The sequence below is a fragment of the Limanda limanda genome, chromosome 13 (assembly GCF_963576545.1).
Source record: "Limanda limanda chromosome 13, fLimLim1.1, whole genome shotgun sequence".
In the NCBI taxonomy this organism is placed as follows: domain Eukaryota; kingdom Metazoa; phylum Chordata; class Actinopteri; order Pleuronectiformes; family Pleuronectidae; genus Limanda; species Limanda limanda.
The window spans coordinates 20,052,174-20,122,737 of NC_083648.1; the positions used below are offsets into that span (position 1 = coordinate 20,052,174).

Consider the following 70,564-nt stretch of genomic DNA (forward strand, 5'->3'; position numbering starts at 1 on the left):
TTTCTCTGTCCTGAGAGTTTAAAAGTTTGTGGGGGAAGTCTGATCTAAGAGGCGTAAACATTGGAGAATTTCCACCTCAGTCAGGAGTTAGGTAAGTAAGTGTTTAAAGGGCCGTGACTGGAGGACATTTATTGATGGATTTAGGGACTGTATGAAAATTATTATGGTGACGAGTCAGGGGCTGAACAATTTGTTTCACTGCAGAGGGGCCCTCCAAGGTTTATATGATTTTAGTGAACTCTCCTCTCGATTAAAAAAGAAGCACAACAGGTCAAAAATAATGTAACAGAGATAAACTACAAAAACTTGTTTAACTGGGAACACTCTATTTGACCTTAATGTCATGAGGAAACTTTTGATGTGCATAACATGCAACGACACGGTCCACATGAATAACCCACAGAACTGTTCTCTGCTGACTATGGAAAAGTTCATATCTATAAACTAGGCTGAAATAATAGGAGCAAGAAAATTCCTCCTGTCGAGAAATTTTGAATGTATGCCGAGTGCTTGCTGCCGTCTCGAGAGAGACATTTATAAAAGCTGAATGATTATAACATGATCCAGGTTGGTGAGATAGAGAGAGAGAGATAGAGACAGAGAGAGACAGAGAGAGACAGAGAGAGAGAGAGAGAGAGAGAGAGAGAGAGAGAGAGAGAGAGAGAGAGAGAGAGAGAGAGAGAGAGAGAGAGAGAGATCCAAAACCTTTGGAGACAATCCAAACAGCCAGCAAAACAACACACAAAAATATTTAACGCAAAGGCTAACGATAAATCTGACTGGCTACTGGCTTGTATGGCTCTCTACAGACTGCCATGAGGCCCGCTCAGAAGTTATCCTCAATACCTCAATGCATTGCATATTGCAAAGCATTGAGGCACACATCATTTAGGCACACACAATAAAAGACTCTCCTCTACTCCCCCACAAAGTCAAACTACCAACCCTCTTAAAAATATTATTATAATGTTACGAAGGGAGCTAAAGCAATATAATAAATCCTGGAGCCTAATATTCATGTGGTCAAATTACTGTCACATACTGTCATATAAGAGACTTATATGACTTATACTTTTGTGCTATTTGTATTCCAGGCGTGCTCAAAGAGGATCAGTTGTGGCCCCCGTTGAATAAAAGCCATATTCATAAAAAAGTCCAGGATGAAGACTCCTCTCCTCTGCGTGGGGTTGCTACTCTTGACGGGTCACATCCTTGTGGCCAGTGGGCAGCTGGAGCCAAAGAAACAAGTCCCCCAAGACCCTCTTCCTGTAACCCAGAGGCTTGGGCTTGTTGAGAGGGACGTGAAGGGTCCTGTGAGGCCCAACATCACCATGCCCCGTCGCCGGCTCCCTCCCATGTGCACTGGACCCACGGAAATCCGAGACACCTTCAAGTACATCAACACGGTGGTGTCCTGCTTGGTGTTTGTTGTCGGTATCATCGGCAATTCCACTCTTCTGAGGATCATCTATAAGAATAAGTGCATGCGCAACGGGCCAAACATCCTGATCGCCAGCCTGGCTCTCGGGGACCTGCTGCATATCATCATTGGCATTCCCATTAATGTTTACAAGGTAAGGTAAAACAGCTTATATACCTAAGAGGCCTATTGACAGAATAATGATGATGATTTTCTGCACTTATTAACACTTCATTTTCAGCTTATTTATAACTTCCATTCATTTATATAGTTTTAGTTTCTTGTTACACTCTTACACAAATAACCATTTAAGGTAATTTTCTAACATTTTGCTGCATATTGACACACACATACCAGAGCACACACATACACACTCTTGAGAGGGGGCTTCCAAGTCATTTTTACATGTTATTACTTCTCTGGATTCTGAGCCCGGCTATATCCCTGTGTCTCTGGCATGTTATTATCTGTCAGTTTGTGTGTGTGTGTGTGTGTGTGTGTGTGTGTGTGTGTGTGTGTGTGTGTGTGTGTGTGTGTGTGTGTGTGTGTGTGTGTGTGTGTGTGTGTATGCATGTGTTCATGTGTGTACTTGTGCTTCTATCCTTGTGAGGACCCATTTGACCGTTGGACCATACAGAGATTAGGCAGCTCCTTACTTTCTGAAGCACCTTCAAAGGGCTGTTTAACGGATTTGGTTTTAGGGTTCAGGTTAGAATTAGTTTAAGGTTAGCGTTAGGGTAAATATCTGGGTTTGGCATTTTGTTGTGATGTTTAGGGTTAGGGGTTAGAGTCAGAGGCACTTGGAAAAACATTAAGACAAGAGAGTCAGAGAATCCTTATAAAGAAGTATTTGTGTGTCTCTGTGTGTGTGCGCCTCTGTGTGTATAAGCGAGACAGACAGTGAGAGTATCTGTTTATTTGGGTTAGGGGGCAGGCATGTTAAAACAACTGGTCACGGTTGCATACCACAGCAGAGACAGGAGACTCAGGGTGGTATGGACAATCTAAAGGGCCTAAAGCAAGCGACCAGGAGAAGTCCCATATTTATTTATTCTTCTTACACAAGCTATCGTACCTCTCTGCCTTACTAATGCTCTGTGGTCAAGAAACCTTGCCGTGCTTACAGGAAAATATTAAAAGATTAAACCCATTAAGGTAAAAAAAAAAACCTGAATGTTCAAAGAAAACCATAAATTAAAGTTCATGCCATATGGGCTGAGGCTAGAAAAACAACATGAAGCCAGACAAAACTCAATCATCAGCCCTGTCTGTCTCCGTCTCTCTCCAGCTCCTCGCAGAAGACTGGCCCTTCGGTGTGGCTCTGTGCAAGCTGGTGCCGTTTGTGCAGAAAGCTTCAGTTGGGATCACAGTGCTGAGCCTGTGTGCTTTGAGTATTGACAGGTAAACGGCCGGCTGACAACCGAAATTAACCCCTCCTCTGATATTATCTTCTATTTTTACTTTCTAATGATACTAGAGTCAGGGATTACAGAAATGTTATAGAAAACAAGACCTTTGACCTCCTTACTACTTGCTGCTTTTAAATGTGTAAATTGATTGAGGGCTTGGAATTTGTTTTCTAAGTGAAATTAGTTATTTATAAAATGTAAATTTCAGTTTCGTCAACTCGAATAAAAGATGATCTTTTAAACTTATACTCTAAGATGAAATTATTAAAGGAATAGTTTGACATTTAAGACAATGCACTTATTTGATTATTGTCAAAAGTTAAATAAGAACATCAAAGCCATTCTCATGTCTATTCAGTAAATATGAATCTAGAGCCAGGAGACGGTTAGCTTAGTTAAATGCAAAGATAAGGGCGAGAGAAAAGTGTAAATGTAACAAATCAGCCAATAAGCATCTCTTATCCATTGGTCTTAGTTAAATCTATTTCCTAAAACTCAAACTGTTTATTTACTGAATATTAAGTGTTTTGTGAACTGATTGAACATATGTTGTATTTTCAGGTATCGTGCCGTGGCCTCCTGGAGCCGTATCAAAGGCATCGGCGTTCCAAAGTGGATGGCTATTGAGATAGCTCTCATCTGGATAATATCCATCATCCTGGCTGTGCCAGAGGCAATAGCTTTTGACATGATCACTATGGACTACAAAGGAGAACACTTGAGGATCTGCTTGCTTCACCCAATGCAGCAAGCCGAGCTTATGAAGGTGAGGGGGAAAGGCCTTCACGGTGGAGAAAAATAGTGCATGTTGACACAGCTGGGCATGATGAAAAACCTGCATGCACGTGATGTTATTTACACTGACACGTACAGGCACAAAGATGCAGATGTGCAAGTTGGCACATTAGGCTGAATCTTGTGTGAATGATGCACTCACAGTCGTACTGGGGAAGCTTCCAGGACAAATCAGGGTTGAATCCAGTCTACAGAAATGAGATTATGTTGAAAATAAATTCTATCGTCAGGAGTTATTGCTCTCTGGGCTGACAGAAAATCCTGCAGCACTTTAGCATGCGTGTGTTTTAACTCCACTGAGATACTTTGATAAATAGTTTTTTTAATGTCAGTCAATATGTCTGAATTTGAGACACACCCTGGAGTCCCCCCCCCTCCCCCTTAACTTCAGAATCTTTAATGTTCAACCCAAGCTCTTAAGTGCAGATGTCAGAGAATGATTCTGTGCTGTTCTACTATTTTCTCTCTATAGTTTTATAAATCAGCAAAGGACTGGTGGCTGTTCAGTGCATATTTCTGTCTACCATTGGCCTGCACGGCTATTTTCTACACCCTGATGACCTGTGAGATGCTGAGGAAGAAGAATGGCGTCCAGATCGCTCTTAGTGATCACCTCAAACAGGTTCGATGATGGCATTTATTTAACTCAGCCTATTTGTTATTTATTGTAAAAAAATTATGTCCTATTAAGGATTAAGAAATAAAGTGAAACTATACAATTTTAAGAGCAGGACACGTATACTGACACAAACTATAAAAACACCAAATTTAATAATGTCAGGCTGTTGAATTAGCAAGCTTGTTGCATTTTGATGTAAGACATCATTTCCCCTTTAAAATGGATTTCATAAATTTTTTTAATATTTTAGTTTCCAAAAATCTAAGTGTCCAATCTACTTTGTGGCCAGGATTTAAGGCTATTTAATTGCCAAACCATCAGTAGTTACCGTACAGTGATTAATGGATGTTTGTGTGTGTGTGTTCAGCGGAGGGAGGTGGCTAAGACCGTCTTCTGCCTGGTTCTGGTCTTTGCTGTCTGCTGGCTGCCTCTGCACCTCAGCCGTATCCTGAAGCTGACCATCTATGATGAGAAAGACCCAAACCGCTGTGAACTTCTCAGGTATGTGAGGAAATACATATCCCATAGTGCATATGAAAAGTACCATAAATGATAGAGATGATTTGAAAGAAAACGGAATCACCCCCCAGGCCAGAGGACGTAGAAGACTGACATGTCTCTGTCACCTTTTTTAGTTTCTTTTTGGTCCTGGATTACATCGGCATCAACATGGCATCTGTCAACTCCTGCATCAACCCCATCGCCCTCTACATGGTCAGCAAGCGCTTCAAGAACTGCTTCAGGGTAAGTAACTCTGCTACAATGTAAAAAGGTCTTAAAAAATATATATCATGTATGGACGACATGACTGCTCTGTAAAAGTGAAGCCAAAGCATCTTGATTCCCCCTGGTGGTTGGCTGCAGAATAGGTCATAAACCTGGCGTTCTACATGTTAGTGGATGGGACATGGACCAAACTAAAAAGTCAAACTAAACTACATAATTTTTATTAAAATGATGCACATTCAAGGGTTTAGTTTAAATCAGACAGCTGAGACTGACTCGCCATTGGTCAAGTGTATATCAACAGCACCTGGCCACTCCTCAACACGACCACTACTGCGCAAACTCTTTCGTCTAATTGTCTAAACGTCTAAATGACGTCTACATGATGTCTTAGGCAGAAGATGGTGGCATTCCTTCGTGGGATATTTTAGCTTCATTTTTGGAGGAAGAGGAGATGCATCGTGAAAGTGATTTACATTTTGGAAGCTATATTTGTGTATTTTGTAGCTGGATGTTCATAAAGAAGATATCACTCTATGTTTCTATGTAGCTAAAGTTAGCAGCTGGCTAGCTTAGGTTGGCATAAAGACAAGGACAGAAATACCTATCTTAGCTTTCTCTGAAGAAAACAAATTACAATTACCAAGTTTCCTAAATAGCTGACTGCGTATGTGTATTAACTATATAGAAAACAAAGAAGTAAATACAATCAGTTGTTGGCCAGACGCAGTAATCAACTAGCTGTTTGAATCAGCTTCATGTGGAACAATCTTTTTAATCTTCCCAAGAAAGTTGATTTCTCAAAAATATTGTCCTATCAAAAAAACAAACAGGAAAAATAAGGAACCCCCTATTTCACATCCATCTTTTACCATGTTTTAAATACATTCACACTCATCTAATTTTTTGCGTTCTCCTCTGCCTAGCCTATTCCTTACAGTCGTTCTCACCACTTTTGTCCCCACTCTAGTCCAGCCTGTGCTGCTGGTGTCTACCGGCCGAGATGTTAATGGATGAGAAACAGTCGTGCATGAAGCTGAAAGTCACTGATCGGGCTTCTGACCAGAGCAACTCTCGCATGACCAACAAATCTACCACAGCATGAGGAGAGGCCCAGAAATGAGAAAGGAGGAGGAGATACGATGACAGCAACAAAAAAAAAATAATAAAAACAACAAGATATTGAAGTATAGCTGACTGACTCTATCCTGCCTCATCTACAACGTCATCTGAGGTCCCCTGCGACTACAAAAAGACATTCCTTTGGAAATCAGCCCTCATTTTGACCTAAAACTCTGAACGCTTATCATTATGGGGCGCTGTACCTTCTCCTCCATCCAAGAAGACAAAAGGCATCAGTGCCCTTCAGAAAAAGTGTGAGAGAAAACACAAAATATTGAGAACCAAGAAGGGGTAATGTTCAGCACAAGTTTATGTAAAAGTGGGGGTCAAGGGTGAATTAGCTAAGAAAGCTCCCCAGGCTCCGAGCCTGGACAGTGAATGTTACTTTGATGTTATGAATCTTGTGATAAGCTTGCCGTTGCATGGACGATATTCGAGTGTGATGCTGTTACGTATTGGCTCCACACTCTGCAGAACAACATTTTTGTTTCCCTTCAAATTCATGTATGAACGGAGCATTTGTCCATACTTACTCATTTGTCACATTAGTGCCTTTATATGTATTGTCTCTGTGTCATTCTCCAACTATTTACTGAACTACTGATGTTGTGTGTTTATAGGCTGTGTGACAACTCAGCTGTTGTATTATACTGTTCAATATTGGGCCTTTTCATGAGGCTGTATGTGTTTCGAGACTGTATTTTCTCAATATTATCTTCAGCTGACCTGTACCTCAGCTGTTGGGGCAATAAATAAAAGGATGAATAAAATAAATAAGAAAGTAGTGCAGCATTCAGTTCTGTATTTTTCTTTACAAGAAAAAAAAGGAAAAGCATATTTTTTTCTTTTTGCCACTATCAGTTCACACACTCACTCATAACCATTTATGGCTGTGAATCTTTTAGCATTGCCTGTTATCGTGGCCTGATTCTGTGTGTCTGTGTGTGTGTGTGTGTGTGTGTACGCATTTGTTCATGTGGTTTTGATTTAAGTGTGACAGCAGGCGGCATCATGTGATGGTGAATGCTAACACAGGACATTACTGTGATCTCCTTATTTTAATTTTTTTCCCTAACACACACACAGCCCTGACCTGGGAATGTTCCTTTAGGCTAAACCAGTGTCACGCATGTCACATTAACCGTCAAAGGAGTTCTCTGTCCTGTGACTATCCCTCATCGACTCATCTCATCATCCGCTTTCCTTGGCTTCACTCCTTTTCTGCCTGTTTTTTTCCCACCTCTTCTCGCCCTACCCTTTCTCTCTACATTCCTGCCTCCACTTCATCGCAAAACCCTTCTGCACTTGTGCCTCCAATATGTTTTCAAACTCTTTTAGTGTGGTTTGACATTAAATCAAATCCACCGGTGGTGAAAGCAGCTCTAACTGAGAGAAATCACATCCAGTACATTCCATCTTAAATTATCTCCTTTTCTACTTCCAGCAGAGAGTAAACTGATGTATCTGCTTGGGGATACTGACACTGCGCTTCTACTGACATGATAGAACAATACTTATGTTGTCATTTGCTCTTTTCTTCTTACAAACAGGTGCAACGTTCTATCAAGGCTTCAACGAAAAGTACAGTTTTCTGTACTTTGCTCGCTCTATAAAACCAAACAATGTTAATTCAACTCCGGGAGAAAAATGCATAGTGAAAAAACAGGTGGCGGCGTGCACCTTAGAGTTGTTTGCTATCCAACTGTAAATCGAGAGAAGAAGAAAATGCCAACCATAGTACTGGCTAAGCAACAGTGGACAAGAAGATTTTCTCGAACCATAACTCATCCAACTGACACATAAATTATCTAAAGATGATGCTTTGCGCAAGTTTTGTCATCCATGGAAGGTTCAACTTCTTCGGCGCCGGCTGCAGGCGTGCTGCTAACAGCTGCTGCAGGGGACTTGGCTTTCAGGCAAACAAACACTGTTCAGCTTTTAGATATATTTTATGTTTAACCAGGTGCAAATATTGCTGATACTACTGAAAAGTGTAACCACACTTGAGATCGCTTTCAGCTCGTCTCTGACTCCAATTATAAAGATGATAGCCTGATGCACACCTTTCAAGAAATGTATTGAGCTTGCTTCGTAGATACGAAGTACAAATGCTTAGGCCACTTGCATAGATTCTCACTAGTTTCTACTCGCTGTCTCACTGATTGATTTAACAGGTATCAGTGCTTGGTTGTACCAACGTAATCCGGTCAGTACCCCTAAAAGTAAAGAGCTCGGTACCCAACCTTATATGCATAGGATTGGGCTTTGGTCCCCATGAGGTGTACTGGTCCTGACAAGGTCTTTGTTTATGCTGGAAAAGTTCCCTAAAGAGGCAACAAAAAAAAGTACACACACACACACATTCGTGAAGTATATTTGGACACCACATATGGTTCATTTCTGCCTTCCCACAGTTTCAGGACCCAGCAGAAAGTGCTGCGACAGGTCCGGAGGGCTGATAGTTTTGGGTCAGGGTCTCAAGGGGTTGGGGAGTGAATAGACATGGTTTGGCTTCTTTCGCTTACACTCACTTCTCTTTTTAATTCCTTTATCCTCCCATTTGCATATTTAAACATCAGGTTCAGCTGGACATTCCCCCAGCAAATTTGCATTCAAAAACAGCATTTGTAGGAACACGATGTTTGACTTAACTTCCAAATATCTGAAAGGATGTACTTGCTTCTTTCTTTGAGCCTTTGTTGCACATAGCATTGTCCAGTATATCATAATTTCCCATCTAAACCCTTTAAGCATTTAAACTGATATTTATTGTACTTGTACAGCTGTCTCTGTTCTCACATACCTCTACCTTCTTTGACTCTCCCGCCTGTCTTTTGATGTCATCTGAAAACACTGAAAGATATTTAACAAGTTAAGAGCATGTGCAGTGTTGACGAATAAGACTTATTGGCTTTCTTCATTTCAGAACCTTTATTCTGAATTGATAGCATAAGGAGGAGAGCTTTCAGTCTGGCATAGCCTCTGCTCACATTTGGGTAGAACAAAGAAAATATGCTTTCATTATGAGCATGGACGTGCATGTGTGTCTGTGAGTTTTTGCCTGTGTTCTGCTCAGCCATGGAAATACTTCAAGGGAAAAATGTTGAATCAAGTTCAAACTTAGACTCACTGCCTACAAGAACACACAACAAAGGTATGAGAGCTGAAGTCGCTTCTTCAATGCATGTGTGAGTGCGTCCATATGCATGTGAGTGTGCACGTGTATGAGATTTATTGTCTAATTTGACGTTCTGTTATTGGTCACACACATTGATTTCACACTCATTGGAATGGTTGATGAAGGACACTAAACATGGTTAATCACACCCCTCCACAGATGAACAGATGAGGCCAAAAACAGGAACTCATTAGGCTGAAAAACCACAGACACCGAAACACCTTTTTTATTTATATAACAGGGGCTGTTCAAATTTCCTTTGCAGAAACTCTCATCCTGGGACGATTGAAGGAGCTCTGCGTTTCCACCACTTCCTCCCATCAACCCTACCTTAAAGTCTATGCCTGCAAAACACATGAACACGCACAGACTAAGCACTGATTGAAGATGACTTTTCCTTGACTCGCTCACTGACTTCTGGCTTTCGTCAATGCTTAAGCAGTGCATGTCTCTCCGATCGAAGACTCTAGTAATGGGCAGTGAGAGCACTGGCAGGGTGTGCACAGGCAGACAGATTGGTAAGTGACAGGCAGATTCGCCAGCCAATCATGTCATGCGGTTGATGATTGAAATGAAAAGTTTCAGACGGCTTTATTAAGTGATGGTTAAAAGTTTTTCAGGAACAATTTACAAACCCTACCTTGAAATCCTTGATTGGTGGAGTACTCTGCAAAAGCTCGTAAAATTTGGTCTCCTTACTTTAAGACGAATGTTTCGGGTTTTTTTGCTAACTCAATTATCCCATTTCCAAAGCAGTCAATCATTGTAAGGGATCCTGTTGTTGTCTATTATTGTTGTACACTATTCTGCAATACCACCACCTGGTGGATTGGGGTGGAACAGCCTGTTTTAGCCTTCAGGTGATGAGACATCTCATTTGCCTCATAAGCAAATTAGATTATATTAGTTATCTCCCTAGGTTTATAGACCGTAGTACAAAGTCCAACCAACAACAGTCTGCAGGTTTTAATTCATTGAAAAAACTTCCAGCAGGACCTAAAGTTGCAGGAGCTTTAGGTTGAAACACAGTTGATATGTTACAGTCCTACAGTGTAGACATACCTTCTTTTATTGCTTGTCTAACAACGTGATGACAAATATATGCGGCGGCAGAACTAGATGAACAATGATTTGTTCACATATGGTGCGCAGGCAGAGTCAATATTGTAAATGTTGATTAAATCAGATATATGTGTGGCTTGTTTGTTTGTCACTGAGGTTGAATGTGGAAAAACAAATCCATTTTCACATGGTATAATAGAAGAACAGTATTAGGGCTGCAACTAATGATAATTACTATCTGTCTACCCATCCCTCAGCCAAAAAAAGATTTATAATACCCTCCAATATGTTTCCACCCTCTTCACAGAATTTTTCTACAGTCCACAATCATTTCAGCTTTACACAGTATGTGTGTGATCATTTTCCTGACAGGGCCTTCGGCTTATTATATTATAGTATCTTAATTAGACAAACTGTACCTGCTTTCCAGCATTGAATAAAAACAAACTCATTTTGTGCTTATTACATGAACTAAAACTGATTTTACCTCAGAGTTAGGATCTATTTAATTTCTTCTCAATAATAATTCCATTCTCCATCTCTCAATCTCAAACACACACACACACACACACACACATTGTAATAATCACACCCTGCCCTCTGCCACTTTATAAAAACAATAAGGGAGTTTTGAGCCAAACCAGCACATTCTTGAAGTTGTCTAAGTTGCAGAAGTTAGGGAAAAAAGAAATGAAAGACTGAAGGGGAGTCGCAGATTGTTTATTTATTTTTTCTGTCTTATCAGATCAACTCCACCTACTTACATGGGATGTATAGAGATCAGATGCGTGCTTGCGGTTACTGGCACATGTTTCACATATTCAAATATGAAATTCCTGGCGTTAATTTGACTCTTACAAAATGAAATTCTTTGCCAAATGTGTCTATCTCGAAAAATGATGTATACTCATAAATCATCTCACATTCTTCTGTGTTGAAAAGAACCTCTGGAGATAGAACACAATTAATGGATTCTTTTGTCAGAGAACCAATCGCGCATATTCCATGCTTATCATGTATTTGTGTACATGTGATGATCGAGCACGATGCAGGCTGTGTACGAAGTTCCCTAAGGTGATAGTTATGCAACCACGGCTGTACAGAGACACCAGGTCTGGCTGCAGAGGCCCCACTTCTCATGAGGGAGCTAATGACTTCCATGAAACAGTGGTGACATTGATCGCATAGAATGTAAAAGACCCCTGAGTGTTAGTGGAACACTCAGGGTGGATGGTCACATAGGCTTCTGTTCCATTTGTTGTTTGAGAAACCAAAGGAGGTCAATGAGGGTTTAGATCAGACCTGTTGTGAAGGGTGTCCATGCAAGGTTTTGCCACTAGGGAGCATCAGGGACTGGATAAAGTGTCTATATGCCTGGCTGCAAGCCTTTTTTGTAGTTCTGCCCATTTTCTTGTCCCCATTTCTCAGCCTATATTCCTAACGCTAACTGTCAAAGGTGCCAAACAGAGCTTCATCATACTGCAAATCTTATTGAGTGTAGTGGCTGTAGCTCTAATTATTTAATATGCCATTTAGTGAGCTCATCACACACATCAGACACTGGCTGTCCACCCTCATAAAAACAAATGGCTGTTTGCAGATCAGCTGCATGGCGCTCTGCTGCTTTACATTGCAAATACGCCCATGTTTACATTTGCTCCACACTGACAATGATCGCTATGGGTTACCTTGACTCACAACACAGGTAACCAATCAGATCTCATGGAGGGGGCAGTTCTCTGAGAAAAAAAAAGAAAGAAGAGGAAGCAATATCCTGACAGGGACTGAAGGGAGCAGGGGGGGAAAATCAACACGATCTCCACAGATCTGAAGTATGTGTGGCGCTTTCTGGAGACTGGAACGGTAACTGATCCCAGGTCAGGTCTGTGAGCACATGAAGGTTTATGTTTTGCCAAAAAGGGATGAGAGCAATTTCCGTTCCTCACTTGGATCCTCCAGGCAACTGCTGCTTTGCCACATACAGACACATGCTATAAACAAAAGGTAAGCCTCAAGCTTTGTATTCCATTGAACACATCTACTCTTTATAGTGGAAAAACATAACAACAACTAAAGAAAATGAGGCTTTATTTTGTATGACATGTGCTGAAGGGAAAGTGAAAGCATTTTGGAAGTGTGTGCGTTTCTGAGGGCGTGTGAGACTTTTTAAATCACTCTGCCAGAAAATAACAACTGCAACATACAGCTATATGATTTTCTTTTAATGACAGCCACCCAATACATATCCACCTGGAAAACACGGTGTTTGTGTTGTGATCACTCCATTCCCTCAATCTCCTCCTTCCCTCTCTTTCCCCAAAGGTAGCCTATGACACACACACACACACTCACACTCACACTCACACTCACACTCACACTCACACTCACACTCACACTCACACTCACACTCACACTCACACTCACACACACACACACACACTCACACTCACACTCACACACACACAAAAATGCAGCATATTTCACTGTTTTCATTTAACAAGGCCCAGTTACCCCAAGCAACAGGAGGGGCTTATCAGTGCCTCCCTCACTTTCCATACTGTTATCAGCCCGGCCTAGTTCACACACAGACACATACACACTCTGTGGCCTTTTTTGTCAAACACACCCGCGCTCGTTCTATCTCACTCGTTGAGTCGCTCTCTCTCCCTCTCTCTCTCTCTCTCTCGCACACGCGAAGCGGGGAATGAATGTTATGGGGGCTTATCAGTGTCCTTAGGGGCCTGGCAGCCACTTCACAGACTCAGATCCCAGTGCCAAGGCCACAGAGACAAACCTATGTGACCAGAGTGCTGATGAACAAAGCCTCCATACTGTTAAAGACTCTTCTATAGAAGCAGCTGGCTGCGGGGCACACTAACAATGAGCATATGCACGTGACACAATGGCAGCCAGCAGTGGCTACAAGTCAAAGAAAGTGTCAGACACGCTGATGTTCTGTCAGAGCTGTGGCATCAAAAATGCCTGCTGCTCTCTGCGTGTTTTGTGCTACATTTATTCACTGCCACTAGCATTAGCATGACAGCCTGACAGACTGTACACCCAGAGCCTGATCGACAGGTTAGGAAGTTAATGATGGTGAGCAAACAACTTAAAAAGAAAGTCAGAGTAGGTGTGTAGAGAAAAAAATCAGGTCATGTTAGTTCATTTAACCATATCTGTGATTTGCTGTAGACGAGAAACGACCTGTAATTTTCTCAGGCAATATTTATCCAATCATCCATTATCTATAAACATTGTCCTTTTATAGAGGGTCACGCAGGGAGCTGGAGAAAATCCAAGCAGACATTGAATTATTTCCTGTGGGAATTTTGTTATGTTAAAGAATTACATTTCCTTTAAATCCCCTGATCCAGATTCATAGAAAACATTTTGGGGTTTTTCCTTGACTCTACATCCTTCCAGGAAGTTTCATGATAATATGTTCAATCGCTTTTGCGTAATCTTGCTTGAAAAAAATCAAACAAACAAGGAGGTAGTTACAGAGGTAATAACCGTATTGCAAATGTGATTTACAAAATAACATTAATAAAGTTCCATGCATATTCCCACATGTCCATCTTGCTACAAATCCTATTGGATTCTTATTACATTAAGTTTTGAGCAGAGGAGTTGATATAATGGTGTTGGTGTGAAGTGAAGTGTTCCTATGTTTCCTTCCCTTGGTGATTAATTTTGAAAATATAATTAGTTAAGTTGAAGGAAAAATATTAGAACTTCTAAATGGAAATAGATTATAGATATATTATCATAAATCGATTTAAATTGGTCTCATAAATAATCTAATGTTTCAGCTTTAATTTCTCCGTACATGAAGCATTGCATGGTGCACACAAACTATTATTGACTACTGCCAATATTGAACTAGTCTCCATCTCCCTTTCATCCTACGTTAGTTACGGCGTTAGTTTGCCAAACGACTGATCACGCGGTAGGAAGTCGAGAGCAAAGGGGGTCACTGCAGGCAGAGATGCTGGCAGTGGTTTGGCACAGGAACTCAGGAAGCGGTGCCTCTAACTGAGCTGTGCTTCCTGTGTGATAACTGACCCAAACATGTTGTGGCTCCATGACACACACACACGAAGACAAAGAAAAAGACACTCGCACTCTGCCTCATGTGTAGCAGCTGGGGTATAAAAATATTGTTTTTAAATTGAGGACAAATGGGATCAAAAAACTAGAAACGCAGTGGTTAAAATTAGCGTCTTGGAGACAGCTGGTTCCCAGAGACAAACCTAAATGTTCATGTGAACCTTGACAAAAAGAAGCTGAAGTTAATTGCGGTTTCACTTCAAGGCTACAACACTTTATCAGAATAGCTTTAATGTGGAGTCCAGAGGAGCAAGGAGGGGCCGCAGACTCAGGCAGGAAATTAAAAGAAAGGACTTAAAATGATTTAAAGGAATTAACAGTGATGGCCAGAGAGCGAGAGAGGAGGGGAAGAAAAACAAGCGTGGGGGAGAGACTAATGGAGGGGAGTTTGTTTCGTAGTTCTGTGCTAAATGACCACTTCCCAGTCATGTCGTCAGGAATGTGCTCACAACGGCCTTAAAAACCTTGAACGTTAGGTTTCAGGCTGCACACCAGTTGCCTCCCCCGTACTCGTACAACACACACACACACGCACGCACGCACACACACACACACAGCCCAGGCACACACACACAGCCCGTCACACATTGCAGTGCAAACGCTTCCTTCCTGTTGCTGGTTTAGCCTCTTTTAGAGGCAAGATAAGAGCAAAAGAATGAGATATATGAAAGAGGGAAGCAAACTGGACTGTTTTCTCTGCGCCTCAGATCGGCCTGACCACATTTCTTCATTTGGATGTTAGCACATTTGTTTTGAGCTTTTTTAATCTGACTTTGGCTGGCTGCAGGTGTGTTGTTCTCACTGCGTGCTGGGCCTCGCACATTTGTTCTCGTTTCTCTTCAGGTTGGTTCAGACCACACGACGGTTTAGCAGTCCCCGCTTCCTCATCGAGAGTCGAGGCAGAGCGAGCGAGCAAGAGTGAGCTTCCTGTAACGTCTCTGAGTCTCTGGTCAATTAGTTTACTCACATCACTCTTCACTGTGGATTCACCCTGCATGGAAACACAGCAGCCTCGACGTATCCTGATGGGAGCTCTGTGGTAGATCTGCTCTGACGGACGACGGGAGGTTCTCTCCAAACACCGGACCTGTCTGGACACAAAACAAACATCAGACCTGTTCAGTTATCAACTTCCTCAGAGAAGAGCTGCCATGCTGTTTTCACCCAGTTAGACTTGCAATTGTGTGTTTGGGATATACAACCATGCTGCAGCAGTCAGAGCTCATCTTTGACTTTGCCAGTGACCACATTAACATGTCACAGGTGAGTGTTGTTTCTTTATGTGTAGTACGATGCGAGACAAATCACAATATAATGAGAGAATAAACTGTTATCTGATCTAATTTAATCAGATTTTAAATTTGTGTGTGCTGGAACAGACATTTCTGAGGAATCAGTTGTTCATTCATTGTAATCTCCTGTAATCTCAATACATTTTCTTTGCATGTTACAGTTGGTCAGTCACTCAGATTACCCTGCGGTGATTGTGGAGCAGGTTCCTCATCCACACCTGCTCTCATATACAGGACTAACGTATGAACAGCCACACACAGAAGAGGATTACCAGAGGATGCTCAAAGGTCAGTTAGTGCACACACACACACACACACACATACACACACACACACACACAGGGGTGTCTCCATGACTAACATTACATCGATTTCCTGGGAACTTACTATCAATGTCAATGTCAATTTATTTATATAGCACATTTAATACTACTTGGTTGACCAAAGTCCTTTAAAGGTGTAATTGCAAATAATACAAATAAAATAAAATTATTAATGTAAAAAAATTAAAAACTATAACCCTAACCTTGAAACTTGCCCTAAACTTTAATGATTTATCTTATTTGGGCTTTTTGTCCCCATTAGGGAGAGAAGTCCCCTTAATGTGGCGGTGTAAACAGATTTATGTCCCCAATTCATGACAACACTAACTTTAACCTAACTAGAATTCACATCTGACCTCTAACCTTAACCAGGAGCTCAGATATTAGGTTTTGCCTCATCATTATCAGGCTCTGGGCCTGACAAGGTTAGTGTTTGTGTTGGAAAAGGTTTAAAGAGGCTGTCAAATTGTGATCACTATGATTTCAGAGAACATTACATTGATTTCCTGGGACCTTAACCATAGTTAATGGTGAACTCGACCATCTATAACCCCAACCTAAACATCAATCTTAACTTAACACACACATGTGCTGTAAATAATCCATAACTCTGTAACGACTAGAATAGGGTGAGGGACATCACAATAATACTACTGTACAATACCAGTAGGAACAAACAAACACACACACACACACACACACACACACACACACACACACACACACACACACACACACACACACACACACACACACACACACACACACACACACACACACACACACACACACACACACACACACACACACACACACACAAACACACACACACACACAAACACACACACACACACCTGCTGCCTCGTGCTCATATCTATTCTCACCCATGGACTGTGTATGGAAAGGTGTCCCCAGGTACGAGAAGAAATAGGCCCGCGCATGCGCAGTCGCCCCTCTCGCACATGGACCACCCTCCGCAAAAAATCCCGGAAGTGAAACAAAACATCCCGAGCTTGTGTGTGTGTGAGAGAGTTAATGAATCACATTAGGATGTAGGCGAGGTGACGTCTGGCTAAGGGACACATGCTTTAACCAGTGGCTCACCGCTGCCGCCAGTTCAAAGTAAGTTGCTGGTTTTGTACATCGTGGTGGTCGGAGGGAGCAGCGGCTGGGGGTCGGGACCACAGGGACATGGCGAGGCGAGGCTCACTTTAGCACAGTACCAGCAGCAGAGCAGCTCCTCGCAGACATGGAGCAGGAAGGTTCCTGTCGTGTACAGGCAGCGGTCCACCTGTTGTGTGTCCGTGGACCGGTTCCGGTCCCGGTGACAGCTCGCTGCCGGGTGTTCTCTGGGGCTCAAGGTGTCCGAGCTCACAGCTGTTAGCTAGCAGATGTTTCTGACGCTTCACACGTCACATGTACCCCCCCAACCCCCCCCCCCCTCCTTGATCATGTGTGGCCTCGAGAACATGCATGTGCTGAGATGTATTGCTGATACATGTGATCAGTGGAAGAAGTTCACATCTGATTGTAGTGTTTATTGTGAAATTCGTATTGTCGTGAGTGAGGTTTATTGGCTGTTTGGAGCCAGGGATGCATAACTAAGATTGTTGATGGATCATATAGTGAGTTGTGTCATTGAAGGTCCAGAGTGTAAGATTTAGCTGAAAGGGATCACTTGGGAGAAATTAAATATAAATAAATCCTAGTGATGTTTTCAGAAGTGTGTAATCATCTAAATTGTTTTCTTTATCCTTTAATGAGCCCTATATATTTAATTACTTTATATTTACATCAGGAGTGGGTCCTCTCCTGATGTTTTTTTTTACAGTAGTCCAAACTGGACAAACTAAACACCTGTTGAGTTTTTATGACAACTAAAGGCTACCACGGGTTCTCTTTCATGTTTGATAAGATAAGATAATGCTTTATTTGTCCCACAATGGGGAAATGTGCAATATTACAGTTGCAATCCAAAAAAGCCCCCAGTAAGTAATAATAAGTAACATGCACTACTTAAAAATGTGTATGTTAAGTGTATGGAAATGGGGAAAATAAATGCTCAACAGCTGTCTCTCCAGGCGGCAAATGCCTACATTGACAATTACTTGATCACTGTAATACATGCAGCCACTGATTGATTTTCGCCACTGTCTCTACATTGAATTACTACTGAACAATTACAGGAAAAGCCCCTCCCATCTTCAGAGGGGGGCACATTGAAGGGTTGCTTGAACTCTTCAGTTCGGTGTGCAAGGTTAACATCACATAAAAATGTTGTAACCACTGCACATGTAGATAGTAAAGGTTTATATACTGGGGTATTTCCGATTCCTGTCACTGACATATTTTGCGTCACCCGAGTAGAAAGTAGGTGAATAGAATATTTTTTTCTGATGCTTATAACCAGGGATAGGTGATTAAGATAATTATAGAGTTGTAGCAAGTTAATAAAATCCAACTCTAAAACAATTTATTCAGCAGCATCTCCTAACAGAAATGACCAAGATGGATAACAGGCCTTTTGCAAGAAGATATTTGATGAACTTATGTATTTTATATCAGGAAAGCGAAAGTGTTACTTACAACATTAAAAAGGCTGAAAACTGAAGCAGCTGAATGATCCCAGTCTTTTGCCTTTGGGACACCTCCACATGTCTGCTGTGAAAAAGTCCTACTCTCTGGTGAACTACTTTATACAGTAGGCAGAGTCTATTTTAAAAATAGTTTAGTTTATCCAGAGTAGTGAGACATTATGGAAAGATGTATTGCTGTTGAATTTGTATTGCCTTACCTTTAGCACAACAAGTGAAATTCCTTTTATCCTCATTGTATTTAATGGCAGCAGAAAACAAATATAACTGAAATGAGAAATAGTTACATTTCTTGACACAAATGAAAGACAAGAATGTGTTTAATAACTTGGTTGAACATTTTAACAAACTTTCTTGTCCCTGAATTCCACCCTCCTCCACCCACTGAACATGTTTTTGTTCTCTGTCTAAAGTGGAGCCATGTGAAAGTGGAGAAGAAGAGACCATGGAGACGCTTGTTGCTGCTGACTCGCTTCTCAACATGGACTGTTCTGACACCCTCTCCCTGGAACACTATTGTAAGGGCACACACACGCACACACACCTGAGTTAACACACTAACAGAGAGACGAAGTCCCAGTAAAACCTCACCCCCTCTTCTTTTTGATGTAGGACATGTTTGACTGTGGGATGTTATTTATAGACACAGTGGCCACAGTGCTGTTCTCTTTCGTTACATCTGTTTATGCCCCCTGCAGCCCAGACCTTCCTACCATCACTGGGTGATGTCATCACAGCTCCTGTTACCCAGGTGACGGTGTCAGCAGAGGGGATAGTGGGACCTGTTGACCAGTCACATTGGCACTCGTTGCACACAAAGAAGACTGCAGCACAGCTTCAGACCAGAAAGAGAGGTCAGACACTTTTCTTAATAGAAAGTCCTGTGTGATTAGAGCTTGTATGAAGATGTTAAATATCTCAAGTTAATTATGTATTTTTTTTCTTCATCAACTCAGGTCAAAAACGTCGACATCGCAGGGCAGATTCTCCCACACCAGACATCATAGTGAAAAAGGACAAATACAACAAAGGTACTTTCACAAATGTAAAAAAAAATAGTAAAGATAATGATCCCATTACTTAGGTTTTATGGGACTTACGTGTTAGTCACATGTATAAATAAGCGTCGAGAGTTATGTTTACTTAAAAATGTCACAACAGCATTCTCAGTACTGAAGGTCAGACTTTAACGTGTCCTATAATATATTTACATTACACTGTGAATACTGCCATGGTGCCATAAATACCACAAGACTGATGTAAAGGCTGCAGAGATACAATCTACACAGTGCAAATTAAATGCAGGCCTTGTTCACTGTCTGAAGGGAAGCTGTGATTTATAATAATCTCATGCATATAAAAAAACAAATTATAAGGTAAATTATACTTTACAGACAGCATGTGGAAACCACACACCACCTTGAATCAAATGTTTATATTAATGTGAATTTAGTGGCAAGTGACAGAAAACGTGATCATTGATTGATCATTTATCAAACAAAAATAGCAAAGATTCAAATGTTCAGTTTTTATGTCATATATATTAGTAAACTGAATATATTTTGGGTTTTGGACAAATAAAGCAAACAATCTAAACAAGGCTGATTAGACTGTGAGAAACTTTATCAGGCATTTTTCATAATTTTTTATTTTATATAGACATTCAGTTATTGTGAAAAAAATAGCCTAACATTTTCATTTTTCCTTCATGATATCTGTGAAAAGAAAATTTTAAACATCCCTCCAATCATGTCCCAAATGAGTGACATAAAGAAGAGACTGAAACTAAAAATGTTGGCTCTGAATGAGTTTATTGCACTCTATATGTTCCCCCTATCGGGGTCACTAGAACCCCAAACCAACAATGCCAGTTAGGGCAAAAAAAAATAGCATTCACTGCAAACTGCTTGAATAATGAATAAATAAATTAAATGCCAGATATTCTGTATCTGATGAAGAAGTAGTTTAAATAAGCTATTGTAATGATCTAAATGTTTATACCGAATAATGAAATGTTATTTGGGTTATCACTGTAAGAAGCGTGGGTAAACATCCTTTGAACTCATGAAAGTCATTAAAATCCTCAGTGAAAAAAACAGAAAACGCAGCTTTCAAAGCTTTCCAGCCTGTGCACCAGGTGACAAGTATCACATTGACATGTTGCTCTTTCTGTAAATGTCATGTCATGTCTAAATAAAGTCAGAGGAACATTTTATGTAGACGCTTCAGATGCAGGAGTGTTAAAAGTCAACACATTAACAGAAAGATGAGGGCAAAACATTCAGTGTTCAAAAAGGGATTTCGATGGCTCACAGGGGATGAGTCACATTTGTAACACAGCCTTTACAAAAGTAATTTTCCGTGTTGCGTCCTTGTACTTGTCCTTCCTTTACCATGTTTCCTGTGTTTGTGCTTCAGGAGGAAACACGCTGTACCTGTGGCAGTTCCTCATGGAGTTGCTACAGGATCGACAGGTCTGTCCCCGCTACATCAAATGGACCAATCCCCACGCAGGCATCTTCAAGCTGGTTAACTCGAAGGCCGTGGCTCGACTCTGGGGCAAACACAAGAACAAGCCAGATATGAATTATGAGACTATGGGCAGAGCTCTCAGGTCTGCAACACACAAACATAACATCACATGTTCATAAGTCACATGCTGTTATCCTTATTTCAAAATGATGATATAACCAGAACAGTTTCCCAATAATGATTGATCAAGAGCAGTGCTTTAAACACTCAGTCTTTCATGTGTTTCTCAAAGCAGTAGATAATAATAAGAGCAAGTCCATGCTGGTGGTAGCCTCTTAACATGGAGTATCTGTGGTGCTGAGGAGAGTGTTGAACACCACTTTTAAGTAACATAGTATTTAAGACTATTTTAAGTATACAATACAAATATTTATAAACTTTTTTTTATTAAATACATAATTTTATTTTACAAAAAATTGTAACTGACTCAATGCTACATATTCAAAGTACATAAATCAAAAAGAGTAAATGTAAACAAAACTGTAGAAACAGCTGCATTCATATTTGAGCCCAACAGATATGGATTTTTAGTGTCAGTGATCATGGTTAAAGACTAAATGGACAAAAACCATGAAAAAGTAAATGAGACATTCAGTTTCAGTTCTCTCCTGTAAGTCAACTCGATAATCTACTATTTCTTAAGATTCAAAAGTGGGAGGGATTTTACTCTATGAGGAACAGGGGCTTTATTTACAGTTATCAAATAATGACCAAATGTGATGCTTGGTTTAAGTTTGTTAATGTTGACTCTTTGTAATCATGTAGGTATTACTACCAGAGGGGGATACTCAATAAGGTGGAAGGCCAGCGTCTTGTGTATCAGTTCACCTCTCTGCCAAAAGACATGATTTATATCACGGACGGAGACAGCACCAAAGAAGGAGAAGAAGACGATGAGGATCACTACGACAATAGTGGCAACGATGAAGGTGTGAGTGATGACACCGATGACTGCGCGATATCCTCTAGTGACCAATCGGTGGAGGAGGAAGATTTCCCACCACCACAAAAGAAGATGTCATCTAGTAGCTCTGTGCGAGCCCCAGCCGCTCCGCGGACCAGGCCGGCGCCCAGGCCTCCAGGCCAGCGTGAAACTGTCCTGCGGCCAACCAGCAAAAGCCTGATCCAGGAGCAGCACTTACCCATAGTGTCTGCTGAGATGCTGCGGACCCTCCAGAACCTGGAGAAGGTCCAGTCCCTGCATCCCGCCGGTCACGCCTCAGTCTTTAAAACGGCTCAGCTGCTGGGGAGCCTGTACGAACGTCAGGCCGCCGCTGTGGTGGCGGTCGACATCATGGGTGCACCCGACATGCACGATGAAAAGTCCCACCAAGGGTAGAAAAAGTTCACACGTAGAGACTTCACAGCTGGTGCCTTTCACTAGCTCTGACCAATAGAACAGAGCAGCCCACAACCAAAAACATGCACATACACTCCACTGTCTCAGGTCCAGTTACAGAGCTGCTCTTGGCTGCGGCATCGCGTTCACACCAGGGCCTTTATATCATACGTGTGTAAGAGCAGAGATCTTGATCTAGGATTCATTTTGTATTTCAGATTTTTTTATTCAAAGGTAACAAAGATAATGCTAGATCAGTCCTTCCTTACTGGCGTTTGAGTTTAGAGGAAATTGGCAGCGATCAGTAGTTTGACTTCTCGGTAGACATGCAGACTTTAAAAGCTCATGTCTTTAATCTCAGCCTTTTGTTATTCTCTGTACAAGACACCAAAGACAGACATGCACTGGAATCTTCAGTCTCTCTGCAGAAACACGCGCTGCTTGCACGTGGGCTCCACTGTCATGGAGCTAATTACCTGATCTGTGCACACTGTGCCCTCCGTCTCTCTGCCTTCTTCTTTTTTTTCTTCTTACCGTCACTTGCTGAATAATTTCTCTGCCTTGATGCACTAAAGTTTACCGCTGCTGTATGTTTCTTCTCTTAAGTGCCTGAAGATCTCAGACCACCCTCTCCCCCCCGCTTCCGCTGTTCCTGGAAAATCGTGAGGTTGTTGAGGGAAAACATTCCATATTATTGTATATTATTTTTTAAGATTACTGAATTATGTTTGTATTGTGAAATGTTGAAAAACAAGGGATCACTGTTATTTCTAGAATAGGAATTTAGCACTGCTGCTGTTTATAGCTGATGTATGTTCAGTGGACCTCGCCTTTTGTTGACAATCACCAAAGAAATTATGTCATAGCCTTACTTAGCTACAGCGCTTCATGTAGTGTAGCGTCTATGCCACGCACATATTCCCTTTAGTTACCACGCATAACATAAAGTACAGCATATGAGTGCTTACATGGACTTCTAAAGCATATCTTTGTATTGTGTGTTATATACTGTATGTTTGTGAACATGCTTGACTTTGTGCCTTGTTTCCATTTTCTCCCTCAGGTTTGTTTAATTTGTTTTGCTGCAAAGACTCTATGCACTCTATGCAAGTTAGTAAGTAAAACAACCGGCCCTTTATAAAGAAGTAATGCTGAGTTCAGCATTTTGTCTTCACTTGATCTTGCTTTAGCCTCAGAAATCCAGACTACAAAGTTCTCTTCACTCCAAATGCAAAACTGTTGGGTAAGACTTTTATGCTGGCATCTGTGAGGCTAAACTTGGTTTGGAGATGTTTCAAACTGTGCCTTTGCCCCTCCCTGGAACCCCTTATGCAAAAGTGCTTTTCACTTAATGACTGAGATTTATTTTTTATTTTGGAATCCTCCTCACTTTGCCTTATCTGGAGCTCCCTTGAGATTTTTACGTTTTACTGATTACAGATTTGTGAGCTTGTAGCAGAGGGAGAGGTGGATTTTTTGTTGCTGTTCTTTGTATGTTTGCCTTCACACAGTCTCGAGGTGTTGAAAAGAGAAGAAAAGAAAATAAACTTAATTTTGTCAGTGTGAAACTTGTCCCTGCTCATTTATTCACCCACATTTTGTTCACCAGCATCACTGGTTTGAAAGCTCATTTACTAAAGTGTTCTGGGTTACACTTAATAAACTTAATATTTCTTGTGCGCAGCATGTCCGAGGGAAATGATTTTACAAAATTTACATGTAACTCCAGATTGAGATTTTACTTCCCAGATAAGTATTATTGTCATACAACATGATGCATTGTTATTGGTGAAAAGGTTCAGGATTAAAATAGGCTCATATTTGCAACATCGTTTAAAAGCTGCCCATATGTTATTAGTGCAAATGATCCAGTAGTTTCATATTTACAATTATTTTGAATCTGACATTGTAATATTTTTTTGCTTTTGATACAAATAATCCAATATATTAATATCTACAATTAATAAGACTGACAGTCAAATTTGTATTGCTTTAATGCATCTGATAAAATAATCTAATATTTACAATAAAGAGACTGACTTATTTGTATTTCTTGAATAAATATGATCAAATACTTTATAATTCCAATTGATGAAAATAGTTTATGTTTTGATCTGTTCAAGTAGGTGCTCTGATGTAGCGTGAGCAATTTTTTTTGTCAATTGGACAATGTTACAAGAGACAGAAGTTTGGTGGTGATAGGACAATGCACAGTGGAGTGATGACATCATCGTCTCCTTTGGAGAAGGATGAACCTTCGCCGTACCTCAACGTTTAGACAGTTTGAAATGTCCCAATTCTGAGAGAGAGAGAGAGAGAGAGAGACGTCAACTTTGACATAAAGATTCCTTTGAACTATGACCACTGACACTGTCACTGCAGGAGTGGAGTTGTTTGTGGACGGCTCAGCATCAAAGGATTCATGATCCATGTTTGTCCGAGATACAGAACATTGTGTTTTATTGGCGTGTAATCAAACTTGGACGCCACGCCACGATCACACCGTGTGAGGAAACATCGATATTTGAGTTAGTTTGTATCATCATGTTGTTGAGATGACACTCATCACAATTTAGTAGAGGTGTTTTTAATTCTTTTAAATATTTTTTGCTGTTTATATAAAAAGGTGTAAAAAAAATAAAATTGCGCAACCGTAGGATGGTGAGGTATTAAAGAAGCAGCTTTATGCCTGCTCCACCCTTGTCTGTTATAAAGTTGATTTTATCAATGAAATAAAACCAGGTGTATATTCATGTCTTTATAGCTGTGTCGCTTCACTGACTCCTCCAGGCCGATAGGGGGCGCAGTGACGGTGGGCGCAGTGTACAGTCGGATGTTGACAGGCCCGCTGCTCGGCTCCAGCCATCACGTTCCCAGCTGCCTCCTCATCGAGAACTTTCCGTGACTGAAGAGACTCTGTCCGCGGCGAACACATGGCAACCGAAGGGCAAGTTGTACCAAACACACCGGGTCGTTTTTAAAGTACATTTGAATGTGTTTGTTTCCATCCGGCTGTTTAATGGTTGCTCTTTATTTCCGCTTTAGCAGCTTCCCCGATAGCTTCATTGACGACGACCCACAGAAAGCTCTGGAGGTAAACACAGCATGTAGCTAGCCACAAACACACCGCAAGCTGGTTAACTCGATATGTGGACACTCTTTCTAGATGTCGCTCCAATGTTAACTTTGTGTGACGAGCTGTTTCAGTATAAAGGGCATAATGTGTGGTGTTGGTGACGCATCTCTGGTGTTAGCATGGGTTTAGCCACTGTTACTAGTCTGCAAAGTTAGCTAACGTTTCCTTTTAGCATCACTTCGCACATACAAAACAGGTCATCGTTAGCCACATCTGGAACATCTGGAACAGAGGAGCTTTGTTTTACTTTCCCTTTTGAAAATGCAACATATCCAAGTAATGAGCAAATTTCCCTAGCCAGTTTTTCGATATGTCAGCCTGTGATCACCATTGCAACGCCATGTCAGCAGATTGTAATATAAATCATTAACGCCTTTACTGTTTAGACATTGTTTATTAACGTAATATTTTAAATACACTCCTTTAGTGACTCCTGTATGGAGAGTATTACAGTTAGCATCTCATTTCAGGTCATACATTACTCACCCATCAGTGCCTCTGGATCACCTCTTCCACTCTTGGATAATTCTGTTCAGTGTCATTTGCTTTGTGTTACTTTTTCTACCACTAACACAAATCTTTCTAAATTGGCCAGAAGTCTGTCAATTAAAACGCCTCCTCGTCTTTTCTTCTAGGCACTGAATGAGGCCTTGGAGGGAGACTCTGACAACGCTGAGTGGTTTTGCCAGCGCGCTTATGCCCACATCCTTCTCAAAAACTACAGCTGTAAGCCCACGTACTACATGAATTGAAAAGAATGTTCAGGAAATAGCCTTTACTAATAACTTTGCATCACTATACTTGCTTGCAGTAGAACGGAATTTCTCAAAATAGTATACAATATTGTGTTAATGTGTTTTATTCATACAACCGTGTGCTAATTAGAATCAAGTATCAGACTTCATAAACTGTTTATTATTATTATTATTATCCAGAATGTTGGTTAGTGTAATGAGTTGAGTAATCTTGCATTAGTTTGTGTTCACTTTGTTGAATATTAGTCTTCTAAATGACATAGCTTATATACTGTATAGTAAAATGTATTTTCCTTTTTTGACAGGTGCCGCTGATGATGCCAAAAAAGCACAACAGCTAAAACCCAGCCTTCCTCTGGCTTTCATGCGAACAGGGTGTGTACTTTTACACAATAATATCCGATATTAAAGTGAATCAGGTTCTTACTTTTGTTTTCTGAATGAGGAATTTGATGAATGTTACATTACGACAAAGTTCTTGTTCTTGGTTATTTTAATATCTATGGCTGCTGCTGCATCCTGCTCCTCGTTTATCTTGTTTTTTAAACTTTTAAATTATTTTAGTTTGGCCCAATATGTCAAGCAGCCCAGCCATGTCGAAGGGCACACTCATGACCATTTGCTCTGCCGTGGCTTTTGTGTGGGCAATGTGAACCTGATCAATTTTGCATTCTCAGATCATAATGCAGTGCGCTTCCAGGTTCCACATCTCTAACTTGACTCCAAACCTCCCACTATGTTTTTCTTCCGCCCACTAAACTGTCTCTCTGTTCCTTACATCTGTCAGGCTTTTATTGCTTTCCACATATAGCATCCACCTGTCCCTCTAACTGCATTCCCTCTTTTTTCTTTATCTGTGTTTCAAATGCTTGGCTCAGATAGTTGAGCTATTTTCCCATACCATATTAAACATGCTACTGTTTATCCTCTTTTAAACAGTCCTCCCTAGACCCCTCTATTGTAAGTAATTTTAGACCAATGTCCAAGCTTCAATTTTTTCATCAACAGGCTGTTTCTAAATTTGAAACCTCCCTGACCTCACCTCTGCTTTTCACAATAGACCAGAATGTCTTGATCAGCTGTCTGAAAATGTTGTTGATATCAGAGATGTGGTGCTGGATTGGTTTATCTCCTGTCTGTCTAATATGTCCTTTTCAATAATCTATTGTGCATTCTCTTTTGTGGAATACCCCAGGTGTCTATTTTTTAGTCCTCTGTTGTTTATCATCTATATGCTACCATTGGGGCCAATATTACATAGCTATGTAACATGTTCTTCTGTCCATCTAGTATGTAACATGTCCTTCTGTCCCAACTGCAGAATAGCAGAGTACTACCTGAACCACTATGAGTCAGCACAAGAAGCCTTCACTCAGGGACAACAACTCGATGGTGAGTAAAGCCTGATTGGCCTCGGGTGCTATTTTCATCTTTTTTTATCGTCCAACTTGTTACCAACCCTTTTGCAGCAGAAACCTGCTTCACTTCATTTAATGCAACGCTCTACACTTGTGTCCTTATGATTTTATTTTATTGCTTATATAATGACCTCAAAATTATTTCCTTTTATATGGCAGGTATAGTTTAAGTGTTTTACAGGATACCTCAAATATTTTGTAAAGTTGTGTAACAACTACACTTAATAGCAATGCAATATACAATTTATATCAAAATGCATGTATCACAGTACCAACATTTTTACATTATTACCATTTAATTCAAGGCTGACCCAACTCTGAAGCAAAATGACAAACAAATAAACACAAGAAAATGCCGACAGATAATGTCCAGATAATACACCATCATATTTTCAAATCAGGTCTCTTTTTGTTGTGGGACCTTGTTTACATACTTAATTGAATTTGTTTTTAAATACTGGACGATAGTGAAAACTGATAATGTCACTGATATGCTGGGTCATTGTTACAATATATGATAGTAGCAGCAGTAGATCTATAATGTAAAGACAATACTTCCCCCAATAGTTTGTTTCTGGTAGCAGTTGTTTTATATAACTGTCCATTTGGTGTTGTAACATATGTAGCTGCATGTTTGTAACTGTATATGACTTATATATTTGACTTTGCCATGACAAATTACAAATGTCAAGTTTGCTTTTTAAGTCGTATAATCCAAATTTAGAGCAGAAGTTAGGCAGATCCACTTTAAACTTCCTCTCTTTTAGAAAACCATAATCTTCCATGTGTGTTTTTCCGTTCTATTCTGATTGCATGTTCATAAATACAAGTGAACACATTTTTTATATATTTTCACTTATTATGAAAAAAACTCAAACTAGAAGGGTACTAATATAGTACTGTCATATCTAACCATGTTAAATAAAGTAGATTAAAACTTGTCCAAAACTGTATGGGCTCTCATTTGGGTGATGCCCCGCCCCTCCACAAAATTGAATGGACATTTGTTCAGTAGTTTTTGCATAAACCGGCCACCTTACCATTCATTATTCTTTTCTCATTAATTCCTTAAGCCTTTTCAATCTGTTATATGTGATAAGAATGTAACAAGGAAAACTGCCAATCAGTTAAATATCTTTGAAGTGCTGCCTTATTAAATTATCATAAAAGGCTATTTTAGAATCCTTTTTGAGGTTGAAGTTGTTACATCACATTGTCCAGCAGGGCTTAATGGGTTAATGAGTTTGTTTCTTGTTGTGTAACGTCAGTTCACGTGGGATCAATGTTACAAAAGAGCTGTAGTTTCAGGGCTTGAATACCAAAAACAGGGATTCCTCCAAGATGTCACTTAAGGATATTTTAAAAAATCATTAACTTGAGTAATATTAATGTAGTTTGGTACAAAACACAAAAGCCGCAACAACACACAGATACTCGCTGCATATCCTGTGAACATGTAGAAGAAAATACTGTAGCTCTGGCTATAACAGAATCACTGTCATTGAGAAATTGATGGATTTTAGAGGACAAATATTAAGTATTTATTTCATTATAAACGAGCTCTGTTATGAAAGATTTTTTTGTTGTTGTTTTTCTGGACTATTTCTCCTACAGGGTTCAAGTATCATTCAGAAGCAATCAATGAATCTGTGGGCAGATTTAAATCAACCAAAAATAGCATTAAAAAAAGAAGCAGGGTTTCAGATTGATCTCAAAAATTAAAAGGCACATAATATTAGCACACTGTTATATATCTACAAACATAACCAAAACTTGTTTTACTAAGTTTTACCCACCCACAAAATGCATTCCCGTTTCCTTTAAGAAACTTCTCTTAAGAAACAAACCTGTTCAATTTATGACTTGGCCTTCTCCTGCACTTAGTCAAACCACTTCAGACCTAATGTCGATAAATCTTTTCTCTAAATTATCTAATAATTCTATATTTAAAATAGACATATTTATATATTATCTTGAAAGAAAGGGTAGAGTAAAAAGTTTTATTCCTTTTCTGTATTTTTTCCACAGTTTCTGACACATCATATGATATTTGGATCAAGCGTTGTGAGGAGATGATGGGGGGTAAGTGAAACATTCATGTCTGTGTTTTTACTCGAACTATATTTGGAGCAGATTGGTTTAGAATATGAAATTCATGGGGATATTAAACAGTATTTTATTAAAATGGTTGAATTAATTTATTCAGAATCTTCAAAAGCATTAAATGTTATTACACAATATTCCCTTTGGCGGCTTTACTTTAAAAAGTTTCAGACTTCAAGTCTATTACCAGTCGCACTCTAACTTCTTTACAGGGTTTTTATGTAGCTGCTATCAAACATACAGAATACAGATACATACAGATAAGTGTACACACACCCATGAATCTACAGTTTGTGCACATAGTGGTAGCATGTTAAGACAGAGCTGCTTAGTCCAATAAAAGATGCATGCCATGTCTGGGCGGCGTGTTTCTGCTGCTAGTGATGCCTGGGCCCTCTGGATCGTCTCAAGTAAACAAGAGCATGAGTTTTGACAAACACGCTTCACACCCGCATGCACACTGACTCCCAGGAGCGGTATGATTCATCAGAGTTAACTTAACTGATGCCTGAAAGCCCCCGATGAGACCCAACCCCCTCATAAGCCTGCTCAAAGACAGAACACGCACACACACATACACCCCCTTAAAACTTGAAAGTATCCTACTTGCATTTGCCTACACTCACACCAGCAGTCGTTGTTTCTTCTGGTGACAGAATGTTTACCACCAACACGCATGCACACACAGCACCTGGATATTCCATCACATGTGGCACCCTGCTTGTATCAAAACACGCCAACAGAGACACACTCACAGTCACACAGCCACCTCACCATTTCAAACATAACCTCATTAAGACAACATATAAACGCCTCCTATCACCCCCCCCCTCTCTCTCTTTCTCTCTCTCTCTCTCTTTTCTCTCTCTCTCTCTCTTTTTCTCTCTCTCTCGCTCTCTCTCTCTCTGTGTAATGAAAGCAGTGAATAATGTATGATAGCATGCTGGTAAACGGTGATCATCTTTGCTTGGTCTCACAGGGATTATAATGGGCGTGGATGGACCAGTAAACAAACTGGTGTCATGGCATTGAGTTTGTGTCTTTGTGTGCGTGTCAATGTGGAGGCAACTGTGTGCTTTTGTTCATCTTTTGAGAGATGGGTCCAAAGTTGTGTTCTTATAGTTTGTAATAATCATATTTAATTGACTAGACTTTAGTTGACATGATATATGAAATGCCTCCACCTGCACTACATTCAACCTCTTCTCACTGTCCCTCTCTAGATTGCATACAGAACGGCAGCGAAAGCACGGTGAGTTTCTCTGCACGACCACCTGGGGGCAATGTTGCTCTCAGCATCATAGCCAGCATCAGCCTTGAGTGAATGCTCGAGCTTTGAAGAAGAAATCTCTACCAAACTGCTTTTATGTTTTTTTACTCATTTGTGTCCTTGTTGTTTCATCCCTCTGTCTCATCACGGTGTCTTCCTCTCTAATTGTCATCCCGTCTCGTCTGCTGAATGACCCTGCAGACACCGGCGGTTCCACCTGTCAAGTAAGTATATAATTGTAAATATTCCTTATCCAGGCATCAGTTTAATGCTTTTACTGTGCCTTTATTATCCCAGCTCAATATTTAACCAAGCCACAGTGTGTCGAAGCAGCTCCACTCCATATAAGTGTGTAAATAAATTGTGCATAGACAATAACAGCAAGCATTTTCTTGATCATTTCATTTTTTTATTTCTACATTGTAATGATTACTCGTGGAAATAGAATGAAGGGCTTCTCATATTAGTAAGCTGTGTATAATGCAGACTTTTTGATTGCTTGTATGTGTGTGTTACTGGCAGACATGACTGGTACCAAACAGAATCTCAAGTCATTGTCACAGTCATGGCGAAGAACGTACCCAAGGACGGTGTGTGTGTCAACTTCATGGAAAAAGAGGTACAAGCTCATCTTGAATGTCGGATTGAAGGGGTGTGTGTCTGTGTGTAAAAGATACAGAGATGGGTTGGCTCTTGGGTGTTTCCTCAGGGGGGCCCATTACGTGGGTCTCACACATACACACCCACACCCGCTCCCCATGGATCCAACTATGCCTCCAGTGGTGCCTTGTTAACATTGCCCCCAAAGTACAGATCTAAGAACAATTTACCCTCCCCAGCTTCTCCAACCTCCTAATTGTCTGTAGATAAAAGGCATAACTGATCTAGGATCAGCCATCGAGCCCTCCGGGGACAACCATCTTTCTTTCTCTTTTTCTCTTTTCCTTTCAGTCTTCCCATCTCTCTTTCCCGCTCTCTGAGGGGTAACTGCAGGGCACCCCAGGGAGCAGCCTTGTCTTTCCTAATAGAATAACAAACTGAGAAGTAATAGTTCACTAGCTTTGAATCACACAGTCACTTGTTAAGCTGCCTGTGTGCTGTGAAGTACAGATAACTTCATATATATTTTACAAGGTCAGTTTATACAAAAGAAATTAAAGATGAAAAGCAGTGGTTCCAGTTATTTTCCCTGGTGGCTGAGTATGCAGCAGCTGTGTACCTACAAACGGCGCAGAAACTCAACTGGAAATGAATAATACGGGTTTAATAGCTTTGTGAAATTGCCCAAAAGCTACTCTAGGTAACTTTCTATGCTTTTATCCTCGATGAATTAAAGTTTTGCATTAATTTGGCATAAAATCTGAAAATTACACTTTCAGCGAAGCGGTCGGTGTTAAATCGCACTTGGTTTTAGGTTGCGATAAAGAGTTAAACACAACACACCCTTACCCTTTTTTTTGGGAAGCAGCATGTGCTAAATGATGGGTTTGTTAACAGTGTGAGGATCTGGGCCACAGCCAAGCCCATGTCCCTCTAAACCAACACCCCCTCCCTCCCACACACACACACCCAGTCCCAGTGAGTGACAGGCTGTTAGCAACCCCCAGTTGATAGCTGGTCACATCGTGGCTGAAGGGGACGGGACAAGGATTCTCTTGGCTGTCACACACTGACCACATCAGATGATTGTTCACATGCTGACAAAAAATATTGGTGCCATGGTTAAAGATCAAGGGTTGTTATTTTTTTTCAATCTAGTCTAAGGTTTATAAATCTGATCTGAAAGCATGAGTAATTCAATTTTCCTGCTACCACCTCATAAAACTGTATTTGTATGTGTTCATCGTTCCTCACTTCTAAACTGACAGTCATTGAGGTCTAATGACTAATATCTGGGTTTCTGGTGTCCTCAGCTCAATACCATGATTCAGTTGGCATCGGGGGAGAGCTACAACTTTCACCTCAACCTGCTGCACCCCATCATCCCTCAACAGAGCAACTTCAAGATCCTCACAACCAAGGTACCACACCCATCCTGTTCAGTCATCTTTATTAGAGCCTAATGTGCTACCTTCAAATCGAAGGGGAGTCCACTGTTAAGGAATATAGTGTTTATATTGGCATTTATGAGTTAACTTTCTGGCATAGATTGTCAGAGACTTGACATATTTACTGAGACAGAAGTAATGCTCATGAAGCAGAATCAAACACCGTTTGTGAGAGCTACATGCTTTTAAAAGCACCTGTTGTGTTTAAAGTTCCATCGTGCTCTAAAAGACTTATCAAAGTGTTGTGATGTGTGTTCTTTGAACCTTGATGGGATCATGTTAGCCACAATTGACTAAACCCTGATGTGAAAAAACTAATTAAAGATGAATATATTATATTAATCTCAGGGTGTATTCACCCCTGTCAATCCAAACCAAGGTTCATGTCTTTGTTACATGGTTTACATTTTATCTGGGTAGTTTAGCGCCATAGACTTACTAGACTATGACATTGATTGGCTTTGATTCATCTGATGTTGGCCTGTTGTTGATTCGTTTATTGAATTCCCTAACTTTTTTAAATGAAGTCCATTTACAAAAAGTTATCTTTTTATTTGAATGAAGAAAATGAATTAGTCAGTTCACTTTGTTAATTTCATTGCTGCTGTAATATCATCATGGTATCACAACCAGCATCACCAACTTCAGGCTCAGTGTTCGACACTAGTCCAAAATGAATGTTTTCCTCATACAAACATTATACAGGTTGGCATACACACAAGGAGCGATGCACCTGCCCAACCAAGTCCTCCTTCCTGTTTCTATCATTTGCACTGAGCACTGCCAAACGTATCCAGCCAAAGCGAGGCCGCCATCACCTCCGCCTCTCCATACATTGTCTATGCTTACAAATTCTGTTTACACAAATGTTCGATGACACTGTGTGTGTGTGTGAGTGTCAGGACGGGCTGTCTTTGAGTCAGAGAGAGAGAGAGATAAGTGGGCAGCAGAGTCTGTGTTTGGCGCCGTTACTTTTTCCTCAAGTTCTGGAACTATCTAACAGAAGCTACAAAATTCTTTTATAGTAATAAACTGCATACATTGATGAGCCGGCCCTGGACAAACATGATCACTACAAGCGGTTGACAGGGGCGGCCTCCTCGCAATTTTATATTTTATAGTGGCAGCATCGTCATGAACACATTCCTGGAATCCTTGGGTATACATTAGAACATTATACTTCCTCTGGTCCTGTCATGAATTTTACCAACCTGCTTCTCACATGCAGTACTATCAGATCTTTTCCAGCGAGCTGATCTGTCGTGGGAAATACATTTGTTACCACTTACACAATGTATCTCAGTCAGCATAAACAGACAAGAAAGAAACCTTTTTAGGTCATGGAAACACTTTGGCTCAAGTTTTTGAAAGTCAATGAAAAGTCATTGGATCCGATCAGAATCAGTGGAAGAGTGGACGTAGCTTTGACTATTAAACCTGTCAGGGAACATTTTTATGACACTATAAAGAAAATGTGATATAGTAAAGATGTAGTAATGTCGCGCGCTGGAGAAACGCAGGCACTTCTCCGCTTCTCTCAAGTGCAGAGCTTCAGACGTCAGATAACAATAAAAAAGCCAAAGCAGAAAATGATGCAGAGTTTAAGCAGCTCACTGAAATTGTGACTGATCATTACTTGGGTTACCACTCTGAGATTAACATCTTAATCTCTTCAATAATTTAAAGCCTTATAAAATAGGCTGTCACCACCTATAATTCCTTAATGCTGGTAAAGCCCGTTGTAGCTGGAATAAAAATAAGAAAATCCAATCTTGCTGCACACAGACCAGCTTCTGTAGAGACATTAGCACAGTTCATCTGAGCAGCTAACCAGAGATTCATGCATATGCACAAATCCTCACTCCTACACACACACATCTATTAGGGCTGTACTTGCTGCGAGTTCCTCAGCACTGTTTAACAATGATTATGGGCCTAATGAGTAGGTAGGGCACTTTTTTACTATGGACTAATTAGTGTGGAGGAATTTAATTGTAGAGAATGTGGGTTAATGAGTGTGCTGGCTGAATGTGTGCTGATTCAGGGTTTAGACCCACTGTCAGGTTGTAGCCTGTGGATCAAGGAGCAGGTTTAGTGTGAGTTGTGTTGATTGTTGTTTTAGTCATCAAGGGGAGGGATTTGTTTTTTAGGGCGCTAATCTACCTGGCCTTGTCTGTACAGTACAGCTTTAACCCCTTCTTTCTTCCCTGGGATCCTGTGGATACTAAAAAACTTATTCTGAGTGATGGTTGTGGACAATCTTTCCAGAGTTTATGGACAGAGAGAGAAACCTATATTACCCTGTTATAAGGTTGAGTTCAACAAAAATCAATCTCAATTTATTAGATGAGAATATTTGTCAGTAAAATGATAGCTTGTGTTGTACCCACTTCATTTGACACAGCCACATAGGTCATACTAAAATACAGTGCTTGGTTATGAGCTGTATTAATAATCCATCAAGGTCTGTTGAATGTCACAATGGATTCATTATCTGGTATAGTGTTTTTTTAATCCAGTTTTTGATACTTTTTAACTTGCACCAAATTTATGCAGAACATAGCATTTGTGCTGCAGTTCTCAATAAATGAGCAGCCCTATGTATGTATATTTAGCAGCTTATTATGCAGTCAGATCCAGGCCTGATCCTCTGATGCAGTTAGAGGATTTTGCCTCAAGAAAATAATGATAATTCACTCTACAACATTTACTTCAACTAAAGCACAACTCCACACACAGAACAAGTGCATCACCCAGGAAACTATGATATTATTATCTTTATTGCTAGTAGAGCCAACTGCACGATTGCAGAGGAGTTGAATAGTGGTTTAATTGCTCCAACAATTTGTGCCGTAACCCATGACGACCCAGAAAGGAACTTGCTGGGACTGAAACCGACTGAAGTTTAAAGCTGGTCCCAGGCTTATGCCGAACTGAGAGACACAAAGATAGTCTGCTCCAAATTCACAACTGATTGCTATTGAAAAAAATGATGTTAATTCGCAAAATAGTCAAAACAAAACGTTGTGTCTTACCTAAGAAACTTATCAGCTATTTCTCCGGTTAATCCACTTGGTAACCCAAACCCCAAAATGAACAACAGTTAATTTTATAAATATATATATAGTTCCTAGCTCAAGTGCAGGACATATTTGAGACAGCTTTAACGAATAAAAGAAGAGACAGGAGATGCTTGCAGAACAGCTTGCAGTCTTCAACCTCCGATGAACTAAGAGAAACAAGCTAGTGGGAAGTACTTCACCTGAAGTTGCAGAAGCTGGTAGTAATACCATAGTAAAACTGCAGTGGAAACAAAATTAACAATCAATTAGTTCATTCATTTCCTTCATTCAAATGTAAAGACTATTACCTGCTGAATTGACCAACATCAGATGCTCGCCTGTGTACGAACCAATCAATGTCTAGTATAGGTAAACACACCCCACAAAGGAAATAATGACAGAATTTTCATACAAAATCTTGAGTGCACTACTTGAATTACAATGTCAAACCAAAGCAAACTTTCAGATTTGAAAACTCCCAAACTTTAAAAAAAAAGTAACAAATTAACTAACTTTCAACATTTTATGCAACATTAATGTGATGTAAATGTTTCCCGATGAATCTTAACTATGAAAGTCCCAAAGCAAACCAACCCACAGACCCTCTGACAGCAACACTGATATTTATTTTAATTTATTTCACAGTGAGGCTTTAGGGGAACGAAGGGACAGCACGTTCTCACAACTGCTGGAATTGTGAAGAAGAGATGTGGAAAAATTTGATTAGTAGCCTTAAATCTGTAATGTGTGCATTATATCCACCGGCTCCACTGTGCCGAGCAGAGACTGACCTGCACAGAAACTGCCCCCTCTCAAAAAACACTCACTCACTTTCTCACTTTTCCATGGCAACAGCAGACACTGCATACCAGAGGTGCACGTGGGTTGCAGCTTAAACAAGGGCTCAGTCTTAGAGAGACCACAGCTGAAGATGGTCTTAGACTCCCTCTTATCTCTCTACACTCACTGTCTGTTCTCTCTCCACCTCATTTACCTTCTTTGTGTATGTTTTGTCAATCTCCTCATGCCCCCTCACTGACACACACACACACACCTTCAGTCTTTGTCTGTTTTAGGCTGATACAAACACGGACACGTACACACACACACACACACACACACACACACACACACACACACACACACACACACACACACACACACACACACACACACACACACACACACACACACACACACACACACACACCTCGAGGATAACGAGAGAGAGTGCTGAGCCCTCCTCCTCTCCCACAAAGCCCTGACTGTTCCCTGGTCCACTGGGTTCCTTGGGTACACATGGGCCCTGCAAACACATGCACACATATAACACAGTGCTCATACGTCCTTATTGATAAATATAGCTTTCAGAGATTCAAACCAGCATTAAAAGCTACTAACTCATAACAAACTACAGGTGAAATTCATTCACCACAATGCAAGAGACCCCGACACACTGAGCAGCTCTCTCGCTGCACGTCTCATTTAAATTTTTGGGAGGCGTTTCATTTTCCCGAAGCCAAGGAGCCACTGGGGAGAAAAAACATTCAAATGAACAACGGCATCAGCAAATCAAGTTTCTCCCGGATTGGCATGCATCCCTAATGAACGTTTCTGAAAACTGCATTGCCCTCGGAGCTGTTGATTCCCAACCAATGTCAGTCTGTCTGTCTCGGTAATAGCCTGCCCTGCTCTCTTCCCTCCACAATGTTTACGCTTCATCTCCTCGCTGTCTTTAATGACAACTTAGCAGGGGAAGGCTTAGCTGGTCATGAGCGTGCACGATCGTACACACTAGCACACACATACAAATACAGAGGCTAAACAGTAATCTTTCGACACACTTGTGCCATTTAACCAAAGTATTTACTGTGTATGTGTGCGTGAGTGTCGTCTGTAGCACATCATCTTCAGTGTGACCTCCTCCTGTCCTCCGCCATGACAGACATTCCAACCGCAGGGGTCAACGCCACAACGGGGAGCCAATTACACACCAGTGTGTTTGATCAGAACAGACGGCTGACACAAACGCACACTCAGTCGCGTCCACGCACACACACACACTCCGCAATTTCCGATCCGGGCTCACTCGTCCATTCAGTTCCAAACTCATCTCTTTTCGGCAAATAGCTAAAGTGGCGTCTCCCCTCTTTAATTTCCATGCCTGTCAACGTCTAAGAATGTTTATATTTATTTCATTTATGTGCTTTTTTTCGATTTTTGTTTTGAAATCCTTGGGTACATGGAAAATTGAGGGGAAGATGCTGGGTGAAGAGTCATGGCAGGGAGAGGGGGGGGGCTGATGGTCACAAACACATGTGACAAGCGACACAGGAACCCAGTGCCCCTCTGTAAATAGTGTGTGTGTGTGTGTGTGTGTGTGTGTGTGTGTGTGTGTGTGTGTGTGTGTGTGTGTGTGTGTGTGTGTGTGTGTGTGTGTGTGTGTGTGTGTGTGTGTGTGTGTGTGTGTGTGTGTGTGTGTGTGTGTGTGTGTGTGTGTGTGTGTGTGTGTGGTATTCTATAGTTCAGCCCCTGGGGTCCTGTGGGTGGTGGCCCCTGTGTGTGGCTCTGCTGTCACATCCCTTTACGAGCCATCGCTTCCCCTGTCACACACACACAGAAACGCACACAGAGAGACACACACACACACACACGGCGCCTGGCCTGCCATGTCCCTTAAAAGCCAGGAAACACAGATGTGGCAGCAGATTAATGTTGTATGGCCCAGGAGCACGCACAGAGGCGCACACACACACTTCGACACACAAAGGGCTTCGTCTTGAGCTCTGCTGCACTTAGCTCTCCAAAAAACATTCCCGACAATAAACGGCACCTGCAGCACAGGCTTGTAATATATATTAAGTTGATAACAATTCATTTTCCTGGTCTGCAGTGCTTGGTTCGGTCCTGCTCCCAGACTTTGTCTCAGCCATAAACTTTCTATCATTATGAGCAAATCCAATAAAAGCAGACCAACGGGCACGTGATTTGCTGCCGTGTTACAAGCCTCATTAAAACCAAAAGCTCGACCAGCTCCCCTGGTTTGATAACTGGACTAAAATAATTTTAGAATTGATATCAGAATATGAAACTCTATCCACAGGGGTAAAGAAGAATTTTGACCAAATGATAAAAAAAGACTTAAGATCTAAAGAAATCTAAGATAACTTAGTCAGAATTACAGGCTCTGCTGTAAAAGCTATATTAGGCTGAAGTCCAATTAGCAGTATTTTCCAGACATGTCTAATAAGTCAACACTTTGATACCTGCTGAAGTCTTGAAAGCACGAGGCCCCTCACAGAGCTCAAAAGATCTAGGGTGCATATATCAAAATAACTAAAGTGTACTTTCTTTCCCAACAGTAGCTGCTTTAAAACAGCTGATCAGCAGGTTTTAAATCGCCATGGAAACACTGTCTTATACAAATATATAATGTCCATATCATGACATCTTGCTTGTGTGTCTTGAAGAGGCTTCTTCAACCTTTTCATAGACAGACAGTTCAAGGTGTTTTATTTCTCTAAACTGCGTCAGCATGTTGATTTATTCGTAGAGGATTTTTTTTGTTTTGAAGTTGCTGTTTCACTGTTTTATCCTGTTACTTTCCTGGTCTTTCCTGGTTTCCTGGCCTAACTTCAAAGGTCGTCTGTGGCTGCAATTTAACAGCTTTTTAATGGAAGAAATGCTTGTGTATCCCTCAAATTATTTGTTCTTTTTCAAAAGAAATTGTGTGTATATTATATATTCACACAAACATTTATTTATGTTATGCCTTTGCATCAGATTGGTTCTTGATATCAGTCCAGGTATCTTTGCAGCTCTGCACAGTAAATCACTGCTGCACCATAGATGATTAATCACTATAAAACGGAAAGTGAACTGATTTTTAACTGTTTTACATATCATCACTTGTAAACTTTCTTTCCGCAATTTGCGGTGCAAACACAAATGGAAAAAAATCCAGCTCATCGTGATTGAAAGTTTTTCAGTGAAATACAAGGAATTTTGAGGTTAGCTTCTCGTCTTACATTTTGATCTAAACAGGATTGCACTATTTTTACTTTTATTACAGAGCCAGATATTTTGTTACTCGTCATTTGTATTGATGATTCAGCCAGGAGGGTTTCGTACAGATGCTTTTGAAGTGCTCTAACCGTCTGTGCAGAAAATGAACAGGGAGGTAAAGGTTACCTCCAGAATTCTGGGAGCTCAAAATAACTCCTTCAACCTCAACTCCACAGGGGTTGACTATTATGACCCACGTTTGTAGCAGTGCGTGTGATGGATGCTTAGTTACTTTAAAACCGAACTCCTCTTTCATGTCATAACCTTTTCATTTACTCCCAGTATGTACAATATACCTAGTTCACAAGAAAGATTTGCCAAACTCGTGTTCCTAACGACCACATTTGAAGGAAGGCTGAAATGCCAGGCATCATAAAGAAGGTTGGGATGCAACGTGTTATTAGGGTGTTACAGAACTCATTCTCATCAGTCTTACCTTTAATATATATAAATTGTTTAATAGGATTTTCACACACATTAGTGGTAAGACGTGTTCTCAACATTACAAAAATCTCCAGAGGGTTCAGGCGTGGGGTAACACAGGAGGCAGCATTTTATAAATTCTGCTGTGGAGACCACTTGTTTTTGTTTATAGCACATCAACACCGGAGTTGTCTCTCTTCTACGTGTTCGGCACCTCGTTTTCAACTTGAGCACTTTATTTTTTCAGTTTTGCATCTGACGCGTTTGACACCTCGTCAACACGCCCACTCGCATGTGGTGAATTCTCCAGAGGTTCTCCTGCTGTGTTCTCACAGGAGCGCTCACTCGGACACCATCCAGAGGTTTACTCACAGGGCCTAGCAGGAGAAACTCTGGAAAATGGCCGCAGCAACTGACCAGGAAATTTGCATTCTCACATACAATCCCCTCCGCGTATTTTCCGGTGATTAACTGAAGTTCAGTTCTTGTCTGAAAGCAGTGAAGGTGACTTAGTAGCTGTGTGAAGAATGGGAAAGGTGAGGTTGAGAAAACAACCTTTCTGTCTAAACTCTGTACCTCTGGATCACAGCATTAAGTGAGAATGTGATAATTAGCTACAGAAAGCTGCTTGACGATCTGACATGTACTCTGATACACACCTGGTCTGTGTCTGCAAGTATTAAATACATGGTGTACTATTACAATTGCCCTTGCAGTGAAATATCTGTTGCAGCACATGTAAAAATACAAACTTTGATTTTGAATTAAGAAAGCAAAATACCTAAATGAACCCATAAATTCTCATTTTGTTCACACATAAAAATGTTCTACGACGCACTCTTGAAGGATTGCAGCAGCAACCTGTATTCTCAGCAGACGTCTTCTTTTTTTAGCTCCTCAGTCCTTCGCAGGTGAGCCAAAAAAAAAAGTTAATTTCGGACACTGCACAGATGCCTGGCTGTGCACGGGGACCTTTTGTGGGCCGGAAAGCGCTGACACATACCAAAGCTATCTATCAGAGCACTGCCACTCGCACTAGCTCATCACCCTCGCTGGGGGAAAGCAGCAGCGATCATGCTGTCTTATTTCCCTCAATCTGCTCCCCTCACTCCCGCTCCTCCTCTCGCTGCCAGTCAGCCGCTCTGCCTCTTCCTCTCTAACCTTGTCTACCTCTCGCTTCTCCTTCTCTTCTGGCACCCTCATAAATGAATCATCACATCGCCCAGCAGAGCAGAAATGTTCCTTAATTGCATCGACATAACCAGCGCTGTCTTTCATATCATGCACAGGCATACACACCATGCACACACACACTATTAATGGGTGGAAGGGGGTATGTGTGTGTGTTGGGGGGGGGGGGCACATAGTGCTGCAGCTCGCGTGTCTCGTTGGTGTGTGCCCTGTCAACGCAGCTCAGTGTTAAAAGTGTGTCCGTGTCCTTCCTCCGCTCATTGTTTTCCTCCTCTCTCCCACGTTCTCCCGGTGTAATGATTTGGATCAGATGCTGCTGTGTGGAATTAGGATCCCCCCCCCTCCCCCCCCTCCTCTCCTCTCGCTCCCGCTGTCTCTCACACTGGCCCTCTGGCTGACAGGCATCTCGTTAGTGCACTATGTCTGTCAGTGAGGTTTCAGATTGAGCTGTGCCCCCGCAGATCCCCGATGTCTCTCTCTCTCTCTCTCGCTCTCTCTCAGTCTCTCTCTCTCACACAACACACAGACACATTCGCGGGCTGAGTTGACGGCCGTTCGGAACAGACATTCGCTCTCTCTCTCTTTGGCCTCAATAATAATCAGATGTCCTGTACTTTTAAGATGTCCCTTGTAATGGAAGTGTTATTTTTGTCCCTCGCACCAAAGCAGGCCATTTTGTTAAACCCTGTTCTCTCCCTTGTTCCCTCTCCTTCCCTCACTCCCCGTCTCCTCTTGTCAGGTGGAGATCAAGATGAAGAAGACAGACGGCATCAGATGGGAGAAGCTGGAGGGAGAAGGACAGGAGTCCAACATCAAACACTTCAATCCAAGTCAGTCCACGGCTCCGGCATTTATGCACCTTCCCCCAGCTTTCCTCCCGCATGTGCTCTCATCACTCCATCTCTCCCTCTTTCACTCAACCTCCTCTCATTCCTCTCTCTCTCACTCTCCCTGCAAAGATCAATATAAGCGCCTGTGTTTGTCTGTTCGGCACTAAAATGAGAGTGGGCAGTCGAGCCCTGCTAGAGTCTTTCATTAGTCTGACTGCAGAAGTAGGCAGGAAGAGCGAAAGGTATGACAGCGAAATATGACTCAGGTTTTCAGCCCACACATTCCTATTACTGACAGGATTAATTACTTATGTAACTGTGTAGAGCAAAAGTTAAGTGGGCAGCCAAACTGTCCTCTCTGCACCCGGCTCGCCCTCCAGGACGCCCTGTTCATAAGGGGCTTTCTTATAACTCAGACCAGTGTTCCATTTAAATTCGATATTTGACATCTGACTCTGTTGGATCACTTTCCTGTTTGTGTCCACACTTGGCCTGAATACGTCTGTTCCTGTATTTATGTAAATCTGTGTCTGGATTACATTTCTGGCTCTCCATCTCTTGTTGGGATTATGGTGGGCGTATTGCATTCCCCCCCCAAAAAATACACTTCAAATCACATTGTGATCCTTCATCGTCTGAGTCGGACGAATCTGTAACAAATTGAGTAAACCCCCTGTCTCATGGTGAGGAGATGATGAAATTTCAAGTATATAATAAAACCTGAGCTGTTTCTTATAGCAGTACCACATTTGTTATAGTGTTAATAGGAATGCCACTCAGCGGCTTTAAAATCTTTGACGTTGCCTTACAGCGAGGGTTGGTAATCCTGAAACAGCTAGCAAGAGCAGCCTACAGAATGATTGGTTGTGTTTATCAGAGTTTAAACACTGTTTCCCTTTTCCATCAGATCCGCCCCCGACAGCTTCCAGCCACGCCCACAAATGGGACAAGATGGTGGTTGACATCAGCGAGGAGGAGAAAAGCGAGAACCTGGAGGGAGATGCTGCGCTCAACAAGCTCTTCCAGCAGATCTACTCGGACGGGTCAGACGAGGTCAAGCGAGCCATGAACAAGTCCTTTGTAAGTTTGAATCTAAAGTATTCAGGAACCCACAGTATCCATTACAGTTATTTTTCACTTAATGAACCAGCTGCTTTCAGACACAAACTGAAGTCTGGACTCCATTTATGTTTTGTTAGTTTTTTCCAAGAATCATGTTTCCTCAAACTCTACAAATGAGCGTAAAATTATAGATAGAAAAATTATGTTGTTTTCCTTAAATTAAACTATAAACAGAGCTGTTTATTTTATACCTGTAATCCACAAAGTAATCTATTACATGCAGCGTGGACTGATGCTGCGGTGACTTAGTTTAATTAATGAGCTTCCGTTGGAGTGTTTCTAATTGTCCGTGTGGAAGGATGCGTGACGTTGTGTGATTGCAGTTACATTTTGATTGGTCTGAATCAGCATTCTGTTATTAACCTGTGACATTATGGATTTGCTGTAATTTCCTGAAGATGACAGTGTTTTAACATTCATGTCAGGTAGCCGTTTCCATTTGGTTTAAACAACCCAGAGCCGAATACCTTTAGGAGAATAAAGGTCAGCTCGTATGGAGACGAGCACTTTGAATTCTTTGACTTTTCAGCTTATTATGGGAAAAGAGGAAAATTAAAAAGAAATCAACCTTGACCATCAAAACGTATGGAAAGTTGGTGCAGGGGACCAATCTAAGCCCTGAGTGTTTTGTAAGAACAGAGAAGCTGTTGCATAACTGCTAATGTAATGACGGACTGTTCCACTGTCTCCCTGTATCCTCCCCGGGCAGATGGAGTCAGGTGGTACGGTCCTGAGTACCAACTGGAAAGACGTGGGCAAGAGAAAAGTGGACGTGAACCCACCAGACGATGCCGAGGTCAAGAAGTACTGAGCTCCCCTCAACCCAACTCCCGACCACCATTTTTTTTTTTGTCAGGCAACATCTTTCTTCACGTTTGTCCATCTGAGCTCCAGCTGTGTCCTGCTGTCCTCGGCCTCTGTGGCCCTCCACCTCCTCTGGCCCCCCCGCCTGAGTGCAGGGACCCTCTGTGTTCCCTCTGTCACTCGCCCAAACCACACAAAGCCCGTTGTCCTCAGGTGCTGACAACCAGAGGGAATAGGTGTATTAGAATAATCTGTTGAACAGATTGATTTTCCTTTATCTGATTTTTAAAGGCCATTAGACTCAAAAGGGAAGTAATGTACAGATTCAAATGTTACTGACGGACCTGAAACTCAAATTCATCCATCAGACCCTCGTTTTCTCTTAGTTTTGTCACAACGCCTGAAGCCTTTTGTATTCGGAAGCCTTTATGACTCTATTATCAGCACTTGTATAACAGTGTAAAAGAACAAGTTTGAGATGTTTTACTGACAACAATTATGTAATTTCTTGGCTCATTCACTTTTCTTCTGTGTACACTCTGTCTACAACCAACAGCAAAACTACTCTGCAAACTGACTAATCGGGAACCTGTGTGACTTGTCAGCCAGTGGCTTTGCTTCGGTCGTCCCCAACTTCAGTGTAAATAAAAGATTTGTTGTTTGGCTCAAAAATTTCACCGTGTTTTCTGGTTTGTTGTCTGTGGAAACTGTTTTGTTCAGGTGGAATATCTGAGAAGGGATCCATCAGGAACACAAACAGCAGTTCATTATGACAGGGAGCCATGCTCTGTGATTACGTGCTGGGAGGGATGAAATGTGGCATTAGTGATATCAGTGCAGGCTGTGGAGATATGGTGGCCGGCTTGAGGACATGGTTTACACATCGCGGTTCCGATTGTCATCAAGTCGGAGAGTCCCTGGAGTTGTTTGGTCAGCAGGCAGGGATGCGGCCCTGAGGTCGAGCAGTGATATACAGGAGCAGGTTTGGACGAGCAGCCGCTGCCCTGTTCTCCCGCCACATACTGTATGTGCAGGAGCTGGAACTATGAGGGGGCGTCCTGCCAAGGCAAGAGAGCATTAATATGGATCAGCCTCCGAACCGCATCATCAAGCCTCTCACACTGAGTTAAGTGTTAAACTCATCACACATCGTTTCATCTCTCGTGACGATCAAACGCCCATTTGTGGCTCTGGATGGAACTCTCAGCCTCACACACACACACACACTCCTCCACTATCCACTGACACACACACACAAACACACCGCCCCCATCCTTACCCCCTACCCCCGCCCGAGGCGCCTCTGTGACATCAAAAGGAGCTAAGCGCTTTGCATCGTGGGTAAGATCTGGGAGCGTGACGGCTACAGAGTCTTTAGTCTCATTAAAGAGTTCTAGAGCCGCAACTCTCACATTAAAGAACTCTGGAAACTTCTTTCTGCTCACGCCTTTAGAGCAGCTACCAAATGGGACACTTCTGAAAACTGAACAGTCTGAAAGAGAGAGGGGTGGGGGTTCCTAAATAAACCCACTGCCCTGTTGTAAATAAACTGTATTTACAGGGTGTGATTGGAATAATTCAACCAACAAGCATGAAAAAAAGGTGTGAGGCTCAAGTTTTACTTAAAAAAGTTTATTGGGTGATATTGCACGTTGAGTCAGCTCCTTCAGGTCAACACACATCGAGATGAGTTTGTGAGAGCGCGTACAGTTCATCGTTTTCATGAGCTAAAAATCACAGCAGTTAAAAAATAATACCAGAGTGATGAAAAGCAAAACTAACAACAGACGCTAATTAAGCCGGCCGACTGCTACTGAACAAAACTACGGGTCCCTATACATTTATTTACATCAGAAAGCAAAGGATGAAAGAAGAGGGCAGCTCTATGAAAACAATCTCTCCTGCTCTACCTACAGATACATGTCGTGCTGCTGTGCACATGATTCAGTGAAAACAGATCCGCTGTACGTCCTCTCCACAGCTCCAGGATCTTCCTGGAAAGCAGGTCTGTTATTTTAATAAGAGAAGCTGTGCAGTGCTCAGCGACTGCAAACCTTTATATGTGAGATCCCGCTGTCCTAGATTCTGTTCCATGCATTTATAATGTGTGGGCACGGCTACTGATGCTGCTCACTTTTCTACCAAATCTGCTCCTGACCAACAGGTATGTAAAGGAAATGAGAAGCAAAACTTTTTCCCCTCCATCCCTTCCCTCCCTACTTTCTTCAATCCTCGACTCAGGTGGGGGTTGTCTACACGAGCCCCAGGATGCGGGCCACCCACCAGTTGCAGGGCATGATGACCCTGCAGGCCACCCGGCACCCTCTGTAGTGGTAGGGCCACGGGTGGTAGCCTCCCAGCGGCTCGCAGATCCTCTGGCAGTGGGTGTAGCCGCGGCGGCACTCGGCGCAGCACACGCCCTCGTGGTCCAGCATGGGGTCGATGTTCATGTTGCCCGCCTCGCTCTCCAGAGCTCTCTGAAAGAAAGGAGACACACACACAAGGGAGGTCAAGGGTCACACGGTGTTAGCGTGTCAGGGGATAGCCGACGTCTTCAGCGGGCGGAGGAAGCTCATTTCGAACCAATTTAGATTTTCCGACAGGCGGGAGGAGGAGGAGGAGGAGGAGGAGGGGATGATGTCAGTGATGCCGCAAACTAAAAACACACCTCTTCAGACTATACCTTAAATACAAAATGTAAAAAATTCCTAACAATTTTTGAAACTAACAATTTAGTAGCACTTAAATGGCACTTACTTATAGCATTTTGTAGTTTTGCTTTATTTTTGAAGAATTTATACTTTCTTGATTCTTGTTGCTCTTGGTTTGTTCCCTCGGAGTTGAATGCACTGATTGTAAGTCGCTTTGGATAAAAGAGTCAGCTAAATGTAATGTAATGTCAGACGTGGGTTTTTTGTTGTCAAATATTTTTCTTTTTCTACATAGTGTTCGCCGTCGTCCCCCCCTCTGTGGCTGTCAGGAGCATGTTGCATGTTGGGGGATGCTCAGAGTGTGTAGGGATTAGTGAGAGTGGGGCCCAACATAGGGGGTGAGGGTGGAGGGTGGAGGGTGTGTATGTATGGGAGTCTCTGTGTGTGTTGTGTGTGCACATGTGTGTGTGCGCCCAGCAGGGCAGAAGGGCAACAGCAGAGGGGGGGGGGGGATGTTGTGGAATTATTCATACCGTCTCACTGCTGAAAGGAAAGCTTTGGACAGCCTCACACAGCAAATCGCATGCACAGAAAAAACACACCCACGCATACACTCAGATTTGCAGAGACAACCCGGGCCTCTCCGCCGTGACCCCGGCATCTGCTGCCGCCTGCACAGCTGTGAGGAGCTCTCCCCGGCCGCGGCGCTCTCAGGTGTCCCTCAGATCCGATCGGACAGTTGTGAACACTAACACTGCCACTGACGCAGACGACAGAGGGAGAAGTAGAAGTGCGAGTTCCTGTTCGGTGTGACTCACCTGGTAAGGGTTCTCTGGGTTTAACTCGGCCTCCACGTCCTCCTCCTCCTTGTCCGCCGCGGCCCCGGCTGTCTGGCGGCGGCGGCGCAGGGCGGCTCTCCTCCTCCTCTGTCCGCCTGCACACACATCACACTCTCACTATCTGACAGCAGCGCGAATTTAGGAGCCGAGTGGCACTAATGTGGCCTCCGCTCCTGATTGCACAGTCGTTTCTCAGACGGATTTATTTTGAAGTCGTCAGATGAAGTAGAATAAAAAAAATTGTGTTTGGAGAACTTCTGACCTCCCAGCATGCTCAGCAGTGTACAGTCGACGGCTCAGACACTTCAAAAGGATCTTTTCTTTTTAGCTTGTTTTTCTTTCCGATGCTTGAACAATAGCAATGTTAAATGGAAATGCTCAACACCGTTTGACCCACATCCTCTTTGTTTATTACAGAGCCTGAAAATTGAGTGTTTCACTTTTATGGTTGCAAAGGGGCAGAAAGTTTGCGGTAAATTTCCAGAAACTTTCCAGAAACTTTCCATGGGAAGTTTAGCTCGGGAATTTTGGGAACTTTGAAAAAAAAAAAAAAACTACGCAAATTAAACGCTGAGCAACAAAAACATCATTCAAAACTCTATTTTAAAGATGTATGGAATGCAGAACATGCTCCACGTTGAATTTCAACCCTCCACTCTGCATTCTTCCATCACATGCACAGATAATTCCCAGTATCCTGCACACTATGCAGCAGGGCTATTGAGGCCTGCTGTAGTGGGTAAGTTTCGATGATATTACTGGGGAAATATATTATTTTACAGAATAATGCCACGTGCACTATCTCATGTGTGGAGGCATTTAAACCCAATAAAATGTAGAAGGAAAGGCTGTGTACATTTTCAAATACTGTGCAAAGACCTATGTTTAGAATGACACAACGATGCAGAAGCATATAGTCAAGTGCCCAAGGTTTCCTCAGGGCTCAAATCAGCCTATGACAAAAAAAAGTTTATATTTATGTCTTTATATGACAAGGTAAATACAGTTAGTATAAATTACCCACAACATTTCCAGTTTATTCCCGTTAATTCCCGTATATTCCCGTTAATTCCCGTTAAGTCCCGTTAATTCCTGTTAATTCCCATGGGAAGTTTCCAACTTTGAATATTCCCGGAATTTTTCAACCCTATTAAATTTTCTGATTTGTATTTTCACAACTTACTGGTGGAGTAGGTGGGGCGGAGCCAGAAGATGGGCAGGTCTCCGCACAGGTCCTTGATCTTGTTGCTGAGGAAGGCGGAGTCAGAGAGGGGCGTGTCCGCCGCCACCCAGATCAGATCGTCCTCAAACTTGGCCGGCATCACCTCGTCCTCCTTCAAAGAGGGAAAAATGTGAGAAGGGAAAAAAACACACATCCCTTGAAGGCATAATATCAAGGTTGATGATGTATCTTGTTACCAGCCCCCCCCCCCTTTAAACAGCCCACACTCCTCACACTCAAATCTAATCTGCATTAACGCTGCACCGTTAATGCTCCTTATAACAACATAAAACCAAGCAGTAAAAAGGAAGCCCAGGAGGCTTTAGTATACAGATCCTCCTTGCATCAACATTTAGCTGCACACACACAGTGTCAGGACTCATCAGCAGCGGAAGGGGGGGGGTGGGAGATGCCCTGGATGTACAGGTTTCTGCAGATAAACTAATGAGGTGTCCGGAGGGGAGACTGTGTAAACATATGTCCTCTGTATCCACAGCCTGCAGGTACGGGTGGTGGGGGGGGATTCTGTGGGGGATGATTTGGCCCAGAGGCGTTTGTTCCTGAGGGTTCTGCACTGCAGTCGCCACACACATGTTTAGGGAATGTTCTCCTCCAACCGTTCTGAAATGCTGCTGCTTCTGTTTTTTTTTCTTTTCCAGCTCAAATGATTTGCTGGAGGGAAAAATAAAAGCGGGGGTCCTTCTCCACTGGCTGACAGATAAGAGTTTATCTGACCCACTCTCTGTGGATGGGGACCGATGTGCGCTGTGTGTGTGTGTGCCCGTGTGTGGTTATCTAACCCAGATTTGCCATCACTCTAAATTATAGCAAATGACCAGCCTGCAGCAACCATTATAACAACATCTCCCTGTCTCCTCTCTCTCTCTCTCTCTCTCTCGCTCACACACACAAACACACAAATGGGAACCAAACGATCATTTATGAGGCAAAAAGAGACAACAACACACAAACACACAGAGAAAAGCACAGACGTGAAATAAATGATCGTTTACGAGACAGAGGCAATAACAGCAGCCCTGCATCATAATTAATTGTGTGTGTGTGAGTGTGTGCGTGAGCTTGTGTATGTGTGTGAGTGTGTGAGTGTGTGTGTGAGTGTGTGAGTGAGTGTCAGTGTTTATGCATTCATGAGGGTAATTCCGGCGATGTGGATTTATGTGGATGCGAGGCTTATGCAGAACTAAATGATTTTAATTATCAGACTGCCTCAACTGAACAATCACAGGCGTTTGTGAGTTGTGATTGCAATCCAGACACATATGGCCCCGTACTCACTGTGTGTGTGTGTGTGTGTGTGTGTGTGTGTGTCTGTTGTGTGTTTGTGCACGCGTGCGTGTTCTGTTAAGTGATGGGAACCCACACATGGAAATCAAATCACCTATGTGTCCTTGGTTTATCATTGGTTTGGGTGATTCATGCTAACGCCACAGCTTACGTTAGTAATATATCAGAGGTGAGGATTTGTAGTTTATATCTAAAGCTCAGCAGAGAACTGACTCTGCATTAATACAACTAATAGTGTTTATAATGGATATATTTGATAAGTTAGAACAGCTAGCTTTAGTAATGGGCTGATTTAAGAATTGCCTCATTAATCAGCTATACGTGATTTTTTTTTTCAGACATTTGGGTTGCCAGATTTGAGATATCTTGTCATGTATAATTTGTATTATGTTTTGCACAAATGGCTCGTGGTTAGAAATAGAGTCCGACTGAAATGGAAGGGTTGGGGACGAGGAGAAACATTTAATATATTAGCAATTATTTGTAGCGTTTATGATTTGTTTTGTTTCTCTTCTCCTCTGTCTGTCGTCACAACATTTGTACGTAGCATCTTTTATATGGATTGACTTTAGATTAATGTATTTTAATTCCTCTAACCATTTTTTTCTTCAGTATTTTCACTAACATAAGCTCACATTTATCGTCAGAGGCAATGGTTTGGTAAGTGATCAAGTCATTCCTAACGAGTGCAGTTGTCAGTGTTTGTAATTCATGAATAAAAAGCTCTTCCACCGCAGTAATCCATCACCTGTGCAGTTGTGTGCAGCTCTCCTCCTGAAGGTAAGTGGTCAAATTGTCACTTAATCCACTCCAATTATTCAAAGAGTTGAATAACTGAGTGGAGATGCAGTAACTGTCACTGGAAGCATGCTACAGCTCTACAGTACAGGGTTATCCTCTTAGGTTAACATGCCTGTTATCACGGTTCATCCTGGGGAGACCATGAACATAGAATAATATGTGCCAATCCATCCGATATAGATGTTGAGATAATTCGCTGAACAAGTAGAAATTTAGACCTGATGCCAGGAAAAGAAGTCGCGGAATCTGCTTAATAAGAAGGATTCACCTTTTGGGGATCATGAGTATCTTGCAATTCATCCAATAGGTGTTCAAATACAGAAATTCAATCTGCACCAAAGTAGCCGACCAATTAAAGTGACGTTGCTAAACCTAGAGTGGTGCTGCTTGCATTTCAAACACCGACCAGAGTTTCTACCTTTTCAAGGCTGATTACTCGTCTTAAAGAAGTAAATAGGCTTTTTCCCGAATATTCGATCCTTATAACTCACTTGAAAAGTATTTAGTGTTAGACAGTGATACCGAACAGTCCATCTTTATTTGAAAAGATTCTAGTGAATTGTCCAGCTTTAGCTTTGAACATCAGATTGAATGATGCTGGATGTTTATGGTGTAATTACTTGAAAAATAGTTTTCAAAGAGTTAAACACTCCGACCTGTGTCTTTCCTTTTCCACTGCAGGAGCACACACAAGTCTGCACTGTCATTGGTTCTGCTGATGTTGACACTGTTCTCCACCCACTTTGGGGCCAGGCTCCTGGAGCTAAATATAGGACGGTCTCAGGAGGTGAAGCTGAATCCTGGAACATTCAACCTCTGGCAAAATGATTGGTCAAACTCATGTGTCATCACATCAATAATGAGGATTGTAACAGTGAAGAAACTCCAAAAAACTGCTAGATGCCAAATTGTCAAATACAGTTCTAGACCTTCACTTGATTTGTAAAAGCTCGGGTTCTGGTAAGCTCCAGTTTAGGAGTTTCCACATTTCTATAGTAAGAAAGAGCCTTTGATAAATTCTCAACTTCAAGAGATCCCACTTTCTCAGAAAAGACTGGACCAACCCACCAGGTTGAACGTCATGGTTTCCTTGTTGAGAGTCTCCACGTCGGGCAGACGAGCCTTCACCTGGGTCTTGATGTAGCACTTCTCTCCTCCTGAGAAGCGAATCCCTGTGATGCCCTGGAGTCGTGAGAGAGGAGAGGGCACAAACCAGAAGCTGGAATTCATAACTCGTCAACAGAGATTGTTGTGTTGTCGTCTGCAGGCGTCTGGGACAACACATCTGCACATTGAATGCAACATCACAGCCAAACATCTGCAAACATGATTTAGATTAAACATCTTGGGGATGGTGTAGCTTAGCACTGTATTCAAGATTTCAAATGACACTCATGGGGACGGTTTGATTAAAGGTCAGAATTAAACATTTTAAGAGGTCAAAACTGCTGCTTCGCTAGTTTGATTGGCCTGATTTGGACCGTTTTAATTAAAGGTCAAAAACCACCAGTCCGAGTTTAATGGAAAGTGGAGTGACGATGCATATTGACACCTACTGGTCCACAGGGGGACAACATGTCCACTAGTTATGTGTTTGTCCACTGCTGCAATGAGCCAGTCTCCCCACCAGGGTCTTTAAAGTTTCAACAAATCCTATCTCTTCCTCTCCAGATTGCTCATAAGGAGAAACTGCAGATGTTCAGCTGGATGACTCTGCTTTGCTTATTCCTCTGGACATTATTAGGGCCCTAGCACTGACATCAAAGGTCAGGTGAGGCCCTATTGAAATTGTAAGGATTATTATTATTATTCAGGCAAATGAATTGGCTTTTTGAGGGCTTTACCAATTTTCATTATCAATATTTTTTAATTGTTTCCATTTCAACTCACAATCTCAAAGTCGTGGACCTCCACGGCCTCCTCCGCCCCGCTGCTGGTGCTGAATCTCTCCATGTTGTTGGCCGTGTCGATTTCCATTGAACCCTCCTCCACTTTGCCATTGATGCTCATGCTGTAGTGGACATTGTAGACCTGAGCACACACACACACACACACACACACACACACACAGTTTCAGACTGGCATGTAAGGTATGAGAGTCCCGAGAGTCACCCCACCCCCCCCAAACAGCCCTCTCCCTTTCATTCTCCCTCTGTCCAATCTTACCCATGACTTCTCCTCGCAAACCTCTCCTCTCTCAATTTTCTCCTTCAGACACACACATTCACTCACGCCTGTTTAGGAGAACACAAACCTTTACACCTCTGGGTGATGAGGACTCTTCTGCAGAGCCTCTTCATCACGTCTTAATAACATTTTCAACCTTCATAATAGGAAAAAAAAACAGAAAGCTGGATTTTCCCCTCTCGTCTCCTACACCTCTTGCCCCTGGAGCATCAGCCGGACCAGAGAGGGCCCCCCCCCCAACCCCACCCCCACACTCACCCCTCTCCTCCCACCCACAACCCTCACACACACACACACACACACACACACACACACATACACACCACATACACACAAGGACTCCATTCACCAGGCTTTACCTCGGACAGTATGAAAAGAGAGTTTAATTTACATTTTGCTGTTTGCCTACACTGCAAGAAAAAATCTCTCTTAAAGAGCGGCTCCAGTCTGCTGGGCATTTTTAATTCACACTAGTTGGAAAAAATCCACCAGCGACGACATAATTTCACTTGTTTCCAATTCAAAAGAGCTTGTTTGAACAATTTCTTCCCTCAAGTGACATGATTTTTTATTGGATGGGAGTACGCATGAGAGCCGTTTGCTTCTGTGGCGGCTCCCTCTTGTTTCAGAGAAGTTTTGAAAGGAGAGAAAACTGCATAGGGGGGGAAAAAAGGGAATTATCCAGCAGATCAGACCGACTTTGATTTGATTTTCGATCGAAAGCCTTGAGGGAGTATATAGCCTGTAAAAACCACTGGGGTGGTGACATGAGCTGAAACTTGTTTCACTTTATGGAAAGGCAAAGTAAGAAAAATCCAACTATTAAGGCTTTCTGAAAACTCACATAAATTTACAATAACATGGTTCAACTTGGTACAACTTGTTAAATCATGTAAGTTGTCCTGATTTAAACTAATGTGCACAAGAACTGTCCTCTGCATGTGGAAAAGTGCATCTTCATAAACCATGGTCTGTTTTTTTATGTGAAGATCTATGCAACTTAAATGATAGGCTACAGTAGAGGATGAAATAAAGACAAGAAAAGCACAATTAGGACAAGATAAAGTTAAAAAATGCGTTTTGTCAGTCAAACCCACATTCAGTCAAACTAAGAATTTCAACACCTTCCCTCTTCTCTGACCTTCCTCCCTCTATGGTTGACCTTCAAAGTAGGATTTATAATAAAATATCATCCTTACGTGTTTCTCATTGTTGTTCCAGAAGTAAAAAGCTCCCACTGCCCCGAGCAGAAGCAGCAGGGCTCCGGCGATGAGCACCGCGACCCCGGCCTTCAGCAGGCGGCCGGTGGCGGCGGGCTTCATCGCCACGGCGGAGTAGGCCTGCGCGGTGAAAACAGAGAAAACTCCAAAGTGACAACACTGCCGTAAAGGAGAGAAGCTTTCTGACCAACTCTATCTATGATACTGAACCTGACACAGTTTATGTAACTTTGTTTGAAAGGTCATGAAATAGATATACAGCCTGATCCCAGCGACACTCACCGGAGGCATGAACTGCTGCAGGTCCTCCGGTCCCGCTGAGGCGATCGGTACTTTCTCTGAGCTCCCGGCCATGACTGGAGCCGAACACCTGAGGAGCCCCGACTCCATTCACTCCTCCCCCCCCCCCCCCCTCTCCCTCCCTCTCGCACCCTCCCTCTCTTCCTGAGGAGGAGGAGGAGGAGGAGGATGGTCACTGCAGGTTTTTGCCTTTACGCTCTCCTACACTATAGAACTGTGCGTAACCTTGACAACTTTTGTGCATCTGAATAAAAGTCAGGGGAAATCTGACACCTTCAGCGGACGATCAGCACATTAAAGATATAAAACAGTTTTGCTTTCCCACACTCTTTCTCTCTGAAGACCACGTGTTGGCTGCTCACGATTCTGACCCCTGCTGTGATCCTCCGAGTGTTCATATCAATAACTTTTATATGACGAGCCTCTGTGGGTGGACCGAGATGAATTCATCAACATTTAGGAGATGATGGAGGAAGGGAGAGGGTGAGGTTGTCTCCTCGAATCACCCTCCCACACCCCCTCCCTCCCTCCCTCCTCCACAGACTCCTACAGGTCAGAGGGGACTCCTGGCGGAATGTCGCACGCTTTCTCCATCCTACAGACAGTGTGTTAACATGACCGTGTGCAAAAAAACGAGGCAGCACACTTCGATCTCTCTCTCCCCTCGAGTCTGCGGGAGTGAGTGAGTTCGGCGGTGTGCGCTGAATGCGTGATGATAAGCAGGGTGGTTACGTAAGGAGCGCACCGAGCGCGTTGGCACATTGACAAGGAAACATCCGGACAGAGGAGCAGGAAGCTTTTTATTCGCAAGGACTCCACGTTCTTTAACAAATCTCAACTGTATTTGCCTGTTTGAAACATCTCATTTTTTAATGCATGTGACCTGTTGTTCTTCTTCGAGGCGAACCCTAAAGTGCGCCTTTACGCACAGCCTCTCTCATTATAGGGATGTCTCTTCCATGCGCACAAATCAGGTGGTAATGATTGATGTTGTGGAAAGCTCAGCATATCTTTGCTCCTCGTATTAACATGCAGGTCTGCAGGCGGTGGAATGCACCTATTAAGTCCACCAAGATGAAAATAATAACTGTGGAGGTTGCTGTGCTCCTGTTACGCGTGAGTGATTTGCTGGGAAACCTTGGCGTCTGCTCTGGCACCTCACCAGCAAAAAACCATGTTCACAAAAGAGGAGGAAAAAAACTAAGCTGACCTTCTCCAGTGGGCTGCAAGGACAGAGGCTCACTGCTGCAATAACAGCGACGCCTGTTGGCTTTTACTACAGCGACCGGCCTGACTGATAGGCTGTTCCCTGCGAGGCATTCACAAACAGCTCACCTCTGGATCGTAACCTCTCCGAACAATAACACACACACAAGTCAGCGGCTCAGAACCGTATTTCAAAGTTTATTTTCTCTCCGAATGCCGTGATGATAAAAAAATGTATCTGTACATCGACTTATTATTGCATTCAAACGATTTCACATTATCGGCTTCATACATTGCAGGTCACCAGCCCTCAAAATTCACCAGTTTCAGGGGCCATTTTTAAATAGTCAGCATGCGTAAAGATCAATAATTACAATTCAAATTTACATATCTTCGCTTCATTATTACTTTTATAAAAAATAGAATCTCTGTATGTACAAAGCTTGCATATGATACACTTCGTGTCCAACAAAATTTTCGTGATTGAATGGACTTCAAATGTGGCTTTTACATTAAAAACAAAAAACGCACAAATATCCAGATATAAACGTATACATAATATGCACAGTCAACAGCAACAAATAACTTCAAATAGTTACATTATTCTCTCCGTCAGTTAATCATAAATTAAACATTTGAATACACTGTACATTTCTTTGAAAGTGAGCTTATAAGTGTGTGTGTGTGTGTGCAATTGTCTGTTTTTAGGCCTCGTTGTTGGGGCAGTGTGTTGGGGTGGGGGTGTAAACCAGGGGAATGGTGATGTCACTGATCTCCTGCACCCTCACAGGCCGGGGTGTGGTCACCAGCACGTAGTCGTACTCCCGGTGCAGCACCTTCTCGTACACGCTCTGCAGCCCCAGGGTTTTGGGGATGGTGGCCTGGTAGAAGTTGTCCCTGCGGTTGGGGTCCCGGGGGAGGGAGGCGGTCTTGGGGAGGCTGTTGAAGGAGGAGAGGGTGGGGGCCGGGGAGGGGGCCGCGTTGGCCCTCACCGCCGAGGGGCTCCAGCAGCGGTCCGAGTGACCCAGGACCTTGCACTCACTGGTGCATGCCCACAGAGCTAAAAGAGACAAAGAAGAAAGAAAGTGGAATTAATTAAGTGCATTAATACAACTAATAGTGTTTATAATGGATATATTTGATACGTTATAACTTATAACAGCTAGCTTTAGTAATGGGCAATGTTTTGGGTTGCCAGATTTGAGATATCTCGTCATGTATCATTTGAAAAAAAATGAAAGGCCACAGCTCATCGCCAAACTCACACAAATCATACTCTTTCATTCATAAGTGGATTGTTTTGCGTGTCTTTACCATTTTGGCCGCCCATGGGAGGAACCACTGCTCCTTCTTTCTTCAGGCCTGTGTCTCCACTGACGTCACTGTCGCTGTCATTGAAGTCGCTGTCCCCCTTGCCGCTGTCCTTGCCACTGAAGGCCGGGTCCCTGGCAGAGATGGTGGTGTAGGAGTTCCCCTTCCAGATGGTGATGGGCCTCACCGCCTCCTTCCCGTTCCCGTAGCCCGGCAGAGTGGAGTAACCCTGCAGGAGGACAGAGGAGAGAGAACACACAGGTGAGTTCCTGCTGGAGGAACACAATGCAAAGTGCAAATCACATCCCACATCCCACATCCCTACATCTCCAAAGGGTCCCAGAGGAGCCTCTCACCTCGTGTTTTGTCCCTCGCAGCTTGCTGTTGTGGTCGGAGTCATACACACAGGGCACCTCGCTGCCGTCCTCCGAGGCCGAGCACAGGTCGCTGCCCCCCCCGGGGTGAGCCGAGGTGAACCCGCCGGGCTGGCTGCTGTACGACTGTCCGTCAAACGCCACTCCCGGCCCCTCCCCCCCGTGGAGAGGGAGGAGCGGGTTGTCCCCCACGTGGGTCCTCACCCGGTCCAGCGTGCCCTTCTCTCCGTACGAGTCGCTGTCCCCCCCCTCGCTCTTGTCCTGCTTGCGCCCCCTGCAGGTGGTGGCGATGAGGATGATGGCGAGCAGCAGCAGCGTGCAGCTTCCGGCCAGCACCACGATGACCACCACGGACAGGTCCCACTGCGCATGCGCCTCGTCCCCCCCGGAGCCCGCCTGGTACACGGTGCGGTCGCTCGGCGGGGGGCCGGCGATGATGAGGAAGCGCAGGGTCGCGGTGGAGGTGAGCGCGGGCCGGCCGCCGTCACTCACCGTCACGGTGACGCTGAGGGTCTCGTCCACGTCGTGGCTCAGCACCTGGTTCAGGTAGACCTCCCCGGAGGCCTTGTTGACGGAGAACACGGAGGGCTCCCCCCCGGGGGCCAGCAGCCCGTAGCAGAGGTCAGAGTTCACGCCCTCGTCCGCGTCCCGCGCCTCCACCCGCGTGATGACGTAGCCGGTGGGCGCGTCCCGGGGCAGGAGCACCTCCGCGGACCCGTTGTTGAGGGGGGGCTGCGTGATGACGGGCGCGTTGTCGTTCTGGTCCACGATCCGCACGTACACGCTGGCGCTGCCGGTCAGGGGGGGGGCGCCGCCGTCGTTCGCCGTGATGCGCAGCTCCATCTGCTTCATCACCTCGTAGTTGAAGCTGCGCAGCGCGTACAGGGAGCCGCTGGCCGGGTCCAGGGACACGAAGGTGGAGATGGGGGAGCCCATGAAGTAGGTGTCCGCCAGCTTGTAGCTGACCTTCCCGTTTGACCCCAGGTCCAGGTCCCGCGCCACCACCGTGGTGATGTACGCCCCCGGCGCGTTGTTCTCCACCACCGCCACCTCGTACACAGACTTACTGAACACCGGCGCGTTGTCGTTCTCGTCCGTCAGCCTGATGGTGTACTGGGTGATGGTCCTGAAGGGGGGCGAGCCCAGGTCCTCCGCCACCACCGTCAGGTTGTACTCGGGGATCCTCTCCCGGTCCAGCGGGTTGGTGCTGACGATCATGAAGCTGTCCTCGTAGGCCTGCTGCAGCTTGAAGTGGTCGTGTCCGTACAGCGTGCAGTGCACCTGGCCGTTCGCCCCCGAGTCCCGGTCCGAGGTGCTGACCAGCGCCACGAAGCTCTCCCGGGTCGCCGCCTCGGTGATGTACGCGATCCCCGCCGTGATGGAGGTCATGGGGGTGATGGAGATCTCCGGCGCGTTGTCGTTCACGTCCTGCACCTGCACCACGATCTTGCAGATGGCCGGGCTCGGGTTCGGACCCATGTCGGTGGCCTGGACGTCGAACTCGTACGTGTTCTTACTTTCAAAGTCGATCGGACTCTCCAAGGTGAGCCGTCCGGTCTTCCGGTCCACTCTGAAGAGTTGCCGTATCTCTGCGGGCACCTGGTTCCCGAACCCGTACACCACCTCCCCGTTCAGCCCCTCGTCCGGGTCCTCGGCGTTCAGGTCCAGCAGCAGGAAGCCCACCGGCGCGTCCTCGGGCAGGTCCACGGAGAAGCTGTTCCGGTCGAACACCGGGCTGTTGTCGTTGTAGTCCTTCACCTTGATGTTGATACGCGTGGTTCCGGACCGGGACGGGTTCCCTCCGTCCATCGCCACCAGCTCCAGCGCGTAGGTCGCCTGCGTCTCCCGGTCCAGCTCCTTCATGAGGACCAGCTCCGCATATTTAACCCCGTCGGCCCTGCTGAGCACGTCGATGGAGAAGTGGCTGTTGACGGAGATCTGGTAGCTCTGGATGTAGTTCACCCCCACGTCCTCGTCCACGGCGAAGTCCAGCGGGATGCGCGTTCCCACCGCCGTGTTCTCGGAGACCTCCAGACTCGACTCTTTCCGGGGGAACTCGGGGGAGTTGTCGTTGATGTCCTTGACCTCCACCTCGACGTGGATGAGTTTGAACTGCTCCTTGGAGAAGCTGACCACGTCGAAGGCGATGAGGCAGTGCAGGACGTGTCTGCAGATCCGCTCCCGGTCGATCCGCTCCCCGATGGCCAGCTGCCCGTCGCTCTCCCGCAGGCGGATGAACGAGGAGTTGAACTGTTTCATCATCCTGAAACTGTTCCTGGAGCCTCCCGAGGAAGAGGGAGCGGAGGAGATGTCCTTGGCCAAGTTTCCGATCACTGTCCCGGGCGCGTCTTCCTCGAACGTCTGATATTTCACCGTTTTGCCCCGTGTGACAGCAGAGAGGCTGAGCAGAGACACGAGCACCAGCAGCCCGTTCCACCCGGAGTCTCCCATCTTCTCACCCGCACTCCACCAATTATGTGAAATTCACCTAACTGTCCCAAAACCAGTCCAACTAGAGAGTTCAGAAGAGAAAATAAACACCTGCAAAACAGAACTCCCCTTCTCCACTCCTGTCTGTTCCCTACAGCGCCTGGTATAAATATTCCATATGTCTTTCAATGCGCACTCTGGATGCGCTCCGCTCTCTCTCTCTCTCTCTTTCTCTCTCTCTTCTGGAGGTGTGCTGCTTCTCTCAGCGCAAGAGGGCTGCAGTGTCTGCAGGAGGGTTTATACGGGGAGGCATGCAAATGAGCCGCGCTGTGACCAATCCGGGCGTGGAGAGAGAGGGGGGGGGGGGGGAAAGGGGGACTTCTGAAAGACCTCTAAACCCCCGTTTAGAGATTCCTGGACTGTGCGGAGTAACTTGGCACCCACATGTCCGCTCCGAGCGCGACGCGAGGCTTGATTTAATATACAGCCATAGTTCCCGTTGCTTGTTTGTGTTACTTCGGGGCTGTTCCACGAGTCTGCGCACCTACACACTGGGGGGGGGGGGAGCGGAGATGCGCAGTGTCCCTGAGATAGAGGACAAAGCATTTAAGTAGGAGTGTCTGTTAAGGGGATGCTGCGTTACCCCACATAGGCGCACTTTCACTGTTCAGAGATTTATGCTGAAACTCTGGATGGATCCCCACGCACGCGCACGTGTCCCGTGTAACCCACCCGTGTGAAGGCAGCCCCTGGCACGCGCAGCTGACCTCTGACCTCTCCACCTCTGAGGGAACTTTACGCACAGATATGGCACTACTCGACCACAGATCCCCTCCATCCAGGCTGATAGGATTTCATTGAATACACTTCTCATAGTTACTCATAATTAAGATTAAGATACATTTTATTATCCTACACACATGCACAGGCACACTCGTGCTTTTAACCCATCTGGGTAAAGACACACAGAGCAGTGGGCCGCCATGTACGGCGCCCGGGAGCAGATGTTAGGGGAGTAAGGTGCCTTGCTCAGGGGCACTTGACAGGGAGAATCCTCTTGGATTTTTGGACAGATCAATCCAGGTTCGTCTTTTTGTTGTTTCTCCGTGGCACCAGAGACCTTTTCTGCCCATAGTCCAAGTTTCTGCCACTAGTCCACCGCCTCTCCATAATGCTGAGGCAGCTTAACACACTCGATAATTGTAGTGTCAGAGAATCATAAGAAAGGAAATCTGTTGTAACTGGTGGTAACGGCATCATCTTAGAGCTCATTTTACTTTCATTAATACATTCCATAAATGCGCTTTTTTTCCCCCTTCTTTTATTCATCCCCCTGGTGCGTTGTATTCCACTAATTGTTTTCCCAACAGATCATCCACAGAAAAGGGACTTTATTCATTTAAACATTGATTTGATTCTAATTCGCTCTCAGATCAGATCCACTGACGAGATGTCTTGTGCGCGCAAGGGGGGGGGGGGGGGTTAATTAAAGCCGGTGTAACGACTCGGTTATAACACGAGACTGAGCGTGGCCTCGGCTGCCAGAGCAGAGAGAGAGAGAGAGAGAGAGAGAGAGAGAGAGAGAGAGAGAGGAGCAGGTGAAGGAGACGCACACGCACGCACGCACACATACACTGGCGGGGCCGCGCACGCGCTCACACAGCCTTCCGCGAACCCGTTACAAATGGGATTTGGCTGTATAAGCGCAGGGGGGGGGGGGGGGGGGGATTTATCAGGATTTCAATAGTGAGATTATATCAAAGGCGTATGAAGCCCTCGTTAGTAGCGGGCGGGAGAAAGGCCTGGCAGGGTCTCTCTTTACAGACCGTCCACCCGGCATTGTGGCCCCTGAGCCGGTCTGTGGGGACCCTCACCCCCGCTGCCTCCATGCAGCCCTGTGCCTAACTGCAGCATAATGAGTCACAGCCACATGCAGCCTTTGTATCGCCCCCCCCACCCCTCCAGACCGGCCCCGGTCCCGGCCACGACTCCTTTCATTACAGCGAGATGGGAGATGAATTGCCCCGGACATCAGGGTCCCTCCTATTAAAATACATTTAGAAAACGACCGGGGCCCCGTCACGGCTCTTTAAGAGATTTTCTCATTCTTCACAGTGGACTCTCCCTTCCCTCTCTCTCTCCCTCTCTCTCTCCCTCTCTCTCTCCCTCCTCACACACGCACACGCACACACGCACCGCTTTTTTCAGGGGCAACACTTGCCTTGCAGTAGAAGCTAATATCAGTTGGCATGTTCTATAAAGAACCCATCTGCCACAGAAAGTCAAATAGGAGGCACCTGAATGGGCGACATCCAGTCAAGCAGCTTGCAGAGTTCGACACAGTCAGGCCTGTCCTGAAGGATCAGGAGACGTCATTCTGCAGCAATTACATCAAAACAACATCATCAGCCTTAAAGAGGGTGTTTTTGAGATATTGATGCCACTTTTTAACCTTAATTCAGAGTTTATAAAAAAAAAGGTGTAGAAAATACATGAATAGCTAAATAAGAGGGCAATCACCACACTTTAAAAGTACATTGGGATTAAAACACATAAGGACTTTTGAACCAGTTTTTACAAAAACAAAATTAGTTCTCAATGTTTTCTCAATTAAGGCCCTTATATGATCACATTTTTATGTTCAGAGTCGGTTCTGAACATAAAATTATTCAGAAAGTTCCTCAGCAGAGCATGGAAGGTGGAAGCACCATGTGTATTACACCTGTCCATTTTGGAAGCACTAATACAATTTGGGATGCGTCATGATCTGCCACCTGAAGCTTTTTCAGTTTAGCATGACTATAGCTGCAGCACAGATGCGCTGTGTAGAACGGACTGCAGTAAGCTCTACACACAGCACAGGGTTATTTTAACATCAGCTGTTCACACAGGAAAGGAGCGCACCAACAAGCTTGTGCATATAGATTGCACTGAAACTGCTCATCATCATCATCATCATCATGATATGATTAATCATCCCTCATGATGAAACCCAGATGTTTTGCTAAACATTTAGGACTTGGTCAGTATCAATCAATCAATCAATCAAGTTTTATTTGTATAGCCCACATTCACAAATCACAATTCGTCTCATAGGGCTTTAACATGGTGTGACATCCTCTGTCCTAAACCCTCAACAGGAGTAAGGGAAAAACTACTAAAAACCTTTTTAACAGGTAAAAATATGTAGAAACCTCAGAGAGAGCCACATGTGAGGGATCCCTCTCCCTGGTAGGACAGAAGTGTAATAGATGTCAAGTGTAGGAAAACATCATCAGGATTAAAGTTTTTAGCAGCATCGATGAGGGTAAACATTTTTCAATACTATGTGTCACGCAGTCCTGCTGCATAGTATAAGATGTGAAAGGATCAAATATCTTGTGCGACAATGAGTTTAATCCAAAACCTCTTTCAGTGTCTCCACAGCTTCATGAATGGTCCGTTCTGTCCATTCTGTTAATTCTGTCCATTCTGTCCATTCTGTCCCTGCTGTGGTTCCTTTGTGTGTCCACAGACACACACATGGCCTCTGACGGTATTTTCTCTGCACACAAAGACAAGAGCAATCAAAAGCGAATCACACGACATCACGTATCGTCTCGTCTCGTGGATTAAAACCTCTGCACGTGCATGTGCGCGTGCACTTAGAGGGCCCTCACGTGACCACCGTGTCAACCTCGGCCGTCTGCACGCGAGTTCAACAATAGCAGAATTAGAGTTGAGTGAAATCCACTCCATTCTTCACGGGACCTATTAGCATTTTTCTTTAACGTATATATAAATACATCTTTAGAGTGAAGCCCCCTCCATCCCTCCCGCTCATCCCTTCTTTCTTGCCTCCTGCCATTGTGAACCCATTTGCTCTAGTGATCGCCGGGTATTTTTGGGGGTCTGAAGCCCGATCCCCTTCGCCTCTTGTTGGGGGGCTTAACTCTTTTGAGATGGAAATGGCCGATTTGGACTCTTTTGTCCGGGAAGATAAGCGGTGGACGAGGGGGGGGGGGGGGCTGGAGAGGGGAACAGGGGGTGAGAAAGGGAGAGATGTGTGTGTGTGTCTGTGTTTGTGTAGGAGAGGAGGAGGAGGAGGAGGGGGGGTCTCCAAGATGATCGATCAGCGCATTGAAGACCCCCCTCCGTCCATCCAGGCACCCACAACCCACCACCAGCACCCCCCCCCCCCCCCCCTCTGCTGCTTAACCTTTGCTTAACTCGCGTGCCATCACAGGCGCGGAGTCCTAATTGGTTCCCAGCACTAATTATCCAATTACCGCCTCTCCAGCCTGAGGAGCACTCCGGGGCTCGTCTGGCTGTAATGGCCTCGTCCTCCAGACTATTGATGGAAATGATTAGGAGTGAATGCGCTCTGCATCGGTTGTGCAACACTCGAGAAAGTTGTGTCGCGGCCTCGGGGTCTTAAAAAGAAGAGAAGGATGGCCCTTCACTAAACAGAGGCTAGGTGCGCTCATTCGACCTGTATTATCCCTCCGCTCTCATCGAAATTGGAAACATGATAAAGGGCTGTGCAGGTTAATTAGAGCCCTTTGTGTGGCTCTTATACATCGTATCAAGAAAAATACTGATCAGTCAGTGGAGGCTCTGACACGGCATGGATGTTGAGGACACAGTGAAAGACACACTTCAATTGCTTGGTGCAGAATAATTTGTAAATGAAAAATTGACATGGATTTCTTTGCCCAATTTAACGGAATTTAATAACTTTTTTTTTATAGCGCTAAATAACCAAATATAATATCTCAAAGCGCTTTACATTGTTGGATTGAGACCATGGGAGTTCACACAGATACATTTCACTCAGCAACTGCCTGTTTGCCCTCTTTGCCTGAGCTGCGCCTCTGGGGGAAAAAAGCTTCATTGTAACGGTGGCTGCATAAACATGAGATGCTGTAGTCTGACCGAATTAAATCACAATATCATCAGGTCTTGAAAGATTTTAAAATATGATGCAAAGAGAAGCCTTCCTGCATCTCATCATCTGTCAGACGTTGTGATGGGTGTTTAAATTTGATTGTTTTCATTTCAAGTTTAAAGTAATGCTTATGCAAGTCAATGATGGAGACTCAATATTATAGAGACACCTCCAACAGAAGCACATTCAGTGTGGGCGACCATCTGCCTCGACCGGTCGGGTTGAGCCTGGAGAACCGTCATATTTGAGCTCTGTCACACTGATTTTTTTTTTTTCTAACTTTTATTAGAACAAATACCTTGACAGTGAGTCTCACACAGCATGTCATACAATATTACACGTGATGATAAAATAAAAATAAAGCACAAATGGCAGAAGAGTTATCCCAATGGGTTCACAGTTTCACATTCAGTCTATTTTGTCCAGTCAAATGTCAACAGAATTTTCATTTTAACATACATTATCACAGGTGTCCACCTTGCAAAGTAAATGTCCATCCGGAGTCGTAGGCTTGCAGTTAAACTTTCCATGCAATTCACAGCCTGGAGCCTCTGGGCCCACTGGTCCACACTGATTATTAAAGTAGAAATAATAGGATTCACAATTATGGATAATCTGATGAAATTCATGGCTCAGAAAATATGTTTAATTCAAAGAAAAACATCATGAGTGATGATTCTGGATGAACTGTTGGACACATTCGTGGATTGTTCCAACATGCAGCTTGCAACAGGCTGCAGGGATCCAGGAGTTCATAGAGCAGCAGGCTCGGACTGGCACCAGAACGCCACCAGATTGACCACGTCCAGCTCCATGAAAACATGTATCCTCCTTCCTCCATCTCTTCCTCCTCTTAGTTAACTTCTGCTCCCATCCATCAACCCTTCCAGCCCATCTGTCCCTGATTGCTGCAACACTTTGAATAAATTCCTCCCGACGAAACAAAACGGTTTACATCTCATGAATACAGCCTGTTTTAGTTTTTTACACCCCTCACGCAGATTGTGTGGAAACTTTAGGGGCCAGAGGAGTAACTAGTGCAAAGAAATCTGTGCGCGGACACTCCCTCCGCGCTTCCACTTCATTACAGGTATTGTGCTCGGGAGCGCGCAATCTGTGCGGCAGTGCCCGCCCGGCCCCGCCAGCTTTCTAATGAGTTTCCAATGATGATTTAGTCTCGCACTCATACTCGCATTCAGCCTCTTACCCCAATGCAAACTGCAGACTCCGCCCATACCCCCCCACCACCCGCCCCATTCCATTCTTCCTTTCACTTCCTTTGAGTCCCAGCAGCTTTTGTCTGTGGAGCTGTTTCCATCACTGCGCTCCGGAGCTGGGGTCAGTGGGAGCGCACATAAACATTCTCACATCAGGCCTGAAGAAAGGAGCTCTATAAGGGGAGTTATGGGAGCAACTTTAGCCCCCTGCTCATGAGCCTGGAAAGGGGGGGGGGGGGGGGTCGGAAGCTGATCTGAGAATGTACCGTTAAAATACAAGTGTCTCCAAATGACCTATTTTAAACAGCAACTTTAAGTTATATAGCGCATGAGTTAATGTAAGGAAAGGCTTGGGGGCTGTGTGTGTGTGTGTTTGTGTGTGTGTGTGTGTGTGTGTGTGTGTGTGTGTGTGTGTGTGTGTGTGCGTGTGCGTGCGTGTGTGTGTGTGTGTGTGTGTACACCTGATGGCTGCTCCATGCCAGATTGTGTGTGCTCTGGATGAACAGATGGGGGTGGATGAGTTAAGAGAAGCATGGAGGGAGGGAATGGCAGACGTCTGGATATCACTCATGTGAAGTTATGTCTCTTCTTCTTCTTCTTCTTCTTCTTCTTCTTCTTCTTCTTCTTCTTCTTCTTCTTCTTATTCCTCTTCCTCTTCCAAAAAAAGCAGGTTGGTGGCCATAAGTGCCAGTGATAAGATAATCCATCAATCAATGGGACATTGTCTGGGGCTTACAGGGATCTATAGAGAAAACTTTTACAGGCCAAATGGCTCACTTAACATCCTCAGGATGAGAAATTAGGAATTTTGTAGACACAGCAGTAACAGATGCATTACACAGCATTACTGCACAAAAATAGATGGATACACAGCTGAACCATGCAGCACTGGGACAGTGTTTGCGTAAGAGAAATTAAAAGTAACACCAGTTGTGAACAGCTGCTCCAGAATCAGATCGGCTCCATCACACCGTTTATTTGGAGCTGACAAGTGTGAGACAGAGAAAAATCAACGCTGAATATGTTATCTTCACACATATTGTCTGTTTTTGTATAGCTGTGTGGCTCTATGGCAACATCTCCTTTATACTGCAGAGACATGAAATGTTCCTCAAAGAATTTCCTCTGCAGTCTCACACAGCAAGCCCATTTTTTACAGTGAGCTTATACCATTTTATTTTAATGATACATGTCATTATCACAGACAAACTTTGCAACGGATTTCTTAACTTCTGGATGATTCCCATCACGAATAAAAAACATTCTTATTAGCTCTTTAACTTTAAGCAATAACCCACTAACCTACTTTATAGACTTTATGAGTCACACAAGACAATCACTGAGTGCATTAGCAGCCAAGGTGGAAACGCTTCTTAAACTTACCTGTTTGATAGGCAACAGAACTCCCACTCTCACTTACTTTGTAATTCCTCTCTCTTATCTGTTCCCCCACTTCTCTTCCATCTTACCTTCCCCTGCACCCAACTCCTTTTCTCGACTTTTTCCTGGCTGCTTCAAGTCCCTGCAGCTCTATTTAGAGCATGGCACAGACCTATATTAATGTGACTAAAGAGGATTGTACAGGTAACGCTGGTCCAGCTGGCGGTAAAATCAGCCATGCAGCTCCTCTCTCACAGAGCGGTGCGGCTCCCTGTTTATGGAGTCACCCTCCATAAACAATGCTATATAATTCTCTTTGAACATTACAGCACATGCCTCATATAAACCAAAGCAAGATACGAGGGGACACCACACATACCCCCACACACAGGAACACCAGCTCAACACACACACACACACACACAGGCGGCAGGCTGCACAACCACAGTATTATGTGATCAGTGTGTCCTCTCTGCATGTGCCAGCGAGACTTTGAAGGGAAGGGATTGTTTCCCCTTGGGAGTAAACAACCACCGAAGACAAATAACTATATTCATCTATATGCACCAAAACGCCCCACACCAAAAAAAAAAAAAAAAAAAGATATATCTCTGCGCTCACTATAGAGCTAATCAATATTTCAGCAGCCCGGCCTTGATTGTTCATGCAGGCCATGAGAAGGCTAATGAGGCGAAGCTGCAAAGACAATGTGTTCCCCAAAGTAGGCTACATCTACTAAAGGACAAAATTATCTTTCAGATCTCCCGAAACAGTCCCGCTCGACCCAGGACGAGACGCTAACCGAAGTGAACCGCTCGAGACCGTGTGCCGCATGACAGCTGACCAGCCCGAGATGGTGGTTCCCTCCGATCAGGTGTGTCCAATTCCTCACGCCTCTCACGCCATTCATCGTCAGCGCTCCGTGAATTGTACAAATTGTATATGTGGGAAACGTGAAATGCACATAAATGAAGACCTGATGGTTTGACCCAGAGTTGCGGTTTGTTTGAGTTTCAATCGTGGAAGGGACGTTGCAGGCTCAGCAGGGTTGGTAAAGCTTGACATTTCCTGGGGACCCTAGCTGAGAGGGGGCCCCTGAAAATGCCTGATCCAAAAGAACAACAAAAGTGTGAGAACCCCCTTAAATTCTATAATCAGCTACGTAGTGGAGACCGGAAGGACATGGTCGGGAGCCCCTGTGCCATAAACCTTCTGCAAAAAGCTTCATCATTTTTTTCCAGTGGAGGAGTTAGCCTTTTTTTCCCAGTGCGTCATGTTTGATGGCACAAACACACTGAAAATGTAGACGCTCTCTAACCTCACTGTCTTGTCATTTCCATCACTGCCAATCAGAGCAGATTAAAACCTACATTGAGCTTAGATTGTATTCATTCCCACTGCATACAAAAGTCCAATGTCAGTGGTTGTTAGTGGGTTTTTTGACCAGTGGAAAAGGGAGTTCATGGGTAGCAGTGCTTTGCATTTACAGTTGGTATTCCAGTTGAGACTGATAAGGCGTGCATGTGGGTTATGATTTCCAAAACATAACCCTGGGGAAACTACAAAGGGGGAGCAGAACATTTCCAGGAGCCTCTGTTCTAGGCCGTCGAAACCTCATTGAACACGAAGCGTAAACGTAGCAAAACAGATTTTAGAGGTAAATAGTGTGAAAGTTGCCTGAGGCTCTTATTTCAGAGGAGGGGGCGATTTCCAGGAGCTCATTGTCTCATAATCCATCTGTGGTTTGAATATTTAACAAAATAATATGTTATTACCCCGTCAAACATTTTTGCTAAGAGACAGTGCACACATTTTTTCTGCCAGTCTTTTTTTATTGAAGATAATCTGATTCGTTTTGAGATATTCTTGTATTTTATACTGTTCCAAAGTTTAATTCACAATCCTTCGCAATATATTTAATAGTAATAAATAGTTTCATAAAAGCATAGTGTCACACTTAAAGTGCACTTAGCCTGAAAATCCTTCAAATTAGACACTAAAATACATAATAACGCATGCTCATTATTACTTCCATGAAAATATGAGATATGCTTTATCATGTGTGTCAAGAGTTGGGTTTAAAATAAACACTAATAAAACCACCAAACAGATTCATTAGACTCCAGACTTGTGTTGTGTTATGAAATGCTAAAATAATGTGTTTATGTTGTAGGACTATGGATTCAAGCGATAAAGTTAAGAAAAGCTGTTAGCGTGCTACATTGTGGTTTCTCCATTTTCCATCAAAGCCAGAAAAAAACAAGCCATGTAAACACAGAGATCCTTGCAGGCACACAAACACACAGCAGGCAACACCCAATTATCTCCGCTTACAATAAATGAGAAATAGTCAAATTAGTATTGGGTCTTGGAAGTATCTTTGGAGTATAGAAAGCAGAGGAAAACATCTTCACTCACAATTCCTCACAGACCCTCGACACAAAGG

The 70,564-nt window shown here is 43.5% G+C and overlaps 5 protein-coding genes across 9 annotated transcripts; 3 read left to right on the plus strand and 2 right to left on the minus strand.

Moving 5' to 3' along the window:
- Positions 1-1,160: 1,160 nt before the first annotated feature.
- On the plus strand, positions 1,161-6,074 carry ednrba (endothelin receptor Ba). Its single transcript, XM_061084762.1, has 7 exons — positions 1,161-1,574; positions 2,709-2,821; positions 3,391-3,595; positions 4,097-4,246; positions 4,611-4,744; positions 4,879-4,987; positions 5,940-6,074. The coding sequence occupies exons 1-7, from the start codon at positions 1,161-1,163 to the stop codon at positions 6,072-6,074; spliced, it is 1,260 nt and encodes a 419-aa protein (XP_060940745.1).
- Positions 6,075-12,134: 6,060 nt separating this feature from the next.
- LOC133017753 (ETS-related transcription factor Elf-1-like) lies at positions 12,135-24,089 on the plus strand. Of its 4 annotated transcripts, none has more exons than XM_061083916.1 (8): positions 12,135-12,335; positions 15,285-15,704; positions 15,895-16,021; positions 19,064-19,168; positions 19,349-19,504; positions 19,607-19,681; positions 21,069-21,264; positions 21,948-24,089. In XM_061083916.1, exons 2-8 carry the CDS (start codon positions 15,645-15,647, stop codon positions 22,519-22,521), a joined length of 1,293 nt encoding a protein of 430 aa, XP_060939899.1. In that variant the 5' UTR covers positions 12,135-12,335; positions 15,285-15,644; the 3' UTR covers positions 22,522-24,089. The 4 variants fall into 4 exon arrangements, with proteins under 4 accessions (XP_060939899.1, XP_060939901.1, XP_060939900.1 ...); XM_061083918.1 differs by lacking the exon at positions 12,135-12,335 and adding an exon at positions 12,637-12,653; XM_061083917.1 differs by lacking the exon at positions 12,135-12,335 and adding an exon at positions 15,124-15,178.
- Positions 24,090-25,364: 1,275 nt separating this feature from the next.
- On the plus strand, positions 25,365-45,420 carry sugt1 (SGT1 homolog, MIS12 kinetochore complex assembly cochaperone). Of its 2 annotated transcripts, none has more exons than XM_061083921.1 (13): positions 25,365-25,468; positions 25,567-25,615; positions 26,293-26,383; positions 26,718-26,787; positions 27,734-27,804; positions 29,859-29,912; positions 31,157-31,185; positions 31,405-31,427; positions 31,726-31,822; positions 33,117-33,224; positions 42,732-42,822; positions 43,730-43,902; positions 44,654-45,420. In XM_061083921.1, the coding sequence occupies exons 1-13, from the start codon at positions 25,455-25,457 to the stop codon at positions 44,753-44,755; spliced, it is 972 nt and encodes a 323-aa protein (XP_060939904.1). In that variant the 5' UTR covers positions 25,365-25,454; the 3' UTR covers positions 44,756-45,420. The 2 variants fall into 2 exon arrangements, with proteins under 2 accessions (XP_060939904.1, XP_060939905.1); XM_061083922.1 differs by having other exon boundaries at positions 25,570-25,615.
- A 1,580-nt stretch (positions 45,421-47,000) lies between these two features.
- LOC133018660 (leukocyte cell-derived chemotaxin 1-like) lies at positions 47,001-55,327 on the minus strand. Its single transcript, XM_061085076.1, has 7 exons — positions 55,256-55,327; positions 54,953-55,093; positions 53,457-53,597; positions 52,635-52,748; positions 49,422-49,572; positions 48,218-48,333; positions 47,001-47,225 (listed from the first exon to the last, which is right to left on the minus strand). Exons 1-7 carry the CDS (start codon positions 55,325-55,327, stop codon positions 47,001-47,003), a joined length of 960 nt encoding a protein of 319 aa, XP_060941059.1.
- A 1,856-nt stretch (positions 55,328-57,183) lies between these two features.
- On the minus strand, positions 57,184-60,615 carry LOC133018661 (protocadherin-8-like). The gene is made up of 3 exons (XM_061085077.1): positions 58,147-60,615; positions 57,794-58,019; positions 57,184-57,539 (listed from the first exon to the last, which is right to left on the minus strand). Exons 1-3 carry the CDS (start codon positions 60,613-60,615, stop codon positions 57,184-57,186), a joined length of 3,051 nt encoding a protein of 1,016 aa, XP_060941060.1.
- Between the last annotated feature and the right edge of the window lie 9,949 nt (positions 60,616-70,564).

What these genes read in the sequence shown, in the direction of transcription:
- sugt1 (XM_061083921.1), top strand. An exon ending in AGAACGGCAGCGAAAGCACG is followed by an intron (nt 31,186 to 31,404) that starts GTGAGTTTCTCT and finishes ATGACCCTGCAG; the next exon opens with ACACCGGCGGTTCCACCTGT. An exon ending in CATCAAACACTTCAATCCAA is followed by an intron (nt 42,823 to 43,729) that starts GTCAGTCCACGG and finishes CTTTTCCATCAG; the next exon opens with ATCCGCCCCCGACAGCTTCC.
- LOC133018661 (XM_061085077.1), bottom strand. Translation starts at nt 60,615, where the DNA reads ATGGGAGACTCCGGGTGGAACGGGCTGCTGGTGCTCGTGTCTCTGCTC. An exon ending in TGCGAGGGACAAAACACGAG is followed by an intron (nt 58,020 to 58,146) that starts GTGAGAGGCTCC and finishes GTCCTCCTGCAG; the next exon opens with GGTTACTCCACTCTGCCGGG. An exon ending in TCCCATGGGCGGCCAAAATG is followed by an intron (nt 57,540 to 57,793) that starts GTAAAGACACGC and finishes TGTCTCTTTTAG; the next exon opens with CTCTGTGGGCATGCACCAGT.
- ednrba (XM_061084762.1), top strand. Translation starts at nt 1,161, where the DNA reads ATGAAGACTCCTCTCCTCTGCGTGGGGTTGCTACTCTTGACGGGTCAC. An exon ending in TTAGTGATCACCTCAAACAG is followed by an intron (nt 4,247 to 4,610) that starts GTTCGATGATGG and finishes GTGTGTGTTCAG; the next exon opens with CGGAGGGAGGTGGCTAAGAC. An exon ending in AACCGCTGTGAACTTCTCAG is followed by an intron (nt 4,745 to 4,878) that starts GTATGTGAGGAA and finishes CACCTTTTTTAG; the next exon opens with TTTCTTTTTGGTCCTGGATT.
- LOC133018660 (XM_061085076.1), bottom strand. Translation starts at nt 55,327, where the DNA reads ATGGCCGGGAGCTCAGAGAAAGTACCGATCGCCTCAGCGGGACCGGAG. An exon ending in AGGTCCACGACTTTGAGATT is followed by an intron (nt 52,749 to 53,456) that starts GTGAGTTGAAAT and finishes TCACGACTCCAG; the next exon opens with GGCATCACAGGGATTCGCTT. An exon ending in CCGCCCCACCTACTCCACCA is followed by an intron (nt 48,334 to 49,421) that starts GTAAGTTGTGAA and finishes ATGTGTGTGCAG; the next exon opens with GCGGACAGAGGAGGAGGAGA.
- LOC133017753 (XM_061083916.1), top strand. Translation starts at nt 15,645, where the DNA reads ATGCTGCAGCAGTCAGAGCTCATCTTTGACTTTGCCAGTGACCACATT. An exon ending in ACCACATTAACATGTCACAG is followed by an intron (nt 15,705 to 15,894) that starts GTGAGTGTTGTT and finishes TGCATGTTACAG; the next exon opens with TTGGTCAGTCACTCAGATTA. An exon ending in GCTTCAGACCAGAAAGAGAG is followed by an intron (nt 19,505 to 19,606) that starts GTCAGACACTTT and finishes TCATCAACTCAG; the next exon opens with GTCAAAAACGTCGACATCGC.